At 37.5% G+C, this 72,089-nt stretch overlaps 1 protein-coding gene and 1 non-coding gene across 5 annotated transcripts; one reads left to right on the top strand and one right to left on the bottom strand.

The window, feature by feature from the left end:
* The first annotated feature begins 1,752 nt into the window (after positions 1–1,752).
* Positions 1,753–1,860, top strand: LOC116864017. The gene has a single exon (XR_004381907.1). It is a non-coding gene; the product is annotated as a U6 spliceosomal RNA (small nuclear RNA).
* A 13,664-nt stretch (positions 1,861–15,524) lies between these two features.
* Positions 15,525–69,025, bottom strand: IL6ST (interleukin 6 signal transducer). Of its 4 annotated transcripts, none has more exons than XM_032850400.1 (17): positions 68,887–69,025; positions 50,133–50,215; positions 44,389–44,465; positions 39,262–39,567; positions 38,275–38,395; positions 31,901–32,067; positions 31,215–31,369; positions 29,322–29,481; positions 27,393–27,475; positions 26,545–26,755; positions 25,879–26,061; positions 24,143–24,244; positions 23,817–23,963; positions 23,378–23,518; positions 19,923–20,019; positions 17,543–17,624; positions 15,532–16,753 (listed from the first exon to the last, which is right to left on the bottom strand). In XM_032850400.1, the coding sequence occupies exons 3-17, from the start codon at positions 44,450–44,452 to the stop codon at positions 16,016–16,018; spliced, it is 2,757 nt and encodes a 918-aa protein (XP_032706291.1). In that variant the 5' UTR covers positions 44,453–44,465; positions 50,133–50,215; positions 68,887–69,025; the 3' UTR covers positions 15,532–16,015. The 4 variants fall into 4 exon arrangements, with proteins under 4 accessions (XP_032706312.1, XP_032706291.1, XP_032706297.1 ...); XM_032850406.1 differs by lacking the exon at positions 68,887–69,025 and adding an exon at positions 67,030–67,089; XM_032850413.1 differs by lacking the exon at positions 50,133–50,215.
* Between the last annotated feature and the right edge of the window lie 3,064 nt (positions 69,026–72,089).

Here is a 72,089-nt window from a genome sequence, read left to right as displayed (position 1 = left end):
CAAGGGAAGCAAGGGCAAAAATGAACTATTGGGATTTTACCAAGATCAAAAGCTTTTGCACAGCAAAGGAAACAGTTAACAAAACCAAAAGACAACTGACAGAATGGGAGAAGATATTTGCAAATGACATATCAGATAAAGGGCTAATGTCCAAAATCTATAAAGAACTTATCAAACTCAACACCCAAAGAACAAATAATCCAATCAAGAAATGGGCAGAAGACATGAACAGACATTTCTGCAAAGAAGACATCCAGATGGCCAACAGACACATGAAAAAGTGCTCCATATCACTCGGCATCAGGGAAATACAAATCAAAACCACAATGAGATATCACCTCACAGCAGTCAGAATGGCTAAAATTAACAAGTCAGGAAATGACAGATGCTGGCGAGGATGCAGAGAAAGGGGAACCCTCCTACACTGTTGGTGGGAATGCAAGCTGGTGCAACCACTCTGGAAAACAGCATGGAGGTTCCTCAAAATGTTGAAAATAGAACTACCCTATGACCCAGCAACTGCACTGCTGGGTATTTACCCTAAAGATACAAACGTAGTGATCCAAAGGGGCACGTGCACCCGAATGTTTATAGCAGCAATGTGTACAATCGCCAAACTATGGAAAGAACCTAGATTTCCATCAACAGATGAATGAATCAAGAAGAGGTGGTATATATACACAACGGAATACTATGCAGCCATCAAAAGAAATGAAATCTTGCCATTTGCGACAACGTGGATGGAACTAGAGGGTATCATGCTTAGCGAAATAAGTCAATCGGAGAAAGACAACTATCATATGATCTCCCTGATATGAGGGAGAGGAGATGCAATATGGGGGGTTAAGGGGGTAGGAGAAGAGTAAATGAAACAAGAGGGGATTGGGAGGGAGACAAACCATAAGTGACTCTTAATCTCACAAAACAAACTGAAGATTGATGGGGAAGGGGGTTGGGAGAAGGGGGGTGGGGTTATGGACATTGGGGAGGGTATGTGCTATGGTGAGTGCTGTGAAGTGTGTAAACCTGGCAATTCACAGACCTGTACCCCTGGGGATAAAAATATATGTTTATAAAAAATAAAATTAAAAAAACTTGCAATAGTCAGTTCCTCTCTTTTTCCCAGGCAGTAGTTTTGGGGTAGAGTTTCCCTAGTACAATCTCCTGTACACACTTTTTCTATCTCTGATCAAGGTTCCCTCCCCTCCGCAGCACCCACAGCTCTTTTCTGCCCTAGGTCAACTCTCCACAGTTTCTGCCTTTGATGATATGGCTATTTTTTCTAACTCTAGTTGTGCAGTTTGTTCTCTTAGTCTTCAAAAGAATTTTTTGGGTGTTCAGAATGATTTGGTATTTATCTACTGTGCTCAAGGGACAAGATGCCTGATGCTTAGGGGCTACCTGATGTTCTGCCATCTTAACTCCTCCTCTACAGTCTGTATAAAAGAGAGTTTTGGAGATGCCTAGGTGGCTCATTTGGTTAAGCATCTGTTTTTGGCTCAGGTCATGATCCCAGGGTCCTGGGTTCAAGTCCTGCATTGGGCTCCTCACTCAGTGGGGAACCTGCTTCTTTTTCTGCCTGCCACTTCCCTTGCCTGTGTTCTTTCTCTCCCTCTGACAAATAAGGAAATAGAATCTTAAAAAAAAAAAAATCAATTTTATCTAATAAAACTCTTGGTACCCCAGCTTATTTTTTTTTTTTCCATTTCACTTTGAGTAAAATATCTTTATCCTTTCCTTTATTCTAGTCTGGTGCTTGCTTCGGCAGCACATATACTAAAATTGGAATGATACAGAGAAGATCAGCATGGCCCCTGCGCAAGGATGACACGCAAATCCTTTATTCTAGTCTGTATTTGTCTTTAGGTATAAAGTGAGTTTCTTGTAGGCAGCATATAGATGGGTCTTGTTTTTTTTTTAATCCATTACATCTACCTGTGTCTTTTGACTGGAGTATTTACAACATTTACATCTGAAGTATGTTTAATTAATTATTATTTACTTACTGCCATTTTCTTAATTGTTTTCTGGTTGTTTTTATAGTTTTTCCCTCTTAATCTCTTTCTTTGTGATTAATAACTTTCTCTAGTGTTATGCTTGGCTTTATTTTTATTTTATGTGTCTGTAATAGGTTTGTTGTGTGGTTACAATGTTCAAATATTATGTCCTAAATACATAGATATCTATATTAAATTAATAGTCATTTAAATTTGAACACATTATGAAAGTAATACATTTGTAATCCTTCCCCTCCACATAATTTGCATAGAATATAAGGCTTGTTTAATGGTGATGAACTCCTTTAACTTTTGTTTGTCTGGGAAACTAACTCTACTTCAGTTTTGAATGACTGTTTTGCCAGTGGATTTTCCTCTTCACATTTGAATGTATCTTGCTACTTCTTCTGGCCTGCAAAATTTCTGATGAAAAATCAGCTGATAGCCTTATGAGGCTTCCGTGTACATAACCAGTTGCTTTTCTCTTGCTGATTTTAAGATTCTCTTTTTTAAATTTGTGCCATTTTAATTACTATGTGTCTTGGTGTGGCTCTGCTTGGGTTCATATTTTTGGGGGGCTCTCCGTGTTACTTGGATCTGGATATCTGTTTCCTTCCCTAGGTTAGAGAAATTTTCAACTATTAATTGTCCAAATAATTTTTTTTGTACCTTAATCTTTCTCTTCTCCTTCTGGGACCCCTATATTGTGAACATTCACATGCTTGTTATCGTCCCCGAGTTTGCTTACCCTGTCATTTTTTTTAGAAATTCTTTTTCTCTTTACCATTCAGCTTGGGTGCTTTCCACTACTCCCTGTTACGTAGCTGATCTCCTCTGCATCTTCTAATCTGCTTTTGATTCCCTTTGGTGTATTTTTTTGTTTCAGTTATTGTATTCTTTAACACTAACTGGTTGTCTTTTATATTTTCTGTCTCTTTTTTGAAGTTCTCACTGAGTTCAGTTACTCTTCTCTCATGTTGAGTGAGCATCACTATGACCATACTTGAACTCTTTTCAGGTAGATTGTTTATCTCCATTTTGTTTAGTTCTTCTTATGGAAGTTTTGTGGGGTTTTGGTGTGTGTGTGTGTGTGTGTGTGTGTGTGTGTGTGTGTGTGTGTGTCTTGTTCCTCTGCCCTTTTATTCTATTTTACTTTATTTGTTCCTGTGGAATAGGTGAAACCTGTACCTCTTGAAGGAGTGGGCTTGTGTAGGAATTCCCTTGTGTAGACTGCATATGCCTGACAGCTTTGGCTGGTTGGTTGGATCTGGGCAGGGGCAGGCCAGGGTCCTGGGCCTTTCCATGCTGGGGCCATCCTGCTGGGATGACTAGAGCTTCAGCAAGCATGTCCTAGGTCATTCCTCACAAGAGGGGTCATTTTGAGATGGCTGGAACTGAGGTGGATGTGGCCTTGTAGATCCTGGGGTGCTCCATGCCTAGGCCACTGTGGCAGGAAGGCTGGAACCAGGGAAGACACTGGCCAATATCATTTTCACAGAGGACACCTGGCAGAATGGATGGAGTCATAGTGGGCAGAAGCTAAAGATTTCCCAGTGTATGCTGCACCATGGCAGCCTTGATGGGATGGCTGTAGCTCAGGTGGCATGAGTGGGAGTGTTGCCTTGAGGTGATCACTGGGGCTGGTGTGGGCTAGGTGACTGAGGCTCACTGAGGCAGCAAACCAGCAAAGGGTGGAGGAGGAATGCAAACAGTAGCACTCACCAGCACCGCCAACCTGAGGAAAGTTGCAGCAGACTCTCACCATTTAGGGTGTGCTCTAGGGTTAGTGCAGGTTTCCTTCACTTACAGTCTGGTAGCATTAAACAGGTGTTTTGTTTTGTTTTGTGTATTGTTTTTTCTTGTTGCTTTGACCCTGGTCTGGTAAATCTGTATGTGGGTCCCTCAGTGATATCACTCCCTATTAGAATCTGTAGCACTGGGGTTGAGGTTCCTATTATTAGTTCTCCATGTCTCCTGCTGTTCTCTTTATGGTCCCTCTATCCTTTGTTGTGCAGAAGCTTTTCAGCCAGCCACGAGTTCTTCAGGAACAGTTGTTTTAAATGTAGGTAGATTTGGGGTCCATTGGAGAAGGTCAGGGTGTTGTTACATTGACATGTTGGACCCCTCTTAGTATGGACTTGTAAGCAATATTCTTCCAATCCATGAGCACAGAATATCTTTCCATTTATTTGTGTCTTCATTATCTTTCATCAGTGTCCTAGAGTTTTCAGAACACAGGTCTTTCACATCTTGGGTTAAATTTATTTTTGACAATTGTAAATGGGATTGTTTTCTTAGTTTCTCTTCTAGTTTGTTATTAGTGTGTAGGAATTTTTTTGTACTGATTTTTGTATCCTTCAGCTTTACTAAATTTGTTCTGTTTTTTGATAGAATCTTTTGTGTTTTCTATATAGAGGACTATGTCATCTGCAAATAGTGACAGTTGTTATTCCTGTGTGATTTAGATGCCATTTATTTCTTTTTCTTGCTTACTTGCTCTGGCTGGGACTACCAATGCTTATTGAATAAAAATGTCAAGAGTAGACATCCTTGTCTTATTCCTAAAGAAAAAAGTCTTCAGGTTTTTACTGTTGAGTATATTAGCTGGGGGCTTGTCATATATGGTCTTAATTATATTGAGAAGTGTATCTTCTGTTCCCACTTGGTTGAGAGTTTCTTACCAGAAGTAGATGTTGACTTTTGTCAAAATGTTGATCCTTTCTGACATCTCTGTAATAAATCCCACTCAATCATGGTGTATGATCTTGTAATGTATTGTTGAATTAGGTTTGGTAATATTTTATTAAGAACTTAAAAAAATTTTTTTACGTAAATTCTAATTTCTTAATATACAGTGTAATGTTAGTTTTAAGTGTACAATATAGTGATTCAGCACTTCTATCCAAGTACTAACTGGTCCTGACCCTGCTCAGTTTCCAAGATCAGACAATATTGGACATGTTCAGGGTGGTACAGCTATAGACTTATTAAGGATTTTTGCATCTATGTTTATCAGGGATATTGACCTCTAATTTTCTTGTAGTGTCATCGTCTGGTTTTGGTTTCAGGGTAATACTGGCCTTAGTGAAGTAAGTTTGGAAGTGCTCCTTTCTCTTCAATTTTTTTTTGAAAGAGTTTCAGAAGGACTGGTATGTCTTCTTTGTATGACTGGCGGAACTTACTAGGGAAGTCATTTGGTCCTGAACTTCTCTGTTTTAGGAGGTTTTGGGTCATTGATACAATCTTCTTATTAATAATCAGTGCGTAAGATTTTTCTATGCATGATTCAGTCTTGGTAGTTTTGTGTTCCTAGGAATTTATCCGTGTCTTAGAGGTTACCGAGTTGGTTGCTGTATGCTTCTTGTTATTATAGATAAGGTAAATGATGGTCAGCGAAGTGGTCCCAAGTTATTGTGCCTCCAAAGTCCGTGCTGATCCTAATGGGTAAATTTGCATTGTTGGTTCATTTCTGTGGGGGGGTGTGTGTAGTTGGGGATGGCTAAATTTGGGTGGGGTGTGAACCTGGCTGTCACTGAAAACCTGGGGAGAAGCTGGGACAGGAGTTCCAGTTTCCTATCCCTTTTTTTGATGCTTTCCACAAATAGACCCTCAGGTGAGGCCTATAGTGTCAGCACAGTATTCTCAAAGGCTAGACGGTTGATGCTGGAACATAGGAAGGATGGGTAAAGGCAGATACTGACTGGGCAGGGATATAGACTACAATTGTATTAAAAAAGGAACTTTCTCAGCTCTTTGCCATTAGTCTTTACGCGGAGACACCCTTGTGAGATTCCTTATCTAGTCATACCCAGGATACCCTTCCTTCCTGTTGGCTTCACCCTCACCAGCTGGTGGGCATAGCCAGAGACCCGGCATAAACATGAGCCCCAGAAATCAATAAAATTGATTCCCCAAGACAGAAACCTGCCAGTACTGAAGAGGGGAGATAGGGCCTGGTGTCATAAACCTGGATCCTTAAGCTTCATTCATTATCTGCAGGGTGTCTCTCCTTGGACACATTATCCACAGCATCAAAAAGCCTTTAACCTGTCCCTCACCTCATTGGCTCATGTACCCACATATACTTCCTTTATCTCTTTCCTGATGGGTAGTGTGCTTCTGGGATGTCTGGTGAGCTGTCTTTGCCTTCTTGTTTTCCTCCAGGACTAAGCCTACGTTAGTCTTCATCACCATCAACGAAACTTTTTGTAACCGTTTGTTATCTCCACTGCCCACCTCCCCTCCCACCACTTTACCCTCTCTTGTCCATTCCTCAGTCAGGAGCTAGAATAACCTTGTCATGGTTACCCCACTTGCCCATTTGAAGGGTCTGGAATACTCCCTGTCTCGTGTGATGACAGGAAGCTCAGAGCTCTACCATCTCCAAGCAGGACAGGAACAAGGGCATCCCCAGCTTACCCCCAGAGCCATGCACATACCCCCACTACCTCCCTTACTCATGTATCCTGAGTGTCAGGATGGCCACAGGCCACAGCCTGTCCCCAAGCTCCTGTCTGTCCTGTTCACTTTATTTCTGACTACCCCATTTGTGCTATGGGAGGCCCTGGGGAAGTTGTCCTACATCATTAAATCCTGACCCTTGGATTATCATGGGATCAGGGGAGACTCTACCCTGCAGAAGTATTTGCAGAGCCTTGTTGCTTTGAAATTTGGCTGGTTTGCTTTCCATGTTTCTTTTGGAGAAGAGAGAATCCCTTTCAAATGTTGACTTGAATTCAGTAAAAAGGTTGCAATTGGATATTCTCTTAAGCCTTCCTCAGTTGAGGTCAGAGATCTATGATTAGAAGACCTTCCCATTTCTGTCCTGGGACTAGAAAAAGTGCAGGATAATCTCCCCCCGGCATATGACTGTGAATTGCAGATCAGTCTGATGGTGGCTGGCCTGAGAGTAATGGTGTCAGGACCCTGAAGGTCCTTGCTTGCTTGAGAAAATCACACTCTTGGCTGTGAGCTGGAGGTAGGGCAGGTAATATCTGGGTGTTTCTAGACAGGTCAACAAAATTCCTTTGAAATCTTGATCTCATATTATGGTTTTGAAATTTAAATCTCATATTACAAAAAGAATTATAGTTGAATCTGACCCAGAGCAGTGAGGCAGCATTAACTTGAGAACAGTGTGCACATACTGGTCTCTCTCCTCTGACCCGTCCATGTCTATCACTTCAAAGTTTTATAGAAAGGTTTTTTTCTTTTTTTTCCAGGAAAGTTTTCCTGATGGACAGAATTTTTGCCTCAATATCAAATGAGTATTTTCCCTACAATCGTTTCCCAGAAAAGGAGGAGTCCCTTAATAATAAATTCCTTGCAAAGTTTCTCTCATTACACACTCTTTCTCAACTACTTTAAATATGGGAATATTTGGGAAAGACCCATTCATAAAAATGACCTCAATTAGGCTTAGTTTGGGAGCTGTAATGGAGATGTCCAGAAGAATTGCCATAAAAGGAGCCAAAGGCAAAACCCAAAGATTTAGTCATGATGCCCATGGCTTGCGCCCACTGTGAAACAGACATGATTTCATTTTAAACAAGTTTTTTTATGGCCCTTTTAAAAAGCAAAATGGATAAGCAGTTATACAGGCACTTCTGGGGTAGTTGGAGAAACTTCATATTGACTCAAGTGGGTACTCAGGACTTGGGAGACTGCAGTAGCAGCTGTGTCACTGACGACTGCATGGCAGTGACAGGGATGAGCCCTGGAAAACGGTGCTGATGATTCAAAAGAGGAACTAGTGATGATAAGGAAAAATGCTGTCAGCCACGAGCATGCGAAGATTTGGATAGAATTATTTCATACATATGAGTGAAAAATCAATATTTTATATTCGTGTTTTGGATATTGTCTGATTAAAAATATCAGCGATGGGTGCTGTTTAATGATGCAGCTGTTTAATCAACATTTAAAATGTATACATTCATGTTCAAAAATCTTTAGATCTTCTCACCGGAAAATTGGGAGAGGACTCTGTATGTGGGGCTGCATTATATTCAAGCCCCGAGATAACCAAGAACCTGGTTTCCCTACTCTGCACTTAACATGCTTTTTCTGATGCATTCTTTTTTAAGGCTGAGGCTAATCGTATTGACTTCATCTCTCTCTAGAATAACTTTAGAGGACAGGACTGTTGTCTTTTTGCTATAACCCTTCCCAAGTGGAGTTTTTCCCCTCCTGTGGTGTGGGAACGGTCACTGGTCTGTCTTCTCATGGTCCTTGTGAAACAAGGTGATCTGTAAGGATCCATCCTGGCTACAATTTTTTTTTTTTAAGTTTTTGTTTTTTGTTTTACCAAGTGTGTTGCTTTAAAAAAGCTTTTAAGCCCTTGGTGTGTAGGGCTAAAAGCAGGAGGCTTCCTTTAGGATGTGTGGCTCCTAGGTCAGAGGGAGTCAAACACCGGCCAGCAGTGTGGTCTTGAGACACAGACCACCCTTAAGTCTGGGGAGAAAGAGAAGAAGAATAAAAGATCTCTCCCGAGACACAGACCACCCTTAAGTCTGGGGAGAAAGAGAAGAAGAATAAAAGATCTCTCCCAGGATGATCATTGGAGTTTCTCTTTCATTAATAAGTCAGGATTTTCTAGCTAAACAAGGGACTGGGACAAGGACTGGGAGAATATCTTAGAAGAAAAAGTCATGTGCATAGGCTGGGAGGTAAGAGAAGATAGTATGTTCCAACAACCAGTGAGTGTATCTCTGGTAGGAGAGGTGCTGCAGGACCGGGAAGATGATGCATCCAGAAATGCAAATGTTGGCGGTGGGGTCAGAGAAGGTGGACAGCCGCAGGCGTTTCATGCTGCCAGTGCTGCCCCCTAGTGGATCATCAGGAGATGGGTGGGAGCAGCTGGAAGCCACCATGGAGGGAGGCCCCAGAGGTTGACAAGCAGGGACGGATCGGTGCACTTGGCAGCAGATGTGGGCATTCTGTGGCAGAACAGCCTGGAATGGGATATGTGTGATCTGAGCACTCAGGAGAGGTGTCCTGCCCCCAGACCCTTTGGTCAAGAGCTGCAGTGGACCCGATTCCACCATAAGAGGACTTTTCTTGGGCCAGATGAGACTGTAGTTGTGGTGTTAAAAGGCATTCTGCTGAGGAAGGAGGGATATATTTACCCTCTTTCCTCCCTCCTCCCTTTCTTCCTGTTTCTTTTTCTTTTTTATTTAAATTCCAGTATATCTACCTCCCTTTTAGGTGTTGCTGTATGTGCTTAGAGCAAATGCATGAGCTGAGGTGTGAGGCAGGCTTCTGAGTTGACTCAGATGAGGGCCTAAGGGGATCCTGATGAAGAAACACTGCTCTGAGTTCACTGCTGGGGACAGAGAAGTTTGGGGGCAGTAGCTGGTGATGCGGAGGCAGTGGTGAGGAGGGGGAGAGAAACTCCAAAGAGTTGGCAAGGTCTGTGAGTCAGGAACAAGTTACTGTGCACGCTAGCCGCGGATGTGCTGATGAGCAAGGTTTTCACTAAACGCCGCTGAGGACAGATGGCATACACAGCAAAGGATATGGGCTTTGGGGTCAGTTAGAGTTGGAACCCCCACTGAGCTATTTGTCTACCATATGACCCCGAACTAGTTAAACCTGAGTCTGTCAGTAGTTCTGATGCTTATGTCGCAGGAGTTTTTAAGGATTTATGGACCCAAATGAGTATTTCTTAGGTGGTACATATGTGGTCACCTTTATACACCTGCACCTGCCTGTGACCCCCACTAAATAATGAGAACTATCTTGGGAGTGTGGCGAACACGCAGCCCAGCAAACATGAGCAGCCAGTACTTCCCAGTCAAAATTCTCAACGTGGAGCTTTTACTTTCTCAGGGATCCTTAGCTAGGCTCTGATGCTGGCTGGAGTCCAGGTGTTCATAAGTCTCGATTAAACAAGGGGCCTAATCCACACTGACTTTGAGAGTGAAGAATGGCTGCCTTTCTGGTCTTTTGAGTCCTCATGCAGTTAGGTTTTCTGTTGTCAGAATCTCAGTGCCTTTGAGCACCTTTTTACTTAAGTATTCTTTTAGGCCATTCATTTAAAGGCATGATCCCCTTCTTGGAAGCTTACAGAACCAACTCCAGAGAAACTTATAGTGATTCATGTAAATGCTGTCACTAGACCACAGGCTTCTCACAGATATAGCCAAAACTGCACAGAAAAGTTTCCTACAGGGATGAGACGGAGATGCGCACTTAATGGTTGTAGCATATGGACATGTTCATTAAGAAGCTTCGTCAAAGGGGTCTGGACTGAGTCTAAAGGTGGGTCTTACTTAGTATCTGAACGAATGCTGTGGTAAGGTTAAGCTAGTGATCACTGGGCTCGTCTGGCTACTCTGTCTCTGAAGGATTGTTTTGACATGCCGCTGGATAAGGAGGCCCTTGGAATGATACACTTCATCTGAGGTGGGTTGTCTACTCCCACTCTTACTTTCGTGCTTGAGGATTCCCCTTTATATCTCACCATGTTATCCTAGTAAGGATGCAGTTTCATACAAATGCATAAAGGAATCAATAAACACTATTCAAGTAGGAGGTAAGTCTTGCTTGGAAAAGTTCAAGAATGACACAGGTCTAGTTAGATTTTTGTTATGTTAAGGGATATAACCATAATGACAAAGAATCTAAGTAAAGGATTGAAGCTTTGGATGACCAAAGATTTCTGGAACTCAGCTATGCTGTCTCATCTGGTTTTAATCTGTAGCCAGTGGGAGAAAATAACCATAAAAATAAATGAACTTTGCATTTAAAGGTAGATTTTCTCAGTGGAGATAGAACTATTTTAAGCTGTTGAGAAACCAGGCACCAATAGGGCCATGAACTGCTGACCTGGATTTGGTGGGCCGTGCTCCCCTCTTCTTCCCTGCACTCTTGTCTGCTTGGGTTCTGCTCTCCTCCTGCTCTTCTGCTTACTCCAGGGAATGTGCCGAAGCATGAACTTAAATGTGTACTTAAATAAGCTTGTGTGTGCGCACGCACGCACACAGTTTGTTGTACTGTTTTTGTATTTTGAAACTGCCAATATTTTATGTAACTTTACAGAGAAAAAAAGCTTAAACCAAAAGTTAAAACTGTTTCTCTGCCCCTGGGCTAGGGAAACAATGCTCTGAGAGAACTCCGTATGAGCTTTCTGGAAGCAGGAGACTATCAATCAGGGTTAAGACCAGAGGTACCACAAAGAAGTCAAGTCGAGTTTGTCAGAGCCAAATGAAGAATTTTAAACATAGACCAGTGAGCCCAAAGCCAGATTATTTGTGTAACCTGTGGTACATTATGTGAAGAGATAAAGCTAACTTGGTTTGTGGATTTGACTCAGTACGTTATTTTAGGTAAATTCCCAATGTGAGTATGTGCAAATCTAATAGTTCAGAATTTTCTTCCAAGTAGAATCGTGTACTTAGTTTCATAGACTACTAAGTTATCTCAGAGTAGCAGCCAATGGATGCTCAGTTGGCTCCATGTCTGTTTTAAGGGTACTCGAGCACTGTGGCTACAGACCAGCCACTAGATGGCGCAGTACCTCTGTACTTGGCTGGTGCCTTGGCAGCCCTAAGGGCGGGGTTGGATAATCCACTGGTGGGTGGTATGGTGCTGGGATTCCAGAACTCCTCTTGGGAAATTCATTAACCAGTTTTCTGATTTATAATCTCAGTCCATTCTATGTTATTAAGACCAAGATAATATATTGCTTTTCTTCTGAAACCGATTCTATTATGCTAAATGGACATTTAAAAAGCCACTGAACTCTGAAAGCATCTAGTTTACACTAAGACCCAACAGCAGTAGTGACAAATACTGCTACCTCAAACATTAATGATATCACACTAGTGATCACACACGGAAAAAAATTTAAGAATTTATTTCTTAAATTTACTTGAAAGATTAGAGCTGATACATAAGAACGTTTACAGTAACATTTAGAGTTATGTCAACATAAAGACCAATAGCCATGGTAACAACTAGCACATGCAATTCACTACAGAGGTAAAAATACAATACCCTCTCTACACAAGCCTTCTAAGTGAAGTAGAAGAGGTGGGGGTAAAACAAGTGAACTTTGAAGGATTGCACTTAAAAAGATACACACCTAATGCTAAATCACTGTATTGTAGTACTAGCAAATTGCACACTTTCAGAATATATTCAATAAACATATATTAAGACTACAGAATATTCAGATATCTGCCTTTAAAATGTCCATTTGACATCACGTTTTGGCATTCCTGTTACAGTATTTGAAGCATGTAGTTACCATTCAGACAAAGCTTGTCTTTAAGGGATCTTCAATGCATTTTCATCATGATCAATGGTAAAGCATGGGTAATGAAGTTAAACTAATCCACTTGAAGGAGCTGCTGATTGCAAAAAGCTCCTAAAAATTCAGGAAAAGAAAAACAAACAGCAGAGCTCACACCAAGTTCCCTTTTTCTTTTTAATGCAATGTATACTAGAATATCACACTAATGCATGCTAGTAGCACACACAAAAAGATTAATCGAGTGACCGTACATTTGGCTCTGGAAAGCTTGTTATTGACTTATATCTGAATTCTGTTTGTAAGTATTCTGAAAAGGAGTATTTTTTCTGCTGGCAGAAGACCATTAGAAAGAAATTAGGCTGTAAATTGCTAGTTTACATCATCTTTGAAATCCGTGAGTGACCTATTTTATTGAAAATTTTTTTTTAGTACGATCTCCATGCAACATGGGGCTTGAGCCCGTGACTCTGAGATCGAGATCACATGCTCTTCCAACTGAGCCAGCAAGGCACCCCAACAATGACCACCTTCACATTAAACATCTTGCCATTTGATGGCATCATATTCTCTATAGCAAATCACAGTGAATTTTTAAAAGCAATCTTAAGGCAACAGAACTGAGCATGACCTGCAACAGAAATCTATCCCAGCAATTTTAACAATTTAAAAAATTTTATATAGCTTATTACATTGACGTATTACCCATTTCAATAGAGTAACATATAGTTTGGAAATTTCTTCTTAAAACCAAACATAGGACAATGACATAGAATATAAGAGAATGGAGGAAGAGCTCTCCTACTTTATACTTGGTTGATACATGTCAGTTAACAAATTTTAGAGAACTGTATGATATAATTATCCTACTTCTACATTATTTCTCCTGATTTTAACTACTTAGCCCTGTGGATATAATACATTTTAAAAAATTTTGATTTCTACTTATGAAACTATTTAAATGTTCTTAAAAGATGAGCTTTCATAAACAAATGTCTTACATTTCTACTTCATGAACCTTGAACTTCACAGTGAGCTGGAAAGATTAGGCAACTTGATGTGTAAGGTTGAAATTAATTCAACAGCTAGGTAGAGAACTGATGTGAACACAGAATGTGTGAATGGTTTTTTTTTTTCCCTGCTTCTACTTACATATTGGGTATGTTCCTGAGTGCTGACTGATCCAAGTTTATTTGTTAGGATTTTAATGCATTTTAAGTTTGGGAGTTTTCCCACAGTTGCTCACCATTATGCCTTTGTAAGGGATGAGGGTATGGGACCAAACACACCAGTTAACAGTCAAACTGCAATGGCAACACCTGTGGCACACTTGCTTTTTACTCCTTTGTGAGGCCATGAGCATCAGAAGCAGTGCATTAGTTCTGTCCATAGAGAGGCTTGCCAGCATTACTTTAATGGAAATTTCTGGATACTCAAGATTTAGTAGGAATCACATCCACTAACTTATATATAGACTAGTTTTCATATAAACTAGATTTGTTTCTCTCTGCCTAAGTAAAATACAACTTACATGTCTCCAAACAAAACAAAGTTATCTAAAGGAAAAAACCCCACGATTATCCTAAGACCTGGCTTAGGAAAGTAATTTTGTACTTTAAACAAGTTTCATGAATGCATTTCTCTTGTTAGGCAAAGATGTACATCACATATTCGTAATCAAATCTAGGGCTATTTCCTCAAGATTTATTTGTTCAACTAAATGTCTAAAATGCTCTTGCACCGGGTGGGGGGCACTCAGGGCACCATGTTCTATGCAGGTTTCAACAGATTTGCTTATACAGTCAGTGTTCTTTCTGCAAGGACTTCATTCTTACTCCCTTAGATTATAAGCTTAAGTTTTGTAATTGCCCCTGTGCCCCCAAATACAAACATGACACCAGAATTCTTTTTAAAACTGGTAGAGGTGACCATTTTACAAATAACAGGACTATTTACTTGGCGGAAATAAAAAAGAAAACTGATACAAATTTGACAGATTCTTAGCAAGATAAATGTAGTCCTAGATGGGATCAGGCTTTGACCAGATCTAAACAGTGGTGGTGCCGTTATCCTGTAGTGAGACTTTGGGGTCCCTCTGTCCCTATTCGGCCTCTCTGTGCCTGGTCTTCTCATGTACTTCTCATCCTGTCATTCTGCCAATCTCAGGTCTTTTCTCCCCCGTCTCAAAAAGACCATGTGTGCAAGTAAGTGCTCTGAAACACAGCTGGCAAGAATACAAAGATAACATCTAATGAACAGTAGGTCTACTATAAACAATATTCTGAGAGCATAATGAGTAGAATTAGATTTCAGTTGTCAACTTTCCTTCTTTTGAAGTTTGCCTGGTTTTGGTGACATAAATACAGAAAACCAAAACCTACCTTCTGAAAATGTACTTCACACCACTAGTCGACCACTAATGATTTAATGAAAATTTCTTCATTTAACTTCTTGTTCCTGTCTTTAGCCCTGCCTCCTTGTCAAATGTGGTGGGCAGGGTATGGCAAAAATGTCAAAGTGGGGTTAAGTGCTAAAATCTGGAGCCCTAGCTTACCTTTCTCTGGGAAGAACAGAACTTGCAGGAGAGTAGGTTTAAAATCTAAATCACAATGTAGAAGGAAGTCAGTCCCATCTACCTCAGAACTGGCAGATACTAAAATACTAACCCTTCATTAAGTGCCTTTACAACAGGGTATGCTCTGTGACATTTACTAACGTCAACATGTACGGTTTTGGATGATGCTTTATTTGGTAAGTAGTGCCCATCTCCTCATAGTTTGCTTCGAACACTGAAGAAAAAAAAACCTTCAAATCTTGGCCTACTTAAAAATAAAAACAAAGCATGTGTCTTCACCCTAAAATATGTTTTAATTTAACATTGTATAAAGCGCTTCATCAACCAAGTTCTCTAGTATTAACAAAAAGGATAATGTTTGTGTATATATATATATATATATGAATGTTAAATAATGAAGGTCTTTAAAAAAACAATTAAGGTCTTATAAATGGCAAAGAATTTTTTAAATGGCTAACATAGTTTGGCATTCATTCATAGCTCTTACCTGGGCACTTTGCTGAATTTATGAATGATGATAAAAAGCAGATCTTGAAAATCTGTTAGACTGCTTAATGAGGATACTAATATTCAAAAATATTCAGACTTGCACTCCATTTGTCTCATAATAGGCAGCATCACTACCAATGGAGGAGAATGTCTACTACTTCCTGTTGGCAATATTCTAATTAGGTCCACTATTTTGGCTTGTTTTGGTCAGACAAAAAAAGCTTGGTTCATGTAATTATGCCACCTGCAGCTCTATGCTGTCATTTGAATAGTCTAGATCTCACTCTTCTGATTTTTTTATCTTAACTCTATCTCAGCCACTTTATTTGGTGCCTATTCTCACTAAAATCAGTATAGCCGTACTAAGTGTATCACTGCTTATTATTTAAATACCCTCTGTTTCCTAGCTACCAAAACAAAGTTTTAATTTGCAAAGCTGAGACAAGCTTTGTTTTTCTTCAGTGCAAACATCCTGAAACAGCACAGTATCATTCAGCTATTCAGAGGATGAAGTCAGTTTATGTAGTGCTTGAAGAATCCCAGATATTCTGGAAGGGAAACTGCCCGGGGGGGAGGACAGTTTGTTGTTGTCCTCAAGGGAAAATGATCATCTTCAGTGAGTGAAGATTATTTTTACCTGAAGTAACAGATAAAATCAGCTTTAGTTTACAGGTACTGAAGTCGTAACAGGACTAGTCTTTACTGAGGCATGTAGCCACCTCGTCGGACAGTCTGTGGTAGGTAACTTTTAGGCATTCCTTCATCAATTGCAGCCTCCATCCCCACGGTTTCAAATCGCTCTACCAGTCCATCAGTATGTGGGCCAAAAGCATCTGCTACAGAAATTTCTTGAAACATTTTCATTTGCCCAGCTTCAAAGGGCTGTGAAATATCTGACATCTGCTGTTTGAGTCTCACAAAATCTTCTTCATTGACTGATGAAACTTGCTTTGATCTTTCAAAATGTGAAATATCTGGGCTAGTGTCACGCTGACTGCAGTTTTGTTTGAAATACTGTTGCCTGGGAAAACTGCCAGCACTGCCCTCTGTGTTATCTACCAGCTGTAGATCTTCAGGCCGCTCCTCAGAATCTAACAAGGGCTGGGTGGACTCCGATCTTGAGAAGACTTGGACCGATGGAACCTGGTGTCTGTAGCCACTGTGCACCACTGTGGAATACTGGACGGTGCCTGAAGTGTTTTGTGCAGACTCATTTTCATCGCTGCTAGCAATGCTTGGCCTAGAGGAGGACATGCATGAAGACCCTCCAATACCACTGCTGTGTCCTTCAGTACTAATTTTTTCCTTCTTGAACAGGTCCAGTGATTTCAGATCTTCTGGAAAAGGCTTTTTGTCATTTGCTGCTTCTATTTCCACAACACTTACATCAGTGAAATTGCCATCTGAATACATATGATCTTTGGAATTAAAATTATGCTAAGAAAGAAAGAACCTGTATTAGTAACTCTGATACACATTTACTCAAACTCTGAAACTTACAGTAAATTCTAGTTAAAACCACAGAGAAACGCATCTCAAACTTCTCAGTTAATTCCCATGGTACAGACATAATGTGGGTCACTAGGTCCTGTCAACTAGCTGAACTGCAGGTACTGTGGGAATAATTCTGAGAAGCATCAATCAATGTATTTCACCAGCATTCCTAATCAATACTGTTGTTCAATTCTGATAAGCTACGGGTTGGTATACAAAGTCTACTTCATTACTAGACTATGGAGCCAAGGATTACCAGGATAGAAATACTCAAATGACTTAAATCCTGTAAAATGTTTTCTAATTTTAGTATATGTGCTGCCGAAGCGAGCACTGTAAAATGTATTCTAGATCTTAACATAAAATTCAACAATTTCTATTAAAAGGTAGGAAAGTTAAGTCATTTCAACTTTAAGGTAGTTAGAAGAATTTAGGTTTCTAGAAATCTTTTCAGCAGTATTAAACTGGTGTACTGTTAAATTTGATTTTAGTAGCCTATATAAAATGCTTGCCTTACAACAGTTACTACAGAGCAGTATTTACACATCAACTTTTCTATTTTCAGAGTTCCATCAAGTACTTTTCAGGTTCACAGAAGTAGGGAGTATCAGAATATGTTGTGTAATACTTTATTACCATTTATTTCTCAATTTGGGCTCATCAGTTGGTTTAACTCTAGAAACGTACCCTAACATGCCCAAGTATAAACAAGTCAGAGACACTGTATCTTACCCTAGGAGGTGTATGAGGTGACCACTGGGCAATATGACTCTTTGAAGGATCTGGAACATTAGGCCAGATATGCTTTTTAATTCTGGAGAGAAAAGAAATATGCTGTTTGTAAAACTGTATGTTTTAAGCATATGCTAAACATGAGCTTAATCTAGCTGTAATAAAAAACTGTTAAGTATTCAATTTAAAAAAACAAAAGTTGAAGCAAGTCACAACAAAACCCTTTCCCAACAACAAAAGCAAATGTTCAATTTCCAACTAAAACCACATAATAAATTTTTACATAGCTACCAGAAAAAACTTGATTTTTCACCAGAGTATTTATTTACCTTAATACAGTTCCTAACCCTAAGTGAGAGATCCCTAAGTGTATTTAAGTATACAGGAAGTGAGTCACCTTGAAAATAAGTTCAAATATAAAAATAAAGATGAGTATTAAGGTCCTGACTGACAGACTCTCCTGTGGAAACAACTATAAAATGTGGGTATAATATAAAAAGCAATAAAGAACCTAAACAAAAATTGTATGATCATCAGATGACAAAAAAGCATCTGACAAAACCAACATCACATGTGATCCTAAAAGACTGAACGTTTTCTCCCTTAAAACCAGTGATAATGCAAAGTTTTACTTAACCAGTATAACAAGAAAAAATAACTGAAAACAAAACATCAGAGTAACTATCTTCACTGGTGAGCAGCAAAAATGCTAAGAAATCCAAAAAGGTACTAGAATAGATGAATGTATCCAGGTCTTAGTATACAAGGACAGTAAGTTCTTTAAAAAAAAAATTACATTTCTATTTCTAGCAATGAACAATTAGAGATAAAAATTTCTGAAAATGCCATTTACAACTGTATAAAAGATATTTAGTAATGTATTTAATGTAGGATGTGTAAGGCCTATCCCACTGGAAATAACACACAGCAAAAGAAAATTAAAACCTAAAGAGAGATTAATATATTCCTGAAAGACATGTGATTTATGCAGATGTAAACTCCTGTTCAGATTGTAGTTTTTCCCTAAATTGACTTACAGATTCAGTAAAATCTCAGTCAACATGTACTGGGATTCCCACCCCCACCCAAGGAAATTTCCTTTTCATATCAGTATTAGTATCAGTTTATCAAATACTCTAGCCAAAATAATTCTGAAAAATGAAGTATTAGAAGAATTCCACTAACTGCTCTCAAAATTACCACAGAGCAGTAACAAGATAGTATGGTACTAGGATAATTGACATATAGATCAGTGGAATAGAACGGAGTCCATAAATAAATCTAGACGTACATGGATAACTGATTTTGGCAAAGATATCCAGGCAATACAATGGGGCAAAAAGTAAGTAAGTAAATTTCAATAAGTAAGGCTGGAATCTATGGGGGGAAAAAAATGAACCCTGACCCTGACCTTGTACCATGCACAAAAATAGATCATAGACCTTTGGCTACACTGATTAAAGTTCTAGAAGAAAACAAAGGAGAACATATTCATGACACTTGACTTAGGCAAAGATTTCCTATGTAGGACATAAACTTCATCAAAATTAGAAACTTTAGTTCTAAAGTCACAGTGAAGAAAATGAGAAGGCAAAGCCACAAGACCAAACTTTCCAAAACACATTTGAGAATAATTCTGTAATCAGAGTATGTAAAGAACTCTTAACAGTTCAGCGTTCAGGCAAACAACCCAATTGTAAAAACTGGCAGAAGATTTCAGAAGGTTTACCGCACCAAAGAATATATAGCAATGGCACATGAAAAGACCCATTACTACTTACTAGGGAAATGGAAATTAAGATCACAATGAAGTAGCTAAAATTAAAAACTGTGACAGCACCAAGTATTGATAATAGGGAACAACTGGAAGGCTCACAGAGCTGGTGAGAATACAAGATGGTATATCCACTTTGAAAAATAGTTTGACAGTTTCTCATGAACTTAATTAAATATGCACTCACCACCTGACCCAGCAATCCCACTACTAGGTATTTACACAAGATAAATGGTTAACATGCCCACGCAAAGATCTGCAGGTGAATATTCATGGCAGCATTATTTGCAATAGCCCCAATTCAAAGAAACAGCCTGCATTTCTGTAACAGATGTTTGAACAAATTGATAAATGTATACTATAGAATACTATTCAATAAATAGGAAAAAGGAGTATTTCCAACACTAAGTCTGAAGAACCGGTGAAATGCAAGACGTAATATAAAAAGACTACATATTATTTGATTCTATTTATATGGAATCCTAGAAAAGGCAGAACTACAGTCACAGAAAGCAAATCAGTAATTACTTGGGGCCAGAGGTTGAGGGAGAGAACAGAGCATAAATCCAGTGGAAAAACTGTAAAAATAAAAACAGGGGTACTTACAGGTCTCGCTTATTAAAGCAGAACAGTACTCCCAAAAGGGTTGTCAATAGGAACGCTAAGCAAACGGGCACAACTATGGCTTCAATTTCTCCTTGAGCTAAAAACAAAGGGGTAAGGTAGAAAATAATGGTCAATGCCTATGTTGACACAAATAACACAACTTCCCAGCCAGAGGATTGTTGAACAGATGAAATACCATCCGGTTTTTACAGCGTTTTTAACTTAAAAACTGGTTTCTCCCCCGCTTTTCTAGCCCTTTATACCTTACACAGTAACCTGGCCACAGGGTAAGCATAAACTGTATGTTGGTTAGGGAATAAAATGACCAAGTTTATTTTACTGGACAGATAATCTACCCAGTAATTTGAGCTCCCAAACCTAACCATTTATTACATTTATGATCTGCCCTCAGCAGAATCTTAACAAAAGCTTATCTTTGAGATCTGTGAGTACTGGGGAGAAGTAGAGAAGCTGTAAAACAATCTTAATAACTGAACTACAGATGTGTTCCTCTATAAGGAATAAAAATAAAAGGTTCAGGCAAAATTTTTAGTAGCTATTTACTATTTTCAAAAAGATGGCATCAGGGCACCTGGATGGTTTGGTTGGTTAAGTGTCCAACTCTAGATTTTGGCTCAGGTCATGATCTCAGGGCACTGGGATTGAGCCCTAAGTCAGGATGTGCACTCAGCAAGGAGTCTGCTGGAGATGTTCTCTCCCTCTCTCTGCGCCCCTGCCCTCCTCCCTGGTTGTGTGCTCTCTCAAATAATTAAAAAACAAAACAAAACAAAAAAAAAAACAAGGCCTATCTGATAAATGGCTAAGGAATTGTAAGTTAGTTTGTTTTTTAAAGATCTTGTTTATTTCAGACAGAGAGCACGAGCAGTGGGGAAAGGCAGAGGGAGAGAGAAGCAGATTCCCTCCTGAGCTAGAGCAGGCCGACTTGACAGGGCTCTGGGATCATGATCAGAGCCAAGGGCAGACACTTAACCAAGTCACCCCGGTGCCCAGAATTTTTAAGAATCTTAAGTACTCCTTAATCTTAAGGAGTGGCAGTAGTAGGAATAGTTATCACCTAAAAATCAGTAAGCCTAAAATTTCTAAATAGCAGATGATCCCTAATCTGCATTTAAAAGAGGGCTTACTTAATCAAATGAATCACTAATTGGATAGTTTCTATTAGAGTTACTTTTTAATGATTTACCTTACGGTTGTTTCTGGTTAACTCCTCCAGTCTCCACCTAATTAGTCTTTCATGGGAAGACTTTATAAAAATAGTACTGCAGTCACATACTATTGACTTAGTCTAATCTTTGCACCACACATATCCCTTTGTAAGTAACTTTATCTTCTACAAAGCCTAACATAAACCAGTAAGTCAGATCAATGCTCAAGAAAAAACTGTAGACTGGCAAATACTAGTTACTTGTATGCTCAGGTTTCATATATTCTTATCTATACCAAATCAAATTCAGGCAGAACCTCTTCTGTACTGCTGCTAAACTTATGTTTTTATGTCTTGGGCCTTTGCTCATTCCGTCCTAAGATGCACTCTTCTTCCTATTTGTTCACATCCTAACCTTGAGGCTCAAGTACTGTCTCCTTTATAAAATCTTTTATTTATGTGACAGATCACAAGTAGGCAAAGAGGCAGGCAGAGAGAGAGAGGAGGAAGCAGGCTCCCTGCTGAGCAGAGAGCTTGATGCCGGACTTGATCCCAGGACCCTGGGATCATGACCTGAGCCAAAGGCAGAGGCTTTAACCCACTGAGCCACCCAGGTGCACCTATAAACTCTTTGATGATAAAAGTCGCCCCAACTAATTACCTTTAACTTCCTCTTCTATTTACTGCCTACATGGCCTAAATGCCTTTCCATTCAATTACTTTGCTTATGCTACATTTCTTCAAATACACTGTAAGGTCCTTTGGGAGCAAGGCATGTTACAGTAAGAACCCACAATAGTTCCACAGAACAATAAATAGATCAGTGAAAAAAGCAGATGATAAAGTAAATCCTATGCTCTAAATTTTGGGAAAAAATGTATGCACAAATAATACTAGAAGGATACACAAATATGTTAAAAGATTATTCTGGATGAGAGATTAGGAGTGATTTTTCTTCTGCTCTACAGAATGTTACTTTCACAACCAGGATAGTATTTTAAAAGTTTTTTTTTTTTTTTTAAATCAATTTCAATTATTACCTGTTATATATTATTTTATTAGCATGTCGCCACAAATCTTATTCCAGAAACTATGTTCATTACTGGATATCGCAGCAAAACTCAGATCTTTTATTATTTATTTTATGTAGTTACTCATTTTCTCATTCAGCAATCAATCAGGAATATGAAGTTTCTATTTATCAATCACTGTAGTGGTACTTGGGGGTGGACATTACAAATACAATTATAATAAAATAAGTTATTTCTATACTGATTCAAAATGTAGTAGGAAAAAGAATGAATGCAGCTTCAGTCTGCATTAGGGAGGCTAAGTAGGAAGCTCACACAGGAAAAGCTCACATTAGGAAAAGACAGAAAAAGATGGAGAAAATCCTGAGAAGCTCAGAGTCAAGGAAAGAGATTATCAAAGGGCATGCAAAAGCAGTAAATTAGAAGGCATGATCAACAGGACTTTATATTTGGCTTACGTAAGCAAAAAAGATAGGAAAAAATTTACTACATCCGTATCTAAATTTCTGGCTTTGGCAAAGACCTGGATGGTTTTGTCAGGGAAAAGAGAAATGTTATTTGTGAAGGAGAGAGAGGATGGCTGAAGTCACAGGGAGTGTGAATAGGCAGATAATAGAATAGGGCTGAGAATAGAGCTCTGGAAAATACGAATCGTTTTTAAAAAGAAGAGTGAAAAGGGGGCCAAGAAGGAAGTACCAGAGTGGGAAAAGACTCAGGAGGGCGCTATTCCATAGAAGGACCAAAAGGCAGTTTCAAGGATGGAGAAGCCAACAGACACTCAAATGCTGAGAAGTACAGAAAAAAGACTAAAAAGCATGCCAGGGAGATCATAACTAAGAAGACTTCCTTGAGGGAGATTTCAGTGGAGTGGGGGCTGGAGGCCTTGTTTCAAGAAGTCAAAGACTGAGCTGGAGGAATGGAAGTAGAGTCTGGAAGGGTGGACTCATCTTTCCAGCAATCTGCCTATAAAAAGATTAAGAGAAGGAAGAAAGACCACACTCGATTTTTGCCAGTGAAAGTATGAACCCACTTAGAAAGATACAAAAATTCTTTCAGCATTTAGACAGTATATAGATGAAATCAGTGAGAAGCCGTTAATGAAATAACAGAGGTGAGTTTTGATAGTTTAAAGAAACTACCAAAATCAGATAAAGACAAAAACTGTAATTTATGAAAAATGCTTTTCTATGAATCTAAGTCTGCTTTTAGTCTGATCAAACTTTAAAAAGAAAAAGAAGAAAAGAGCCAACATTACTTACCAAACTTTGGTGTAGTAAAAGTGAATTCTGGGCCATCCTTTCCACCTTCATCTGTGTATGCTGCCATTCGTACCATGTACAAAGTGTCACTGGTCAAAGAGGACAATGTATATTCTGTGTGAGAAGAATCCACATTCACAGCTAGAAGAAATCAGTAAGTGTGGTTTATTCAACTGCTCAATGTTTCTGATTTAGCTTTTGAAAAAGTATTAAGAACGCAAAAAATATTTTTCAGAAAATAACTTTCATGTCTCTGGAACACTCTTCTCCAGTAAGCACAACACAGTATTTCTTTAATAGGACCACAAAAGCAACCATCAGACAAATTCTCAGGTGCCTCTTTTCTGATGATAATATACTCTAAGATGTATAATTAAGAGAGACTTAATATTTAAAAGCTTAAGGAAAAAAAACAGTTAAATACTGATAGTTTTATTACCGGTTTCATTTCCAATGATGGTTCTATAAAATATAGTATAATTTCGGATAAATCCATTCTGAACATCAACAGGAAGTTGGTCCCACTCTAAGACAGCTTCATTTTTCCCCACTTTTTTTGTCCGAACAGTAGGTCCTTTGGAAGGTGCTAGAATAGAAGAAAAGTATTTGATAACTGAAAATCATTACAATTCAATATATTACTAGAATTCACTAGAATTTAGTTATTTTATTTGAACACTGTAACACATACCCTTATTTTAAAAAGACAGAATGTCTTTGTTAAGAGCAAACAACACATTTCAAAGAAAATGAGTTTGGACTTACGAGCTTGTTTAAGGTATGCTTTTATAGACTCGGGGCTTCCTGGTCCATCAGCAAATACTGGAGTAACTGTTATCAAGTAACATTTGCTCTCTGCTAGGTTCCCTAAAGAAAGAAGAGGAGAGGAAGCATTTTTTCCCCATAATAAAAGTGTAACTCCATTATTTATTTTTATATTATAATTTCATGGTTATTGAACTTTTAGAACTGCAGCTTTTAAAGTAAGCATTGCTTTTTGTGTACTGGATTCAAGCTTAACAGAGTAAAAGTTAAATAAAAGCTTACTTTTATTGCCAATATCATGGAAATAAAAAAATATACTGTCAGTTAAAGTAATTATTGTATTATTATCCAGAACTTACAATAAAACATTGATTTCAAATTATCCTTGGTCTTATAGTTTGACAGTGTTTGTATATTTTAACTAATTCTTGGAGAACTACCTGAAGACCCACTGTTAATAAGAGCTAGGGAAATGGCCCTGGTTGGTCAGGTCACTGGGAAAGAAAGAATTAGTACTATTTCCCCCAAAAAGTTAAAAAAAATTAAAGTTATTATTTATAAATTCTTTATGATCTCTTCAAATTAACAAAGTAATCTATTCCCGATACACAATAGTAAAAATTTTTTAAGTTCTTTTTTTTCTTACAAAATTTTACCTGTCCACATCAGAAAATATTTTACTGAAGTTTACACATTAAGAACTTTTATTTCCTTAAATATTACTTATGAAGTTATAAAGTTATTATATGCTCCATTGCTTTCTTAAACAGGTAACTACTTTTTCTGGATGACTCAGTATTATCAAGACGATGAGTGAGTGTTATATTCTGCTGTAATACAGTGATGTTATCAGAGCTATGAACTATTAGGGCTCCCTATGCAACCTGCAGTCTCTGGAGATTATGCTATGCGATCTTAAAAACATTTCTATTGTCCAGTTATTACCAATGTAGGTCTTCCCTCTAGCTCTACCTTGCTTTTAATAAGGCTGAGAAGAAACCAAATTTATTAGAATTGTTTACTGAATAAGAGGGTAAGGAGGGCCAAATAGCCTGTTTTACCTTATGGCAGATATGTCCTTGTTTACAGCTTTTCTCTAATTAATCATATTATTCATAGCTGAATTCTAATGGTTATCCTTCCGTATTTGGGGGGGGCACATACAAGCTGAATGTTTTCTCTTTAAAGCTGTTTTTATCACTTCAAAGCCACACAGTAAGTTGTACCTTAAAATGCAGGGTAATCCACCATTCTGGAGCTCTACAACATCATTACTTTCCGTCCATTACAACTTCCAGTTAAAAGACATAAGGTAATCTGAGTTCTAATTCCACTTTCCCCTCTTCAACAGCTTTAAGAGTGTAAGTCATTCAGATGCTACGGAAAAATATTTTCTCATTGCAGGATGAGGGAGTTAAATCAGGTACAGAAAGAATGCAACTAATTACAAGCAGAGGTCATATAATATTTCTCTTTACAGTTTAAGTGTTCCTTTGATGATCGCAACACTTAACTATAAAGAGAAATACTATTAACCCCACTTTGTCCATAAAAAGACCCTGCAACTGAACGAGGTTAGATGTGACTTGGTGAGAGTCACACATATGGCAAACTAGATGTAACTTTTCAGGGGACCATAGCATCTGTAATGCACAAAGAATATGTAGAAGAAAAATCTGTCTAAAGAGTAGTAAGACATAAGGATATCAACTTAAATTTTTTCTAACCAGGTATACCTCTTAAATAGGTGCGGTGTACTAATCCATCCTCCTGTTGCCAGTCTGGGATACAGGGCGATTTATCTGATAATACACACCACTCAAGGATGTATTTGTTTACAGATTCATTCGGAGCAGTCCATTCCACCCAAAGCATATTATCTTTGGGAAATGCTTTAAGATCCCTTACAGGGCGAGTAGCTTTAAAACAAAGGTTGAATACCAATATGATAAGTGAGCATTAAAAATCTGTAATTTTGATATTTTACATAGCCTTTCTATCAGTTTTTGTAGCATATGTATTTCCATGAATAAAGGCACATTATAATTTACATATAGACAATTTATTTTGAAACTAAAATGCTTCTTTTCTCAAAATTCTTCAAGTGTTTTCTATATGTGAATGGCTTTTTCCTTCTTTGAAAGCTATGAACAATGTATTTAAGTCATATTCATATATGGTTCCCAGAGTCTTAAAATAGTATGTAAAAAACAAGTAATCAGAAAAGACTGAAATGAATTAAGTAGTTCACGTCAAAGTTTAAGTGAGCCACCTAAGAATAAGACAAATTACTTGGCTGTTCACTTAGAGTAAGTTAACTATGTACTATGCCACAGAGTATCTTCTACATTAAGAACCACCTTTTCCCATCCATAAGTCGATGCCATCTCACAGACACAAACCTTTAAAGTCATAAGCAGGGATAGTTAAAACAGCTGCATCTGATTTGCCAACCAGATTCCTCGCTGTGAGAGTTGCTATGTAACGATCATTTGTGATGTTTACTGTCCATTTGGTTTCATTAACTGTGTAATTCTGTAAACGTGATTTCCATCTTGTGAGAGTCACTTCATAATCCAGAATTTTTCCATTGGCTTCAAAAGGAGGCAATGTCTATAATAAAATATTTTAAAAATTTAATAAAAGTTATTCATTTTTCCCTGTGTTCACAAATTCTGCTGTTATGTAAAACCTCTAAATAGTTTAACTGAAAAAAAGGTACCTGCAACCTCATTTACAATTTACTACCTTAAGTAAACTACTACATAGTAAGTGAGTAAACCTGTAACTTTGACTAGGAAGAAAAGTAGCACCATTTCATTAGCTTTTAGTTCTGTATAGTACCTGCACTGTGGCTATCTGGCTCTAAATTATATTTTATTCCTGAGGTGTTTTTTTTTTTTTTTTTTTTTTAGTATGGATTCGCTTGCAGCCTTACAGAGTTGACAACAATTATTATTGGCAATACTTTTGATTACTCAAAACCTTTAAAAATTGTTTTCTATGAGGCACTCAGGAAAGTTGGACAGACAAAATCCTTCTCATAGAACTTTTCACAAATGCTTATGTTTTTAACAGATATAACCTGCAGTTTATGTAATATATACAAAGCTTTGTTTTTCTATTTGTCAAATGTTTTCCTGATACTGAGATGAATAAAAATTTAAGTAAAAAACTACACTCATAATACCATATAAAATGTATTCATGTAAGTGACAAAAGATAAACATGCAATTTTTTTTTTTTTTACCTTCCATATGAGTTGTACAGATCTATAGCCATGAGTATGGGATGGCTCTATCTTATACCAGAAACTTGGTGCCTTGGATGGTCCTAAAAAAATGACATGAACTTTTTAAAATAGAAGTTTTTAACAATAAAGTATCATCTTGGAAATTATTCTCTTACTTTGTTTTTAATATTCTTGCCCTTTAGTCACTATTTAAACTATCATTTTCCCCATTCTAGTATGCTATGCCTGGGTCTTCCTTTAGTCAGGTAATAGACCACTTGGTAATTTAGATTATACTGGATTATTTTTCTAATCTTGAAATTGTGAAACTACAAACATATCCTAAGGTATAACCAAAGATGGATCACCACTTCTTACTGCTGGAACTCAAACTGAAAAATTATGTTTAAATATATACTTAAAACTCCTGTGTGTGTGTGTGTGTGTGTGTGTGTGTGTGTGTGTATAGAATATAAAACAACATAAATGGAATAAATGTGGGCTAAGTTTATTACCTTATGTTAGGACTGTTGACAAGATACAATAAAAATGAATTCGCAGTGTTGCCATCATAATCAACAACATGAGAAATGACAATCCACTTTATAAAACCAAGTATCAAATGCTAATAAATTAGGTTTTAAAAATTCCTATGGAATCAACCGATTTTTCAGAATTTTTTAAGTGCAATTATAAGCTATGGTTCAATAGAATAAGAAAGGATCTGAATAAATCTAAGCAATGATGTGATTTACTAAAAAGAGGTAATTATGGAGGACAAAACAGAGAAAAAGGACACAAGGCTGGGGACAAGGTTGCCAGTACGAATATATGCACAAGTATACAAAATAAAGACCAAGAAACTATAATGAAAGTGTTATAGTCCAAAAAGACTTCCTGAAAAAGAACCTAGAGGAATCACTCATTAAATTGAAGAATTGCTTCATCTAATGGTTCATGATTTTCCACCATCTCCCCTCCCAAAAAACACACATAGGCACTAGCCGTAATATTTTGCCCACACTTGAGTTCAGGAACCACCCTCCCCTCGCCTCCCCTCTGCAACTGACCCACCAGCTTTCAAGGCCCCATGGATCCCAGTTTAAGAATTCCTAGACAAGACAAAGAAATCCAGTTGAAGATCCTCAAATCAGCAATAGCAGAACTACTTTCTTTCATGTCACTTATGAGAATAAGAGAACATCTTAGTGGAAAGCCTTTGATACTCTCACTTCACTATCTAACCTCTAATGAAGCTGGAAGTGAAGGGACAGTGGTGGTACAGGAGGTTTTAAAGCCAGAGCTGTTGCCATTGACACCTGAAGGGTGAAACTATGGAATAAAACTGTTCAAAAAGAAAAATCTGTATGCCACAGGACTATTTCTTGACTGCTCCGAAAGAAATTACTGATTTGGGCAGGAAATCTTACCTTGGATCCTATATACCCTTTTATGACTTTTGGATTCTATATTCTATGCCCCTTATGATCGTGGTGGGTGGGGAAAGGGAAATGAAAATAAACCAAAACTCCAGGATTCTTTTCCAGGGGTTTATTAAGTGCTGGTAGAAACGAACAAGTGATAGTACACATGTATTTCTGACAGTGAGGGACTATGGTATATTTTCTTAGTATGACTTTAATGAGTCAGGATATGATTCTCTTTTTGGGGTATCTTTGAACTACCGTCCTTTATAAAATGTTCTGGACTTAACTGTTAGTTCAGTGGTTTTCTCATGTTCATTCCCTGATATCCTCTTTATGAGGAATCAAACAGATTAATACAAATCATGCACATTTCACATCTTGATGTTAGAACAGAAGTGTAAAATACAAGTTTGAATAAAATGGTCATAAAATAAGGAGGTGGTCTACATTACTAAAACCAGATACAATTCATAGCCCTAATTCAAAAACCTTTATTTCCTCAGGTATCTTAATTACTCACTATCTTCATATGTGATACCACTTGCTTCTTCACTCCAGTCACTCCAGAAGCCTTTACCATCTTCCTTCATACAACGAATCCTGAATACATATTCTGTAAAAGGTTTAAGGTCCTGGACAGTGAAGGAAGATCGAGTGGATGCTGTATCTTCAGGGGGAATCTGAAATCAAAGCAGATCAACTAATAAAAAAAAAAAACTCCATGTATTATTGTAACTGTCCTAAATTCCCTAACATTTTGGAAACTCATTTAATGAAACTAGACTAATAAATTAAACTCAAGCTCAGGAGAGATATAAATGCAAATCAAAAAGCTGTCTAAGTTAGTGAAGTTAGTAGATTTGGAAAGTATGGAAACATCTATTATTAATCCTTCATTTATTTATTTTTCTTCCATGAGGCCTGTAACACTTAGGGTCTCAGCAGGAGAAAGATAGTATACTCCAATTAGAATTCAATTCAGGAAGGGTTTTAAAAGGAAGTATGGGCAGAGTATAGGGAAACCTTAGATAGTGGTCATTACTCAGGGGCTTGGAGCTGTTATTACCCCCAGGCCAAAAGGGCTGGCAACAGCAACTCGGAGAAGAGGGTCAGACGGGATTAACTTTAGTAGAGCAGTGACCTTAGGCTGAGAGAATGGGCAGCTCCAGGAGGAAGCAGGGAAAATAAATATGCTGATCTCACTCTTCTCTCTTGCCAGATCCCCTGCTTCCTTTAACCATATTCACCAAGAAACCAGAGAGAATGGGAACCCTCAGATGAAATCCATACAGGTCAGCATTCCAAGACAAGAGTAATAAGCACAGTATGGAAGAGCTGAGTGCCACTCTGGATAGGAAAAAGGCAGATATCCAGCCCAATCAAGAAAAACAAAACTTGTTTTCAGAAAAGAGAGAATACAGATAAATAATTCTATTACTATGGTATTTCATTACTATGATATTTCAATAGTGAATACAAAGCAGGTATCTTTTTTTGTTATTATTAATGAATTAAGATTCTGTGATACCAAAAAATATTCTGAAGTTCAGGTATGTATCCTCTCTGTATAATATGAAGCATTAATCCATTTTCATTTGTTGCTTTTTCTAATTTTACTTTGACCAGTCCTTCTGTAAGTGGAATGGAGAGCAGAAGTATTAAGATCATGAGCTCAAATCCTTATGAGCTCATTATTGCAACAAAAGAAAGAAAAAGCACAGTGTTAGTGACAAATGAAGATGTAACAAAGAATATTACGGGGAGCACAAGCTATGGTGATTGTCTTTTTTAAAAGTTCCAAGTACTTCTTTTGTTGACAGCATCATCTTTGGGTATACTCTTCTGTTCCTTTTCAGTCTTTTAAGTTCCCCAATAACTACTTCCTCTACAAAAGTTGACATGCTTTCTAAAAAGCACTAGATAGTGAATATTTTAGGCTGTGGGCCAGTCTCTGTTCCAACTGCTCAACTTGTCCGCTGCAGCACAAAATAGCCAAAGATGATATTAAAAAAAAAAAAAAGTGTGGATGTGTTCCAGCAAAACTTTATTTATAAAGACAGATGGCTGGCTGAAATTGGCTTGCAGATTTAGTTTGCCAACCCGTGCTCTACCTTAGCCAAATAATCTCTTTATATATTCCCCCACTTAATTTGCTCATTTTTTGTGTTCCTTTCACCTCCCATCAAAAATACTATTCCTTACCACCTGGTATCACTCCCATACTTCAAAGCTACTGTACTAAGCAAAAAACTGTATTTTCAATCTGAATGTCTTCCTGTTTGCCCCTGCATGAAACACAGATCAAGAAGAGGGATCAAGCAAAATATTTCATGTAACCACAACCTTAGGATATTCAGACTTTTAGGTTAGAGGGTTGCAAGACTATTTGCATAAACAGTAACTTGCAATTTACCTGGCTCCAAACTGAGGCATCTCTGGTCCTATATTGAATGTTATATTTCAGTCTTATAAAATCCTGGATACTTGAGTTGATCCACGTCAATTTTAAGATACTGGACAGTTCCTCTGAGTTGCTTACGGATAAATTATGTGGCGGATTGGGCTTCACTGAAGAATAAAATAAATCCTAATATTTATCATGGTTCATTTTTATAACTTCTTATACAAACTCAAACATACTACTTATTTTATTTTTTATTTATTCTTACCAAATGAACTATTATTTTGGAAAACAATGCAATGTCATACTATTATAATGAAGAGAAAAGGTTTCTAAAGAAATTGTAGTTTTGTCAAGTTATTATATGCCTATTAATCTTTTCAGGTTCAGTTATCAAAAGACAAATATTTATAATGTATGTAAAAACAGACAATAAAAACATGTATACTATAATGGCTATGTTGTAAAAACGTTTGATAATTGCATAAATACTAGCAGGTAACATTCAAAGTCAAAACCACTGTAGTATAGCTGTATTATTAATATTTTTCCAGATTTTTAATGTTGTTATTAATGCAAATTTATAAAAATCATTAAAAGAGTAAGTGCTTTTTCTATATTGATTAAAATCTAAAAAACTAAATTAATAAGCCACTGTATATACCCCAATAAATTCTCAAATTCAGGCTTATAACTACCTTTATCTACAGGATCAAAATTTATATGATCTGATGTAACTCTCCCAAGGGCATTCTCTGCTTCTACCCAGACTTCAGTGTTGACAAAATACACAGGAGAATAATCAACAGTGCATGAGGTAGGGGTGTCACGTTTTGTTTTACAATCAGCAAACTTCTCTGTTGCCCTAAATACAAAAAATGGAAGAATTGATCATTAAAAACAGATTTTAAAAAATTACTGTGAAAAAGGTTACCTGATGAGGCCCAGACTTACAGCTTAAAATAAAATTTCTTAAGCACTATCAGGCTTTCCTTTAAAATGGAGTTTGAACTGTATCTTAAAACATTTTTTCAAAATTTTACGCCAAGAACATTACATTTAGAATACTATGCTCTATCCCCAATGACCCATCTCTAAAAATCGTCTATTTCCTGTGACCTTACTACTATTTCTTTCCATTCCTGAAACAATCCTTACTGTACCCTCAATGTCCTTCTTCAAGCAGCTATGATTATTCTAAGCACAATATACTAGGTGATAGGAGGACAGGGGAAGAATTTCTGTCAATCCCAGAAAATCCCCTTAGCCTCTTTCCAGTCAAACCCTTTCTGATTTCTATCATGAAAAAAGTTTCAAGTGGTACTATTTACTCACTTAATTTTAAATTATGCATCAATTAAAAAACATATACACACTTTTTTTTAAAGTAGGAGGTTAAGTCAAAACCACAATCAAACAGGTAACTTTTATGAATTACCATGATGTATACCTGAAATAAACAGGATATTGTAGATCAATTATGTCTCAATTTAAAAATTCCTAAAAATCAAAAGCAAAATGAAACATATGAACTCTTGTATTGAGTTGGTGTTTTAACACAGAGAAACTCTTTTAAGTGTCTTAATTTTTGTAAATTTTTTTTTAAGATTTTATTTATTTACTTGAGAGCGAGTGAGTGCGCGAGCAGAATCAAGGGGAGTGGGAGAGGGAAAAGCCGGCTCCTTGCTGAGCAGTGAGCCTGATTCAGAGTGTGATCCCAGGCCCCTGGGATCATGCATGACCTGAGCCGAAGGCAGATGCTTAGCCGACTGAGCCACCCAGGCATCCCCTTCAAGTAGCTTTAAAACGTCATTTAAGGGGCACCTGGGTGGCTCAGTGGGTTAAAGCCTCTGCCTTCGGCTCAGGTCATGATCCCAGGGTCCTGGGATTCAGACCCGCATCGGGCTCTCTGCTCAGCGGGGAGCCTGCTTCCTTCTCTCTCTCTGCCTGCCTCTCTGCCTACTTGTGATCTCTGTCAAATAGATAAATAAAAAATCTTAAAAAAAAAAAAGTCAAATAGATAAAAAAAATCTTAAAAAAAAAAAAACAGAAAAAAAACCCACATCATTTAACTATATCCTTAGGGGAAGAAAAACAATCTTAAAATTCGTTTTAGTATTCATATTGTTATGCTGATATTGGCATTGCTATTCTGCACCTGCTGCTTACTATGAGATAAAGCAAAGAACTATTATTATATTGGTGGTGCTGGAGATAAAGGTTTTCAGCACAGAAAATGTAGATATTAGATGGATGAAATTAAGTAAAAACAGGTAGTCCAAACTGGAAATATCAGTATTAGTGCATGATTTATTTTACCTTAAAAACATTTCCTAGCTGTATCTGCTGTAAAACCCTAGAACAAGCCCATAGTAGTAAGCTCCCCTAGCTTGACTGTAGTCTAAACAGTATTTTCTATTAAATGGAACCATGGCTACTTGGGAAATGGTTGATTCTAGGCCTGGGGAAGGATATATATACTAAGATGAATCTGGAAAGTCATGTCCTATCAAAAAGGAAGGAAGCTGTCGAAGACAGCTATCAAAGACTAGTGAGTGAAGTCAAAAGGAAAAGCCAACCTGAGTAGGTTCCTAACCAAAGATGGGACAATATAAGTATCAAGAAAAGTAATAGTAATGGACTGAAACATGTAAAATGTGTTTCAGTATGAATTCGTAATGAAGGGGGAAAAAAAAACCCTCATCTTTGGAGGATGCTATGGAACTAACACTTTATAAAACTGGTTAGAAAGGGGAAACATTAATACCATTTTGCTTCTATGAACTGTATCTCAGGGTAACCAATAGTTGATGAAAGAAGTTTTAAGTGTATCAGGTTTTTATAAAAAGAATACACTATTTTTTACCTCATGTACAAATTAACGATCACTGATGGCTCCAACCTTAAAATGAAAAACTAATGGGAAGCAACATGGTTAAATCCCCAAAACTATTCTGCTGAGTCATAACCTTTCACAGAAGAGTACATGCTGTATGATTACATCTACATGACAGTCAGAACAAACAAAAATTTACAGTGAAGAAAATCACTGCAGTAGTTGCTTTGTGGGACAGGGTGGGATAGGGTGGTGGATAGGACTGACTGGGAAGGAGCATAGTGAACTTTCTGGGGTATAAGTAATGTTTTTTATCTTGGTAAGATCTAAGTTATGTAACTATACTAGTCAAAGGTCACTGATTGATACGCTTCAGGTATCTAAGATATATTTAAAGATGCACAAATTTTACCAAAAACCAAAAATGTACCTGTAAATGTACAATTATATCTACTTAATAATGTAAATGCTGGAGTGTTTAAGGGTGAAATATACTAATGCCTGCAAGTCACTTTGAAATACATTTAAAAAAAAAGAAGTGGATAGGTGGAGAGAAGTATGCATAAACACCACATATGTGATAAAGCAAACACAGTAAAATGTTAATTATAGGATCTAAAGATGGATCTGTATAAGCATTCACTGCAAAGTTCTTCCAGCTTTTGATAAAAAATGCAGTCAAGAACTGTTTAAGATCAATTTGTACTATGTATGCAGTGTGTGTCAGTCATATCAAAGCCAAGTCCAATAAACAAAACCTGTCTTTACCAAAAAAAAAAAAAAAAAAAAAAAGGAAACTTTGTAAGAATGGATCAAGCTGACAACAGTACCTGAAACCACCTCTCCATCTTAGTGTCAGAAAAACAAAAGCTCTCAACCAAAAAATGTTAGATCTAATGAGTGCATTTAGTAAAGTTGCACAATACAAAATTAAAATACAAAAATCAGTAGTGCTTCTATATACTTACAATGAATTTTCTAAAAAAGAAATCAAGAAATCTATCAAGCATCAGAAAAAATAAAATAGAATACATTTAACTAGGGAGGTAAAAGACCTCTATTCTGAAAACTATAAGACATTGATGAAAGAAATCAAAGACACAATAAATGGAAAGGTACCCCGTGCCCACAAATTCCAAGAATTAATTATTGTTAAAACATTAATACCACCAAAAGCCATCTACAGATTCAATGCAATAAGATTATGATGACAATTTTTTACAAAAGTACAGAAAAACACTCTAAAATTTATGTGGAAACACAAATGACTTAACAGTCAAAAAAAAAAAAAAATCCTGAGGGAAAAAAGAATAAAGCTGGAAAACATCACACTTCCTGGTTTCAGTCTATACGATGAAGTTAGTCATCAAAACATAGTACTAGCATTAAAAATAGACCAACCAGTGGAAAGAACTAACTAAAAGCCTGGAAATAAACCCAAGCACAATTCAATTAATTATGCCAAATATTTGACAAGGGACCCAGGGGAATTCCTAACAGTGCTGGGATAACTGGATATTCACCTACAAAAGAATGATATTATCCCCTATCTTGTATGATTCACAAAAATGAACTCAACATGGAATAAAGACTTAAATCTATGACTTCAAATCCTGAAACTCCTAGAAGAAAATGTAAGAATAAAGCTCTGTGACATGGGTCATTGTACTGATTTTTTGGGTATGACACTCAAAGCACAAGCAAAAACAGGACACACACAAGCACAACTACGTGAAACTAAAAATGCGGGGTGCCTGGGTAGCTTAGTCAGTTAAACATCAACCTTTGGCTCAGGTCATGATCCCAGGGACCTGGATCGAGCCTATTGGGCTCCCCAGTAGGTGAAGAGCCTGCTTTCTCCTTCTCCCTTTGTTACTCCCCCAGCTCCCACATGTGCTCTCTTGCTCTGTCAAATAATTTTTTTAAAAAAATTAGATAAAAATAAGAATCTGGGGATGCCTGGGTGGCTCAGTCGGTTAAGCCGCTGCCTTTGGCTCAGGTCATGGTCCCAGGATCCTGGGATCAAGTCCTCAATCATGCTCCTTGCTTAGCAGGGAGCCTGCTTCTCTGCCTCTGCCTCTGCCTGCCACCCTGCCTGCTTGTGCATGTGCTCTCTCTGACAAATAAAAAAGTAGAATCTTTAAAAAATAATAATAAAAAATAGAAATCTGCATAGAATCCATTAACCAAGTGAAAAGACAACCTACAGAATAGGAAAAAATATTTGGAAGCCATAGATCTGATAAGGGGTTAACAGTTATATAAAGAACTCTAAAACTCAACAGCAAAAGAATAATCTAAATGAAAAATCGGTAGAATATCTGAACAGGCATTTCTCTAAAGAAGATAATATGAAGAGGCAACAGGTACATGAAAAGACACGCAGCATCACCCGTCATGTGAAGAATGTTATTTAAAACTGTAATATCACCTCATGCCTGTTGAGAATGGCCATCATTTAAAAGATAACAAATGTTGGTCTGCATGTAGAGAAAAGGGAACCCTTATGCACTGTTGGTGAAACTGTGAAGTGCTTAAGCCAATTATGAAAAAGATGGAAGAGCCTAAAAAAACTAAAAATAAAACTACCACAATGATCCAGGCATTTTTGATCCAGGAATCAGAAACACTACCTCAAAAAATATCCACCCACTTGTTCATAGCAACATTATTTACAACAGCCAAGACATGGGAACATCCTAAGTGTCCATCAATGGATGAATGGATAAAGAAGCTGTGGGATACACGTACATGATGGACTATTAGACAGCCATAAAAATGGAGAAATCCTACATTTTCAACAAGAGATTATGCTAAGTGAAATAAGAAAGACAAGTACTTATGATTTCACTTATCTGTGGACTGTAAAACAAGCCAACAAAATGACCAAACACACACAAAAAAAGAACTTACGGTTACCAGAGGCAGAGGGTAGAGAGAGGGGGAACTGGACAAAGCTGGTCAAAAGGTACAAACTTCTAGCTGTAAGATACTAAGTACTAGGGATATGACATACAACAGGACTATAACCAACACTATGTCTGATACATAGGAAAGATGTGAAGAGAGTAAATCCTTTGAGTTATCCCAAGGAGAAAATTTTTTTCCTTTTTTTTTCTTTGTATCTATACAAAAAGACAGTTGTTAATTATTTCACAATTTAGGTAAATCAAACCACTATGCTATAAGGCTTAAACTTATTCAGTAATGTGTATCAATGATTTCACAATAAAACTGAGAAAGATAAAAATGACTGACAAAAACAGCAGATATAAATCATCTAAGTGCTTATTATTCCACTTTCAATTAAGGTAAAATATGGTGTGATGTGCACCTAAAAAAAAAAAAAAAAGAAAGAAAAGAGAAAGGGGAGAGAAAGAATTAAGAAGTATATACCACCCCTACGAATTACTTTTGGAAAAACAAGAACAAAAACAAAAATCCTGAATCTGATCAAGTGTCTAGACTGAATAGAAATTTCTAGGGCAAAAAAAAAAAGGACAGAGGACTATGTTAAACAATGTCTAACAGTTACTTTAATGACTGAATTGCAAAGTTAAAGAAAACCAGGCAGAATCTATGGTTAAAAAAAAAACAAAAACAAATTTGTAATGCATGGAGATTGTGATTTGATGACTTGTAAAAATATATACAAATATTTGTATCACAGCATAGGGAATACAATGCCATTTTAAAAGTGTTATATGATGACAGAAGCTATGCTTGTCGTGAGCACTGCCTAAGAGTTCAATCACCACACTGTACGGCTGAAAACTGTTTTAACATTATGTGTCAGCTATACTCAAATAAAAAAAATTATAAAAGTATGTATATACATATCTTCATGAAACATCTGAGGAAACATGAAACTAACTGAAAATGGGACAATCTATCGAAGTTTCTTTAGTTATATCTGGGTATAATAATGGTATACAGTTACGTGTCAAAGTATCCGTATCTTTCAGAGGTATGAACTACAGTATTTATGGATGAGATGATAGGATGTCTCAGATTTCCTTTAAGATAATTTGGGGTGGGGTATACAGATGACTGGTCATGAGCTGGATGATGAACACATGGGAATTTATTATACTATTCTTTCCACTTTTTTGTTTCAGATGCTCTAAAAGCTTAGACAAAAATTTGCATTTACTATTTCCACCTTAAGAAATAAAAACTCTAGCACAAACGACAAATTATTGAGTTCAACATACAAAAACCTTAAAAACAACTTGCCATTCGGATTTTAAAGTGAAGTTCGTTTCCAGGTATGTTTCCCTTCCAGGATCCCACTGACACATCATTTTCTTTCCTTCATTCACAATGCAACTCAAATTTTTAGGTTTTTCTGGAGGCACTAAAAGGGAAAAATGTGCAATTTTCAAAAGCTTTCTACCCACAAATAACATGCAATTTATATACTACCCAAGACATTTGCAAACGAAATTAGATGAAAAACGAACAAAAAAAAAAACCCCAGACATAATGAAAGACTAGTGACTAAAAATTTCATCTTTTCTATTTAAACTCCTACTTTTTAAATTAATACACATTTTCTGTAACCGTCACTAACTAGCATGTTTCAAATTAATTTTCTACACAAAATCAACTTTCATTTGTAACTATTTAAGAATATTAACTGATTTCCCCATGAAGTGTATTTTATTAAGTATTACTGCATGTTAGTTAAGAGGCAATTAAATGGAAACAAATGATTTACTTATATTTCTCCTCCTATTGTTTTCTTAAACTCTCTTGGAGGAAAAGCAAATACCAAATTATGGTCTTGGGGATCCACAAATTTGACAAGCTACTCTTGGATCAGACTAAGTTTACTCTGACACAAAAGGACGTTCTCCAGTATTTACTTACCTTCAGATAGTTGCTTTGTATGTGATCTCCTCACCAATTAAAGGGTACTGAAAATTACTATGGATACACTGACAAATTTCAATTCAAGAACTGTTTTTTGTGGGTCTCATGTAAAAACATTTTTCTAGGAAACTGAGATAATCGACTTTCAGGATATGTTACTATTCAAGCTTTTTGTACAGCAGTAATGCAAATGGACTTCCACTTCGAAACTTATTTTTTTAAAAAAGCATGTCCAAAAGTCAATAAAGCCAACAAATAACTGCATTTCATAAAGACCAAGAGACATTACAAATGTAATTAAACAGTCATAACAAAGTTTGAAATAGACAAAAACAAAACAAAACTTACAGCCTGAAATTATTCTGATTCCATAAACATTCTGATCAATTTGTCCAAATGTACGAATGTTGCAAGTCAGCTGAGTATTTAATGAAGATGTATCTGTAAATGTGACACTAGATGCTGTTTTGTTTATGGTGGCATATTGTTCTTTAGGAACAGTTAGATGGTTTGTTTTCCAGAAAATGTAACTAGCATTTACATGGAAATAATCCATACATTTTTCTTTTAGCACACAGACCGCAGTGAAATTAGAACCAAGCTGTACAACTGGAGATTCCGGTTTGATATAACCACATGGCTCTAGAAGTTCACCTGAAAAGGAACAAGGGAAAATAGAAAAATGGACTGAATTATTCTGGTATAAAATGGTATTTATCAATGCAGTCCTCAATCTTCACTACAGTATCTCTTAAAGACAGCGAAAAAGAATTACACAGTGAAAAAATAATACGGCCAGAATTCAGTGCCTCAATTTATAAAGAAATATACAAATTACAAGGCTGATGAAAAAAAGACATCTGTAAGCCTCAGCCGTTTTTTTTTTTTTTAATAACATTCTGATTTTGCTTTAGGAAACACAGACTGCCTGCAGCGTGATTCACACTTACTCTACCACCAATCCCATTCTTTGATTCAGACTCAGGGTCTAAATTACACCTTCCAGCAAAGCAGCAGTGGTAGGCTCTGTTCCTCTCCAGTCCCGAATGGTGTTGGGGGTATGGATGGGGCCAGGGAAGGTAGTAGACAATGTTCATTTATCAAAATTCCGAACAACAAAGGATATAGCAACAGAACAACAAAGAACATAAAGAACATAGAACAAGATGGCCAAATAAATTAGTTTTAACAATAAATGGGATAAAATCCCATATTAAAAACAAAACAAAATCATCCTGCATAAAAAGAACTATACCAGAAGTGTATGCTTTAACTATCACCTAACTCCATGCTGATGGCAACTAAATCCCTATCTCCAGCTCTAACTTCCTACTCTTTTCAGTAACTTGCAAGACATAGCCACCTGAAATCCTTCCTAAGTACTTTAAGATAAATACATATAAAGGGCACCTGAGCAGCCCAACTCTAAGAGCGTCTGACTCTTGGTTTTGACTCAGGTTGTCATCTCATGGGTCACAGGATCGAGCCCCACGTCAGGCTCTATACTCAGTGGGGAGTCTGCTTGAGATTGTCTCCCTCTGCCCTTCCCCCTACTCACCCTCTCTCTCAAATAAATCTTAAAAAAACAGAAAAAAGATGAACACATCTAAAACTTCTATGTATCACAGTCCTTTCAAACTTACTCTTACTTCTCTACCTCTGCTAACAGCACTATTTATATCCAGTCATCCAGGCCAGATACCTTATAGTCGCCTTCAATACCTCTTCCAACTTCATAGTATTGCACTCAGTCTGGTTGGTTCTATTTCTTAATATGTCTGTCAACCTCTTTCTCACCAGTCCCTTTTTCCTGCTGAAGCTCAGGCCATTATACCATGGTCTGACCTCCTTCCAGTTTATCTTACATGCTGCTATCAGAGTTACTATTCAAAATGATCATACTATTTCCGTATTTTAAATTATTTAATGGCTGCCTACACCATCAAGATAAAATCCTAACTACTTGGCTTGACTATAGCCTCACTGCCCAGAAACACAAGGCAACTTTCCCTAGTGAATCCTTTTGCTAATGGGTTTCTGGGTGGTAACCTATCCTGAGGTTCAGTGTTTTCACTTGGAAAATGAAGTTACTATCTTTTTTAAAAAAGAGAGAGAGAGAGAACAATCAGGGGGAATGGCAGGCAAAAGGAGCAGACTCCCTGCTGAGCAGGGATCCTGATGTGCAATGGGATCCCAGGATCCTGAGACTATGACCTGAGCTAAAGGCAGACACTTAACAGACTGAGCCACCCAGGCACCCATAATAAAAGCTATCTTGAAGAGTTGAGATTAAAATTACTTACATAAAGCACCTATTATAATGCCTGGTATTTAACAGTCTACCAGTAGTAAATGATAAGCCTATTGTAATTATTACTACTCTCCAAAGACAATCAAGTCACACTGACAGGGTATGGAAGATTCTTTCAAAGTCAGCAGGAAGAATTAAAAACTATACTTAAAATTTTTTTTTTTCTTTGCAGTCAAAACTTTACTCTCAAATGGAATCCTGGAACATCTCATCAAATCTATAATGCCCAGACTAGGAATGTGGATTTCCTTGTTTCGAAACTTTTAAGGTGGGCTGTTTATATGACCATGCTATTATTATACATGTCTAATATGTGCCCAGGGCACATACTACTTTACACTTCCAAATATATGGAACTTCATCTTGTGGGATACTATTAAGTTACCCTGTGATACTGGGCCAGTCCTTCCAACTCCCTAGACTTCACTTTATTCCTTGGTAAAATCACTCCTGTTTTACTTACTTTCTCTAAAGTAATAAAGAATAGTAAATATGAAATGTATTTTAGAATACTAAATAACCTAAGATGTAACTACAGATTCAGTATTAATTTTTAATCACACAGAATGAGAGAGATACTAGAAATGAGCAGATGTTCCAAAGTAAAACGCAGACTCATTAAAATCCTATGCAAAATTAATCCCATTTTTACAGGGGTACCAGGCTATTTGAGATTAAATTATAGAAAGAGAAATGTTTTAATTTTAAAAAGGCATTTGATAAACTTAGTTGGAATCATGTAGACAAGATGAAGAAATGGTGGATTAGAAAATACCATAACAGGTAACAGCTGAACATCACAGAATTGCTCGTATCTGACTTTTATTGATCTACAAACACAGAAATTTCATAGGTTCAAAAAAGACATCCTTAATTGATTACTCATATATATTAACTTCTATAAAAAAGAAGAAGTCAGTGAGACAGAGGTCTTCAATGAAGTATGCCGAAGTACCTGTTTTCAGTCCTTATAGCAGACTGTATTTTCCAAATATGGTCACACCTATGTATTTATCCCATCCCACATGTTTTTCTTACAATGTGACTGATACTCCTTCCACAAAGAAATGGGTTCAATATTCCCTTCCTGCCCTCAAATCTGTGTGGGAGCTTATGTCTGCCCCAGCCAATGGAATGTGCTATGTGACTAGCTAGATCGTTAGAAGAATACAACTTTCAACCAGCATTCTTTTTCTCTTGGGACATCTGTCCTTGGAACTCAGTCACATGTTGCAGGGAAGCCAAGACCACATGTGGTGTTCTGGCCAATAAGCCTAGCAAAGGCCTTAGCCTACAGACAAAATCAATACCAGACATATAAATCAGAGTGCTTTCAGATGATTCTAGTCCCCAGTCTTTGAATACTCCAAGTGACTCCCCACCCCATATATCATAGAGCAAAGATGAAATAATCCAGCTGTGCCCAACTTTGTTCCCGACACACACAAGCTGTGAGAAGTAATAATTATTGTCATTTAAAGCCATGAAGTTTTAGAGTAATTTGTGAGGCAGCAATAACATTACTTCTGTTATTTTGAACATTTTTTTCAATAATCTGGCAGAACACACACACACACACACACCAAATTAGCAAAGGACAAGGCTATGAAAGATCACTAACACTGGATGCTAATATTAGAATTAAAATTATTTTAGAAGATTAGACCAAAAGATCAAAACTAATATAATGAAATTTGCTAGAGAGCAAAATCTCTCTTATTCAGGGTGAGATTAAATATAGGGTAAGGGAGAAATGGCTTGAAATTAATTCATGTGAAAACTTAAGAATTTTCACTGACCAATAAGTAACTTAACTGGAACTACAGTTTATCTTAGCTGGCCAAAAACTATGCTGAGTAAGAATGATGCTCAGATCAAAGTAAAAATAAAATCACTCTACTCAGACCCTGTCCAGTTCTGGTACATTAAACTTATTTTTTCTTAAGTGCATTTTCATTAAAACCTCAGTAACAATTACGTAATTACTATCCTTTTTATAATGTTTACTCTGCGCCAGGCACTGTCCAGATGGCTTGTGTACAGTAACTCATTTAATTCTCACAATACCCCTAAGAGTCAGGAACAATTATTATGGTGATTTTTTAAATCAGGAAACTGACACAGATCAAGTAACTGGTCTAAGTTCTATAGCTGGTAAGTATGAGAGGTGTGATGGTCTTGTATTTGGAATGTGCTATGGGCAACCAAGAGAAGAATCAGGAGGGTAATCAACATGTACAGGGTTAGAAGCCACGTCCTATGAAGAATTATTAGGACAACTGGGTAAGTTTAGTTTGGGCAAGAGAGGCCTTAGAGACACATGAAAGCAGTCCTTCAGTATTTTCTAAAAGCTGAACAGTGGGAAGAGAAAGTGGAACTACTCCAGAACTAGGGATAATGGGAAAAAGTTACAACGAAAATTTGGCCTCAAGAATAAGGAAAAGATTTTCTAAATAACAACAATTTTCAAAGTAGTCTTATGTCACTTAAAGTGTTCAAAAGTTGCATTCCTAGATTTTGATAGGGGTTGATTTACAGCAGTGCTTCTCAAACTACCTGTGGTTAAAGATCAGTTTGGTTTTTTACCCCCAATCTTTCACAGACTTATACTTTTGCTCTATACCATATGTTTAAGTCCAGTGATGGCATGCTTGGATGTCACAGCTACATCAAACTGTTTAAAGATTCTAAACATTTACTCTTAATTTCTGTACTTAACTCTTAGCTACTAGTAACAACCAGTTCAAGGATGAGGCTGTGGATTCCAGACCTATCACTAACACAGCACTGTTCAGTGACACCTTTGGCCATTAAAAAGTGAAGTGCTAAAGGTTAATAGATTTTCTCCTATGTATTAAAAAAATGCCCAAAACATCAGCAATGTATTCCCCCCCGACCTTAAAGTTATCGTTAATATACTTAAACAGCATTTAGGATTACGGGGAGACTCTTTCAACTCAAGCTATAATTTATGAGGAATATTTTTACATTTCAAAATCATTTTTAGGTTACGGCAGCATTATTCTCCCAATAATGACCCTAGAAAGAATAGAAACATTAATATAATTACATAATTATGAAGCATAAGCTTAATTATATAATTATACAAAAATACATAAACCTAATTTATGAGGTTGGGAGGTAGTGTATTTCATGAACCTTACCTACAGATTCAGTGGTGAAGAAAATAAATAATGCGTGCACTATCCAAGTTTGCAATGTCAACATCTTGCATTAATTTCTGTAAAAAACACACATAGTATTATTTTTATTATTTTTTCTCTTATTACACATAGTAAGTAAAGACACAATTCCTAAAGCTCTTGTTTTCACTGGATAGGTGTCTTTTTCTAAAAGGTAGTAAAATTTTATGAGCATGCAGAAAACAAATCTAAGTCATCAGAATGTTTTTCTTTATTCCCACCGGAGTTATGGCTACATAAAAAAGTGATGGAACACAATTTATACTTTAAGGTTAATTAAAAGGGCAATCTTGTTTCTTTAGTATGTGAAGACTTACATTATTAGTAAATTATTAGTAAATACTGTGTGAGACAGTACTTCAGAGGGACACACGGCAAAACCCACCAAAAGCAATCTCAAAAGGTATTTGCCAAAATGGAAAAGAAAGTTTGTAATTCATAATACCATGACCAAAAAAAATATCCCCTGCTATATGAAGAATGCCTACACATCACTAAAACATTCCAACACCTAGTAGAAAAACCAGCAAGGTAAGCTGAATAGGCAATTTATAGAAAAGAAAATACAAATTATTTAAAACATAAAAAATGGTACTTTCAATCCCACTCATAATGAGAGATACAAATTAAAACTACCCCAGAAAGGAATGCAAGATGATACATACACTTTGGAAAATGATTTGGCAGTTCTTTACCAAGTTAAATGTACATAATAGTAGTAATACATATTTCACTAAGAATGTATCCAAGAGAACTAAAAATACTAATACATGTCCTCATGAAGACTTATACTCAAATGTTCATATAGCAGCTTTATTCGTAACAGTCCCAAACTAAAAACCACCCAACTGTCTATCAACTTAAGAATGGATAAACCAATACCCAAACAAATGGTATATCCATGCAATAGAATACCACTCAGCAGTAAAAGGGAATGTATTAGTGATACATGCAGTAGCATGAATGAATCTCAAAAGCATTATGCTAAATAAAGGAAGCCACAGATAACAGTCTATGCTATGCTGAATTCCATTTACAGGGTATCTGACAAATGGCACAACCAGGGTGACAGCAGATTAGGGAGCTGGCTGGGGCTGAAGTGGAAAAGGGGAATCAATGTAGAGAGACACTAAAGAACTTTCTGGCGTGACAGGAATGTTCTATGACCTGATTGTGGTAGTGATAAAACTCTATTAGTCAAAATTCACTCAATTGTGTCAAGAAGTGTGAAAAGCACTGAGATTTAACCTTACTTGCAAGCTAACAAGTTAGCCTGTTAGTTCCATGAATACTGGCAGGAGACAAGAGACTCCTGCATCAGAGACAAAGGACCTTATTACTCATACCAGGAGCAGCATTTTCTTGTGACAACTGCCTGGGCCCCGATTCCAACAGAGCACTGTCAAGAGCGACTGGTAACACCCATACACACAGTGGGTCATGTTATAGGAGAGGAAGACTGAGCTTAGGAAACCCACATCTTTTAAAATGGCAGTAAACATGCCTGCCTCTTACTCTGGAGAGAGACATTATCTCAATTTTCCAAGGCTGTAAGCAAACCTTTTAAGAGATCTATGGGGAACGGTTTCCCAACAAAACTGTATACTAAAAATTGGTGAATTTTATTCTTTATAAATTAGACCTCAATTAAAAACAAACCAATAAAATCTACCCAGGCAAGGTACATAGTAAAAAAAAGTTCAGCGCTTCACTCCTCTAAAAGACATGTACAAGAATGTTCATACAAGTTTAAGTACTGAAAAGTAGAAGCAACCAAACGCGAACACAGGAGAACAGAAAAATTCAAGTAACTCAATCACAATTAATTACAGGTACTCACAACAACATGACTGAATTTCCTATTAAGAGAGAAGAGAATGAGACACAAAGTATGCTTGATTCCCTTTATATAAAAGTTCGAAATCAGGCAAATGTCATCTGTGGTGATCGAGAACAGTTGTTATCTTTTTTGGGGAGTGGGGAAAGAGGGTAGAAGGGAACTTCTGGGATGCTGGACATGTTCTATAAACTAGATGGTCATTAAAAATTTACTGAGCTATAAACTTGTGATCTGTGGACTTTATTGCATGTAAGTTATACTTAGTAAAAACAGTGAACAAAACAAAAACGAGCCCAATTATCATTTCTAGTTTTGGCAAAAATATAATGAAAAATAAAAAATTATCGACACAATATTTTGAGACCATGACATAAAGGCATTCTTATTTCCTGCACTTACAGTGTAAATGGCATAACCTTCCCAATAAACTAGGAATTAAAAATGAATTCTTTATAAATCAGAGCTCAATTATAAACAAAAAAAGAACCCAGACAAGATATATGCCCAGTTTTGCATTATCGATCAAAACTTAAATATTGTGGGCGCCTGGGTGGCTCAGTGGGTTAGGCTGCTGCCTTCGGCTTGGGTCATAATCTCAGGGTCCTGGGATCGAGGTCCGCCCGCATCAGGCTCTCTGCTCAGCAGGGAGCCTGCTTCCCTCTCTCCCTCTCTGCCTGCCTCTCCATCAGCTTGTGATCTCTGTCAAGTAAATAAATAAAATCTTTAAAAAAACAAAACAAAACAAAACTTACTCTCTGTCAAATAAATAAAATCTTAAAAAAAAAACTTAAATACTGTATTTTTGAATCTAATAATTCTTCCAGTATTTTATCCTACAGAAATGAGCAAAGCAACACACACATAAGGTTATTCACTATAGCTTTGTTTTTAATAAAACAGGTTAATGCACAAGTAACTTAAATTATGGTATATCCAAATACAGCCTACATGTAGCTCCAAAAAAAAATGATAAGTTCTCGATCACTACCTAGAGATGTGTAACAGCATCTAAAAATAAATAAATAAAATAAAATACTGTTAAGGTAGAGAACAGTGTATTTATTTGTGGGGAGGAACAACAACAAAAAAATACACTCGTTTCCTTATATATGCATAAGATACCTCAAGAAGGATACTAATTCAAAGACTGGTTGCTATTGGATGAGATTCCACAGTAGGAAGGAGACACTCTACCATATACTCTCTGTACCTTTCCAATGTTGTACATGTGACTTCAGTACTTAGTCAAAAACTAAATTTGCATTTAAAAGTACTTGATGTGTAAACTCTCTCCCCCAAATAAAACCATGAACTTCTTAACAGGGCTTCACAGTACTGCATTTGGGATACAGTGTTCTTTTATTAAATCTCAGTACTAACTTGACTTTATGTACTCCCTAACCACATAAGTCACTCTATAATAATCTGCTCATGAACTATTTAAACTGTTACAGGGTAAATGATAAAAGAATGAAATTGCAGGAACCATTTTCCTCCACTGGTTTTATTTCTTACTTCCTAACTTTCAATAGTCCCATATTAGAAAAATCCACATCATTCAACTGCTCATCAAAACAAAATGAAGAAAATATCTATCATGTTGGGAGAGCAGTATGCAATTACACACCAATCACCCATTCCAACCAAGTACCTTGTTAACACTGTAGAGAGGGTTCTCTATAGTTCCTGGAAACTGGCAATCTTTCTATGAATGCACTATATTCTTATGACAAAACTCTGACACAAGAGGTCCCATAAAGGTATTTATAGTTACCGCAAAGCAATTAGATTTATCTAAGCAGGGCCATGAAACACGGTAGGTAACAGGCAAAGGTAGGTTTCACATTTTAATAGTTGGAAAGTAACGTTTCCTGGGACACCTCTCAGTGGCTCCGTCAGTTAAGCATCTGCCTTAGACTTGGCTCAGGTCACGATGCAGAGTCCTGGGATTGAGCTCCAAGTCAGGCTCCCTGCTCAGTGGGGAGTCTACTTCTCTGTCTCCCTCTGCCCTTACCCCTGCTTGTGTGCTCTCTCAAATAATAAAATCTTTTTTTTTTTTTTTTAAGTAATGTCTTAATTTTTAAAGGATTGTCATTGAGATTTGATGAAGAAACATCTATTCAGGAACTTAATTTCATAGTCCCAACCCAAGAGATGGAAACACAGTAGCACTATCTAAAATATTAAACGCAATATAGTCAACTTCATTTTGGGGCTTATCTTGTTTTAAAATGGACAGAATTGATAGTATACTGCATACTGTTCCTCTCATTTTGTTGACAGTACATACTAAATTTAAAATTCCATTATTAGCATTATCCTCCTGCATCTCTGGCAGAACTTTCCATGCATATATTATAACCACATATGGCATAAAATTTTCCTTGAAATTTGCATCTTTATCTTAGAAGATTCTATGAAACCATGCTCAGCAGAGAGTCTGCTCCCACACACCCGCCCCTCGCCTCTCTGCCTACTTCTGATCTGTCAAAGAAAGATTCTATGAAACTGCTAACCACACATATGGTTAAGGCTTATTCCAAGCACACTGAGTGGTTCTTCTAGAATGGCAATTCCTCAACTATGGTGGTTCAACACAGTAATGTGCTGAAAGGTGCACATCAGAACTCACTCACTATTATTGTTAAATGAATAAAATTTACAAATGATTTTAAAAAATTAGAACAGATCAAGATTATCCCTATATTTTATCATTCTTGTTCATTTTCATTCCCATGGATTTCTTAAGTGGGAGAAAATGTACTGAGTTCTAACTGATAAATATTTGATACTTTTGGCCTTTATAAATTCTTTCTGTTACTTATGGACTGTGATCTTTGAGTGTCTTTTTCTTTTTACTTTGACCCAAGAACAAAATGAAAAAGCATGAGTAGGGACGCATGGGTGGCTCAGCGGCTTAAGCCTCTGCCTTCTGCTCAGGTCATCATCTCAGGGTGGGTCCTGGGATGGAGCCTCACATGGGGCTCTCTGCTCATCAGGGAGCATGCTTGTCTCTCTGTCTGCCTCTCTGCCTACCTGTCATCTGTCAAATAAATAAAATAAAAACAAACAAACAAACAAAAAAAAAACAAAAGAAAAGGCATGAGTAATACATTTAGGTACAGATTTCATTGGAGGGAAGAATGTCAATATAAACTTAGTTACCATAGTAACATTGCTCTTGTAATTATAGAATAGTAGATGAACTACGATTGCCAAAAAGAAGGCAAAGTAATGTTTGTTGAATAAATAAGCTGGGCAGGGATCAGGATGAAGAAAATTCCAATATGGTAGGATGTATACACATTATAGTGTTACTGTGAATAAATTTTCAGAGAGCCAGTTATACCTACATTATTATTTTAAAAATGATCCAACTCTGCTCTATTCCATTATTACTAATTATTAATTCATAGTAACACTTGTACACTATATACTATTTTACACTACACAACTGCTTTTATATAAATTACTTCACCTGATTATCCTAATATCCTAGAAAAGGAGGTTGGTAGGGCAGGAATCATTATTTTAATAAAGAGCTTCAGGCTTAAAACAAAATTGAGAGGAAGGTATGGAGAATTCCCACACACCCTCTGCCCCCACACAGAGGCTAAATAACCTCTCCTATTTAGCAGTATCACTCACCAGAATAGTACATTTTACCAAGGATGAACCTACATGGACACACTTTAACCCCCACTAAGTCTGTAGTTTACCTTAGGGTCCACTCATTGTGTTGTACATATACACTAGGTTTCAAATGGCAAGGATTCATTACTGAAACTTCACAAAAGAAGAATTCTGACAGGTTAAAAAAAAAAAAAAGGGAAAGAAAAAAAAATTGACAGGTTAAGTTACTTACCAAATCACAAAATTAGGAAGTGAAGAAACAGGGACTTGAAACTAAGTCTTCTGCCTCCAAAAGTCATGCTCTTTTCATTCTCACTATAAAGAGAGGAGAGGCTTGTTCAGAAAGCTGACTTTGGTAATATTTATTACATGCATTCTTCTTAAATCCTTGCCTGCTATAAGCCTTCCTGAAAGTATCTCATTTAGGTACCTTCTGACTTTCGGTACAAAATGACCCCATAAACACTTGTATAACAATATTTAAACATCCTACTGATGTTTTGAAAAATACTTAGAAACATTATCAGCCCCTCCATGCCTACTCCAAACTTCCCTTATGTTCATGTAATGTCACAGAAACATGAATGGGACATTTTTGAATTTGACAAAAGGAATCAAAGCAAATCTTTAGAAGAATCATACCTTTTGCCTTTCACTAGCAGTTAAGGCTACTGCTTTTCAACTGCCATACTATTTTATGCACACAGGCATAAAAATTCAACTTAAATTTCAGTACTAAGTTAAATTCTAGTATAATTAATGATGGTTCCTCTTTGAAATGTAGTAACTTCAACACAGTACCAGAAGTCCTAGCCCCAGCGATCAGAGAACAAAAAGAAAAGGCATCCCAATCGGCAAAGAAGTCCAACTCTCTTTCTTCACAGAGGACATGAAAACCCAAAAGAATCTACCCCTAAATTACTCAAAGTCATACACAGCAATTCAGTAATGTGGCAGGATACAAAATCAGTGCATAGAAACCAGTTGCTCTCCTATACACTAACAATGTACCTGCACAAAGAGAAATGAGGGAAGCAATTCCATTTACAATAGCACCAAAAACTGTAAGATACTTTGGAATGAACCTAACCAAAGAGGTGAAGGAAGAAAGTACAGAACACTTATGTTCTGAAATTGAAGACGACACAGAAAGATGGAAGAACATTCCATGCTTATAGATCAGAAGAATAAACATTGTTAAAATGTCTATGCCGCCCAGAGCCATGTATACTTTCAACACCATCCCACTCAAAATACCAATGGCATTCTTCAAAGTTCTGGAACAAACAATCCTAAAATTTGGATGGAACCAGAAAGATGCCGAATTGCCAAGGAAATGTTGAAAAAGAAAACCAAAGCTGGAGGCATCATGATGCCTGACTTCAGGATCAAGACAGCATGGCACAGGCATAAAAAACAGACACACCCCTGTCTCCAAAAGCAAGGGAAACAAAAGCAGAAATGAACTTTTGGGACTTCATCAAGAGCAAAAGCTTCTGCAGAACAAAGGAAACAGTCAACAAAACAAAGAGGCAACCTATGGAATGGGAGAAGATATTCGCAAATGACACTCTAGACAAGGGCTGATATCCAAGATCTATAAAAAACTCCTCAAACTCAACATACACAAAGCAGATAATCAAGTCAAAAAATGGACAGAAGACACAGGCACTTCTCCAAATAAGACCTACAAAGGGCTAACAGATACATGAAGAAGTATTCATCATCATTAGGCATCAAGGAAATTCAAATCAAAACCACACTGAAAAAAAGAAAAAAACACACACACATAAAAAAACACTACACTGAGATACCACCTTACACCACTCAGAATGGCCAAAATGAAGGCAGCAAGAAACAACAAACGCTGGAGAGATTGTGGAGAAAGGGGAACCTCTTACACTGTTGGTGGAAATGCAAATTGGTACAGCCACTTTGGAAAACAGTGTGGAGGTTCCTTTAAAAGTTAAAAATAGAGCAACCATATGACCCAGCAATTGCACTACTACAAAGATACAGATGCAGTGAAAAGAAGGGCCACATGCACCCCAATGTTCACAGCAGCAATGTCAACAACAGCCAAACCGTGGGAAGAGCTGAAATGCCCTTCAACAGACAAATGGATAAAGATATCGTCCAGATATATAATGGAGTATTACTCAGCCTTCAGAAAGGATGAATACCCAAATTTTGCATCAGCATGATGGTACTGGAGGAGATTATGCTAAATGAAGTAAGTCAAGCAGAGAAGTCAATTATCATAGGGTTTCACTTATTTCTGAAACATAAGGAATAGCATGGGGGACATTAGGAAAAGGAAGAGAAAAATGAAGGGGGGAATCAGAGGGGGAGACCTTAAGAGACAATGAACTCCAGGAAACAAGCTGAGGGTTTTAGAGGGGAAGGGGGTAGGGGGATGGGTTAGCCCAGTGATGGGTATTAAAGGGGGGCACGTATTGCATGGAACACTGGGTATCATACACAAACAATGAATCAATGAACTAATCAAAAACTAATAATGTATTGTATGGTGACTACCATATTTAAAAAAAAAAGACAAAAAAACAAAACAAAAAAACTAAGGCAAGGAGGTTCAACTCCTTTTGAATCCTCCATTACTGTTTCACACATATTAAGCCTTTGATGTAATTTAATATATACGAAATTAAGTTTATAATGATATTAAAATGCAAAGGAAGTAATTTTTAAATTTTCAAATTAATGGAAGTTGAAAATACATCATGTAGAAGTCCCCTATAATCCCACCAAGGTAACTAATGTGAACAATTTGGTTTGTAATTTTCAAAGTTTTCTATTCATGTATTACATTATACTGCATAAATATATACTTTCTTATTTTACAAAAATGGGATCACAAAAATGTGCTGTAACTTGCTTTTTTCACTTACTACAACTGGACGTCTTTCTAAGTTAATACATAAAGATGAATTCCTTATAGCATTTGCTCAAATTCAACCTTCTCATACAGGTCTTCCCTGACCCCCCAGTACTGCTTATCTCCCCTTCCTATTTTTTCCCAATGGCACTTTACAATTTCTAAAATGACTTGGCAAACATTTCTTGTAAAGGGCCAGATAATAAATATTTTAGGTTTTGTGGTAATTAAGGTCTCTGCTGTAACTAGTCGACTTTGTTAGAGACAGCATGTGAACAGATGGCATGGCTGAATGCTAATAAAACTATTTAATAAAATAGGATGCATCCTAGATTTGGTCTGCAGACCATAGTAATATAGTTTACTTATCTTATTGGCTGTTATGGGTTGAATTGTGTTTTGTTCCCAAAAGATATACTGATGTCCTAATCCACAGTATCTCATAATGTGACAGTTTGGAAATAGGGCTGTGGCTAATGTAGTTAAGAGGTCATAAACGAGTAGGGTGGGCCCTTAATACAGTATGACTGATTGTCGCTATGAAAAAAACACATAGGCACAATGCCATGTGACAACACAGGCATGCACTGGAGTAATGTAGGGGTAAGGTAAGAAATGTCAAGACTAAGGGCTACCACTAGGAGCTATGAAGAGGCAAGGAACAGATTCTATCCAGAATTTCAGAAGGACTTCTGGCCTCCAGAACCTTAAAATAAACTCCTGTTATTTTAAGTCACCCAGTTTGTGGCACTTTGTTACAGCAGCCCTGAGAAACCAATACACTGTCAATACATTATCTGTGTACCTAAAATAGAATGTTAGCAAATTAGGCAAGAAATTTTGTCTGCTTTGTTCCCTTCTATATTCCTAGCATCAAGAATCACACCCAGCATAGTGAGCACCTCAGCATCTTTGCTGTATAAACTTTCTTGCTTTAAGTAGGTGCATAATGTATTCGTGGAATAAATATACTGTAATCTAACTAGTCCCAAGTCTGCATGGATATAAGCTTTCACTTCTCTTGGGACAATACCTAGTAGACAAGCCAGGTCATATCTATGGTAGGTGTATATTCATGTTCTTCTTTGGTGATGTTGGTCTGTTCAAATATTTTGCTCATTTTTAAACTGGGCGTGTTGTTTTCTCATTATTATGTTTAGAAGTTTTAAAAAATAGAATTCTAGATGCAAGGTCTTTATTAGAAAATCCTTTTTAAGTATTTTCTCCCAATCTGTGGCTTATCTTCCCATTCTTTAACTGTGCTTTTTTAAAGAGAAATTTTCATTTTAATCGAGTCCAATTTATTTACTACTACTTTTGATACTGTATCAAAGAAATCCTTGCTGAATGCCAAGTCTCAAGGGTCTATGTTTTCTAGCCAGAAGTTTTATAGTTTTAGGTTTGATATTTAGGTCTATCAACTATTTTGGTAATTCTTATATATGGTGTAAGGTAGGTATTCAAGTTCATTTTGTTACATAGGAATAGCGAATTGTTTCTGAACTCTTTGTAGAAAAACTATCCTTTCTCAAGTGAACTGCCTTTACACTTTCATCAAAAATCAGTTGTCCATGTATATGTGGGTCTATTTATGTACTCTCTATTCCATGCTTGGGCAAACTTTTTATGTAAAGGGCCAGAGAATAAATATTTTAGGCTTTGCATCAAACTATCACTCTTTGCAGATGATATTATACTTTACGTGGAAAACCCAAAAGACTTCACTCCAAATCTGCGAGAACTTGTACAGGAATTCAGTAAAGTGTCAGGATATAAAATCAATGCACAGAAATCAGTTGCATTTCTTTACACCAACAAGACAGAAGAAAGAGAAATTAAGGACGCAATCCCATTTACAATTGCACCCAAAACCGTAAGCTATCTAGGAATCAACCTAACCAAAGAGGCAAAAATCTATACTTGGAAAACTATAAAGTACTCATGAAAGAAACTGAGGAAGACACAAAGAAATGGAAAAATTTTCCATGCTCATGGACTGGAAGAACAAATATTGTGAAAGTGTCTATGCTACCTAAAGCAATCTACACATTTAATGTGATCCCTATCAAAATCCCATCCATTTTTTTCAAAGAAATGGAACAAATAATCTTAAAATTTATATGGAACCAGAAAAGACCTCCAATAGTCAGAGGAATGTTGAAAAAGAAAGCAAAAGTTGGTGGCATCACAATTCCAGACTTCAAGCTCTATTACAAAGCTGTGATCATCAAGACAGTATGGTACTGGCACAAAAATAGACACATAGATCAATGGAACAGAACAGAGAGCCCAGAAATAGACCCTCAACTCTATGGCCAACTAATCTTCAACAAAGCAGGAAAGAATGTCCAATGGAAGAAAGACAGTCTCTTCAACAAATGGTGTTGGGAAAATTGGACAGCCACATGCAGAAGAATGAAACTGGACCATTTCCTTACACCACACATGAAAATAGATTCAAAATGGATGAAGGACCTCAATGTGAGAAAGGAATCCATCAAAATCCTTGAGGAGAAGACCGGCAACAACCTCTTCCACCTCAGCAGCAGCAACTTCTTCCTAGGAACACTGCCAAAGGCAAGGGAAGCAAGGGCAAAAAATGAACTACTAGGACTTCATCAAGATCAAAAGCTTTTGCACAGCAAAGGAAACAGTTAACAAAACCAAAAGACAACTGACAGAATGGGAGAAGATACTTGCAAACGGACATATCATATAAAGGGCTAGTGTCCAAAAATCTATAAAAAGAGCTTAGCAAACTCAACACCCAAAGAACAAATAATCCAATCAAGAAATGGGCAGAGGACATGAACAGACATTTCTACAAAGACTACTTCCAGATGGCCAACAGACACATGAAAAAGTGCTCCATATCACTCGGCATCAGGGAAATACAAATCAAAACCACAATGAGATATCACCTCACACCAGTCAGAATGGCTAAAATTAACAAGTCAGGAAACGACTGATGCTGTTGAGGATGCAGAGAAAGGGGAACCCTCCTACACCGTTGGTGGGAATGCAAGCTGGTGCAACCACTCTGGAAAATGGCATGGAGGTTCCTCAACAAGTTGAAAATAGAGCTACCTTACCACCCAGCAATTGCACTACTGGGTATTTACCCTAAAGATACAAACATAGTGATCCGAAGGGGCACGTGCACCCAAATGTTTATAGCAGCAATGTCCACAACAGCCAAACTATGAAAAGAACCTAGATGTCCATCAACAGATGAATGGATCAAGAAGATGTGGTATATATATATACAATGGAATACTATGCAGTCATCAAAGAAATGAAACCTTGGGGTGCCTGGGTGGCTCAGTGGGTTAAGGCCTCTGCCTTCGGCTCAGGTCATCATCTCAGGGTCCTGGGATCGAGCCCCACATCGGGCTCTCTACTCAGCAGGAAGCCTGCTTCCCTTCCTTTCTCTCTGCCTGCCTCTCTGCCTGCCTGTGATCTGTCTGTCAAATAAATAAAATCTTTGGGGAAAAAAAAAAATGAAATCAAATCTTGCCATTTGGGACAACATGGATGAACTAGAGGGTATTATGCTTAGCAAAAGTCAATCGGAGAAAGACAACTATCATATGATCTCCCTGATATGAGGAAGTGGAGATGCAACGTGGGGGGTTTGGGGGGCAGGGAAAGAATAAATGAAACGATGGGATCGGGAAGGAGACATAAGAGAATCAATGTCACAAACTGAGGGGGGGGACAGGGGGAGGGGGCTAGGGAGAGGGTGGTGGGGTTAGGGATATTGGGGAGGGTATGTGCTATGGTTGAGTGCTGTGAAGTGTGTAAACCTGGCGATTCACAGACCTCTACCCCTGGGGCTAATAATACATATGTTTATTAAAAAAATTTAAAAATTTTAAAAAAACACCACAGTTGCTCCTGGATGGAGTGTTGTAAGTGTCAATCAAGTCTGGTTGATAGTGTTATTCAATCTTCTGTTATCATTAGTCATTTTCTGTCTACTTCCTCTATCAATTATTGAAAAGGGGGTACTGATAATCCATTTCTTTCTTCTTGCAGTTCTTTCAGATTTTGCCCTATTTTGAACTTTATTAGGAACGTAAACGTAAGGTCTTGATGAAGTGACTCTTGTATCACTGTGCAATGATGTTCTTTACCAATGGTAATATTCTTCGCTCTGAGATCTACTTTGACATCATTACAGACATCTCATCTTCTCTTCCATTAGTGTTATTATGGTATACTCTTTCCCTATTCTTTTGTATTTTCCTGTTTCTTTCTTCATATTTAAAGCTTTGTGGGTTTTTTGTTGTTGTTGTGTTTTGTTTTGGTAGGTAGTATATAGTTTATCTGACAATTTCTGCTTTCATTGGTAATCCAGGCCACCCACATTTATTATTCTTGATAGGTAGGTAAAGCTAACAGCTTTGTATTTCTTTTCTACCTATTTATCTCTTTTCTCCCTTTTCTTCTATTTTTGTCATCTGTGTTAAGTGACATTTCTTAGGATTTCCATTTTGTCTTCTTTTTGGCTTATAAGCTATTAATTGTTTTGTTATCTTAGTGATTAAGATTTATAGTGTACTTCTTAAACTTACCCGTCTTTATAACCAAGTGATGTTATAGCACCTCATGCACATTGAAGTATACAAGAGTATACATTTCTTTCTCCCCTCTTGATCTTTATGCTATTTTTGGCATACAACTTACTTTTACATATTTTATAAACTTTAGATATACTTTATACATGTTGTAAACCCTGTTGTTTTTGCTTAAATCATCACTTTAAAGATTTTTTTTTTTTAATTTATTTGACAGAGTTCACAAGTAGGCACAAAGGCAGGCAGAGAGAGATGGAGAAGCAGGCTCCCTGCTGAGCAGAGAGCCCCATGAGGGACTCCATCCCAGCACCCTGGGATCATGACCTGAGCTGAAGGCAGAGGCTCTACCCACGGGGTCACCCAGGCACCCCTTAAAAAATCACTTTAAAAGAGAGTTTATAATATAAATATCTTGTGTATATACCTATGTCTACCATCATTTCCAGAGCTTCTCATCTTTTGTCTAAGGTCTACATTTCTATTTGATATTTTCCTTCTGTCTGAAGGATTATTTGTAGTGCAGGTCTGCTGGTGATGGATTCTGGTGAAGTTTCTACATACCTAAAAATAAGTGCATTATTATTTTTCATAGGTATTTTCACTAGGTATAGATTCTCAATCGAGAGATTTTTCTTTCAGTGTTTTAAAAATGTAGCTATTAAGTTCTTGCATACACTGTTTCTCATGAAAAATCCACTATCATCCTTATCTTTCTTCTTTTGTATGAAAGGCCTCTTTTCTCCTGTGGATGCATGTAAGTTTTCTGTAACTATCACCAATTTTGAGCAATCTTGACTATAATGCACTGTGGTCAAGTTTTTATCATGTTTCTGGTGCTTAAGAGTTTGTTGAACTTCTTGGATCTACTGGTTTAAACAGTTTTCATCAAATCTATGAAGACTGAGGCCACTGTTTCTTTAAATTTATCTCTGACCCTCTTGCTCCTACCCTTGAGAATTCTACTAACATTAATTAGGATGCCTGAAGTAGTTCCCCTTGCTCACTGATGTCCAGTCTATTTTTTCTGTTTTATGATAATTTCTACTGCTGTATCTTTAGGCTTACTGACCTTTTCATCTGCAATGTCTAATCTGACATTAATCCTAACTTGTTTTTTTTCATCTCACACATATTTATTATCTCTAGAAGTTCAATTGGGTCTTTTGCATGTATTCTGTAACTAACTTCTTGAACGTATAGAACACAGTTATAAAAAGTAACTTTTAATTTCTTTGGTAATTCTAACATCTATGTCAGCTCTGTGTTACTTTTAATTAATTTTTTTCCTTATTATACATTGTACTTTCATGCTTCTTACACATGCCTGGTAATTTCTAATTGGATGCTGGACACTGATTTTCACCTTCTTTGCTATTGGATCTGTACTGGATTTTTTTTTTTTTTTGTATTTCTAAATCTTTTTTTTTTTTGAAGGTTTATTTTCATTGGAGAGAGCCAAGAGAGAGCATGCAAGAAATGAGGGCAGTGGGGAGAGGAACAGACACCTCATGAGCCTGACATGGGGCTTGATCTCAGGATTCTGAGATCCAGACCTGAGCCAAAATCCAGTCACTCAAGCAAAGGTGTCCCTGTTATTTCTGTACCTTTGAACTTTATTCTAGGACACAGTTAAGTACTTGGAAACAATATGGTTCTTTTAGGTCTTCCTTTTAAGATATACTGGTAAGTAGGTATTTGTCCAACAATACAAAATTATTAATATAAAGGGATACATGCACCCTGATGTTTATAGTAGCAGTACCTACAATAGCCAAATCATGGAAACAGCTCACATGTCCCTCAACTGATGAATCAATAAAGATGATGTGGGGGGGGGGGTGTATGGGTATACACACACACACACACACACACACACACACACACAGTGGACTATTACTCAGCCATCAAAAAGAATGAAATCTTGTCATTTTCTTTTTTTTTTTCTTTTTTTTTTTTTTTTTAAAGATTTTATTTATTTATTTGACAGAGAGATCACAAGTAGATGGAGAGGCAGGCAGAGAGAGAGAGAGAGAGAGGGAAGCAGGCTCCCTGCTGAGCAGAGAGCCCGATGCGGGACTCGATCCCAGGACCCTGAGATCATGACCTGAGCCGAAGGCAGCGGCTTAACCCACTGAGCCACCCAGGCGCCCCAAATCTTGTCATTTTCAATGATGTGGATGGAACTGGAGAATATGATGATGATGCTAAGTAAAGTAAGTCACAGAAAGACAATGTATTCACTCATATATGGAATTTAAGAAACAAAACAAGGTTAAAAAAAGGATGTAAACAAAGAAACAGACTCTTAAAAAAAAAAAAAAAGATTTGAGAGAAAGCGTGAGCAGAGGGAGAGGCAGCAGAGGGAGAGGGAGCAGACCCTCTGCTGAGCAGGGATCCTAATGCAGGGCTTGATTCCAGGATCCTGAGATCATGACCTGAGCCAAAGGCAGACGCTTAACTGACTGAGCCACCCCAATACCCCCCAAGACTGTTAACTATAAAAAACCAAACTGATGGTTACCAGAGGGGAGATGCATTTTGGGGGGGGGGGTGAAACAGGTGATGGGGATTAAGGAGTGCCACTTGGGACGAGCACCGGGTGTAGTATAAAAGTACTGAATCACTATTTTGTACACCTGAAATTAAATTTCACATTGGATGTTAAAAGGAATTTAAACAAAAAACTTGGGGGGGAAAAAAAAAAAGATACCCTGGGTGGAATTGGAGTAGCACTTATTCCAGGCCAATTTATTTACTACTGAGCCAGGATCCTTCTGTGTCTCTAACCAACGTCCCATGAGTCAAATGGTTCCAAACCTGGCTGGTGAGGACAGGAACCTTTCCTGATCCAATGGAAGCACCAAGCACTGCTATCTTTATCCTCTCCAGGAGGTTCTTTCCCTGGTCTGTAGTGATTTCTTTACATGCATGCACTAGTCAGTACTCAGGTGAATAGTTTAGCAGGACCTCTGAAGCTTTCTAGAGCCCTCTAGTACTCTGTTTTGTGAACTCTAGCCTCTCTGGTAATCCCAGCCATCTCCACAGGTCAAAGAGAATCCATGGATCTTATCCTGGATTCCCCCTACCTGTGCCAGGGACTGGAAACTTTCTCAAGGTAGTAGGCTAGGGCAATCACAGGGTTCATCTAACTTTTTTCCCATCTATCAAGACCACTGCCTTTCATTATCCAGTGTCAAGTGTCTTGATTATCACTGTTTCATGTGGGGTTTTTTTTTTGTTTTATGGTTATATCAGGCAAGAGGGTAAATCTTACCTCCTTTTATCCCGTTTTTGGTCCTAAGTACAAGTTGCATAGTCATTTGGACACCAAATCAAACAGGAATTACGTAATAAAACTATTATTAAACTATTATGCATATTGGTGTGAAAAATCCTAATCAAAGCATTTGCAAATTAATTTTCATAACATACATGAAAACAACGAAAAACTCCATAAATACCAATAGTACTAAGCCTAAAATTAGGGGCACGTGGGTGGCTCAGTATGTTATGCTTCTGCCTTGAGCTCAGTCATAATCCCAGGATTCTGGGATGGAGCCCCCAGTCAGGCTCTCTGCTCAACAGAGAGTCTGCTTCTCCCTCTTTTTCTCCCTCTCCCCCCATCCTGCTCATGTTCTCTATCTTGAATAAATTAATTTTTTAAAAATCTTAAAAAAAATAAAAACCTAAAAATGTAAGCATGGTCCATTAAGCAAAAGATTAACAATATTATGCACTGTATTAAGATTAAGAGAAGAAAACTATACAATCATTCCAATAGATGCTTGAAAATTATCTGGTAATGTTCAACAACTGTTCACTTAAAAAATAACAAAGTGTCAAAAAATGAAGACTGAAAGAGACCATCCTTACCTTCATGAAGTGTAACAAGGATGATGGATTCAAGCCTATGTTCAAATCCCAAATATGTTCAAATCCCAACTCCTTTTTTTGTAAAACATCTTAGCCAAGTTATTTTAATATCCCTCCCTTTCATTCTCCTTATCTGTAAAATGAGGATACCACCACCACCTACCCCACATACTACCCAGGGCTTTTGTGAAGATTAAGTAAGTCAATAAACATAAAGCACTTATAATCTACCTGACTCACAGTATGTACTCAATAAATGGTAACCTGTTACCAGTGCAGCTCTTGTTGCTGTTGCCACTATCTTATCAGAAACCCACAGAAAACAACATACTCAAAAATAAAAATTAGGATCAGTCCTATTGAAGTCAGAATTCAAACAAGATACTTGGAGTCATCACTTAACACTGTTCTACATGGCTTAACCAAAAACGGAACAAATGATGATATAAAAATGGAGAAAAACTTGCAGATGATAGTATCTATTAAGGAAAAGAATGAGAATCAAATGACAAACTACCACAACTACTTAGAGTTTAATAGTTAAACAAAAGATCATCAAAAAACATAGTTCTCCTACATACCAGTAATAACCAGTTAGAAATTTTAAAGAAAAAATCCTAGTCACAACAGCAGCAAAAACTGTAATGAAGAAAAAAAACTAATCAGAGCTATGTAATAACCTGATACAGAAAACCATAAACCCTTACTAAAAGATCATTAGTCAAATATCATGAAACGGAAAACAAAATATACATGGCAGACACTGGTTCTTCACAAATTACTGTATTAATGCAACACAATTTTTACCTGAACTACAAAAAAGTCGCTCATTATAGAACTTTACAAACCAATTTAAAATGTCACACAAAATATTAGATAATGACCAAAAGCCAATTTTCAAGAGAAGAATGAAGAGAAAACTTGCTCTATCATCTATTAAGGCATAATGCAACATTATAGTAATTAAACGGGGCATCTGAATATTTTGATCAATGGTATAAAGCAAAAAAAAAAATCCAGAAAGAGACCCATATATATTTAAGAATTTAGTCATCTGATTAAAAAAAAAAAAAAAAGCACCTATCACTGGGGGAATAAAGGACCATTTAAAATAGCACTGGGAAAACTGGCTCCACAAGCATAAAGATAAAGAGTTCTACTTCATTACACATACATACACTCCAGATTAAGGATCTTTAGATTCTGACTTTTGGAAGAAATAGAGACCTCAGAGTTAGGCAAGTCCCCCTACAAATTATCACTGACTTGTTTCAGACATATGAAAAGGTTAAAAAATACTTCGATGACTATTTACATTCTCACTGCAGCTTAAGAAATATAACTCATACAGTTGAAGCCAAATAAACAGGTCTTGCTCTTAAGTTTCAAGTTTTGAGAGGTGGAATATGCACAGAATGCTACAGAAGCACAGAGAACAGCCCAATTCACAAAGGACCCAGAAGGCCCAGAAATGAAATGCGAGTAAAGGTCTTTCTAAACAGAGAACATACCATACACATGAGCTATAGGTCACCTTTGACTCTAAATGTCAAATGAAGATTATCAATGGCAAAATTCCAGCACAGGCCAGTGTACAAACCAGAGCTGCCATATCTGAAACACAGCTCTGAGGAGTTTACTTTCTGTTAGGGAATGGAGGTGAGGGAATACAAACAATAGAACATCCAAACAAAAACAGACTGTGGAGACAACCAATATGAAATGCACTCTTCAGAAGTAATGATGAAACAAATCCACTTTGAAGCAAAGAAAAAGAATGAAACTGAGTAAACGAAAAATAAAAACTTGGAGGCAGAACATCCTCATTTTTAATAGAGCCAACAGATTTATTGTGCTGAAAGAAATAAAGCTCCTGCTCTGGGATATGAATACATGCAGCTTTAAAGTAATAACCTAGGGGCACCTGGGTGGCTCAGTTGGTTAGGCAACTGCCTTTGGCTCAGGTCATGATCCGGGAGTCCCAGGATCAAGTCCCACATCAGGCTCCTAGCGCCATGGGGAGTCTGCTTCTCCCTCTGACCTTCCCCCCCCCTCATGCTCTCTCTCACTGTCCCTCTTTCAAATAAAAATAAATCTTTAAAATAATAACCTATACTACAGCCACATTTCAACACACACACAGCTCTCTTAGTCATCATCAATTAGCTAACTAATTTCTCATTAAATCTCATTAAGATAGACTAGACAGACACGGAATGAGAGAGAGACTCTAGACATTGTAACATATTGTGTTTCTGAACATGGTTGACCAGGTGTGTTTCTTGAATTTCTCTTTTCTCCTGGTTTCTATATAATGGTATCATGTGGCTGAATTCGTTCATCTATCTTACTTTATGTCTCCTTCACTGAATTCTCTGCTAGGGTTTACCTCCTGGCTATGGAAGTACCCAAGTATTTGGAATCTACTGCTTTTTAAAAATACCAACATATGAAGATACAGAACTTCAACTATTACTATTTCAAACAAAATAATTTCAAGAATTCTGGCTGGGGGACGCCTGGATGGCTGAGTGGGTTAAATCCTCTGCCTTCAGCTCAGGTCATGATCCCAGGGTCCTGGGATTGAGCCTTGCATCCGGCTCTCCACACAGCAGGGAGCCTGCTTTCTCTGCTTGCTCTCTCTCTGCCTGCCTCTCTGCCTACCTGTGATCTGTCAAACAAAAAATAAAATCTTTAAAAAATAAAAAATTCTGGCTGGAATCATTGATTCCAGTTATGTATCATTGTCTTGGATATTCTGCCTCTAACTCAAATAGAAAGGTCTAAAAACAATACACAAATAACATGCATGCTATACACATATAGACACAAATGCACTCACTTGGAAGAAAAAAATTATTTTTCCCCACCTAAGATCACCCTTTTTGAACTACCTAAATCAATGGGGTCCATCACTGCCTCTTACCTATCATTTTTTTATTCTAGCTTATCTAATCATCTTTCATGATGTCTTTTCTATTTGTCTCTTTTCTACCTTCTACCATGACAATCATCATTTCGGCACATGGGATCACCTTACTATTTAATGGCCTTCCTGCTTCCAGTCTCTTTCCATCCTCCAAAATCAGTCGGACGTTACAGGTGGATCAACCTACCTAACTTGTCACTCTTATCTTCAAAAGCTTTTAAAGGGTCAATAATAATGCCAAATATTTAGCTATTTTAGAACTTAAAGAATTGGCTTCATGTGCCTGTCTAACCTATCTTCTCCAGTACTTAAAATCTATTCTATGTCCAATGGAAAAGCGCCTCTGCAACAAATGGTTTTGGGAAAATTGGATATCAACATTCCAAAGAATGAAACTATACCATTTCCTTACACCACACACAAAAACAGACTCAAAATGGATGGAAGACATCAATATGAGACAGGAATCTATCAAAATCCTTGAGAGCACCGGCAGCAACTTCTTCCTAGAAACATTGCCAAAGGCAGGGAAGCATGGGCAACATTGGGACTTCATCAAGATAAAAAGCTTTTTGCAAAGCAAACAGTCAACAAAACCAAAAGACAACTGAAGAATGGGAAAAGGTATTTGCAAATGTATCAGACAAAGGGCTAGTATCCAAAATCTATAAAGAACTTATCAAACCTAACACCCAAAGAACAAATAATCCAATCAAGAAATGGGCAGAAGACAAGAACAGACATTTCTGCGAAGACAACCAAATGGCCAAGGGACACATGAAAAAGTGCTAAACATCATGGCATCAAGGCAATACAAATCAAAACCACATGGAGATACCACGTCACACCAGTCAGAATGTCTAAAAGTTAATCAGTCAGGAAACGACTGGTGTTGGCGAGGACACAGAGAAACGAGAACCCTCCTACATTGTTGGTGGGAATGCAAGCTGGTGCAGACGCTCTGGAACACAGTATAGAGGTTCCTCAGAAAGTTGAAAATAGAGCTACCCTACAACCCAGCAATCGCACTACTTGGTATTTACCCTAAAGATACAAATGTAGTGATCCGAAGGGGCACGTGCACCCAAATGTTTGAGAGCAATGTCCACAACAGCCAAACTATGGAAAGCAGCTAGATGTCCATCAACAAATGAATGGTTATTTATATATATATATATACACACACATATGTGTGTGTGCGTAAAAGTATATATAATGGAATTCTATGCAACCATAAAAAAGAAACGTAATCTTGCCATTTACAACTACGCAGATGGAACTAGAGTATTATGCTAAACAAAATAAGTCAATCACAGAAAAACAATTATGGTCTGATCTCTATGATATGAGGAATTGGGGGGGGGGCGGAGGGAGAGAAAAATGAGACAAGATGGGACCTGGGAGGGAGACAAACCGTAAGAGACTCAATCTCAGGAAACAAATTGAGGGCTGCTGGGTTGGGGGAGGGATAGGGTGACTGGGTGATAAAACATTGAGGAGGGTTATGTGTTATAGTGACTGCTGTGAATTGTCTAAGACTGATGATTCACAGACCTGTACCCCTGAAACAAGTAATACATTATATGTTAATAAAATAAAAATTTGAAAAAAAAAAAAAAAATCTATTCTAGAAAGGCCTAGCTGGCTCATCTGATATAGCAAGTGACCTTGATCTTGGGGTTTTGAGTTCAAGCCTCATGTTGGGTGTAGAGAGCACTTCAAACAAACCAACAAACAATAAAGTCTATTCTAAAAAAACCCTCAAATATTGTTTCCTCAAGCTACCCCACCACTGTACATCTAAAGAGAATAGCAAACAATCCAGCGAAATTATTTATGCAGCTTCCCAAATGCAAATATTTAAGCTTTTATTTGCCTTGAACTCATCATGCCATTTCACATTTTGGTCTACTTTTTATCATTCCTACACCTGTAGACTAAACTCACTCCTACAGACTAAGCTCAAGCCACAATAAACTACTAGACTTTCTCTAACATATTTTGTTATTTCAGAGTCTGTGCTTCTACATACACTATCCCAACTCTACAGTATCTTTTCCCATTCTCTGCTTTGTGTAACTCCAATGAAACATCATCTCTCCTGTGGAATTTCCCAGTTCCCACAAACACCTTTGCTCCTAATGCACTTGTATACAGTTCCATAATAGGACTGATTAACACTGTAGTGGAATTATTTGTTTCTATGTCTTGATATTTTCAGAATCTACAGATACTTTGAAGCACACAGAGCACAATTAAGAGTGTTTTAGAAGACCTTCCGGAATTGCCATATTATTCTAGTTACCACCATTCAAGTATACTATATGAAAAAAAAACCACATGCATCACAGTTAAGAGCTCAGATTCTGAAGCCAGGCTATTTATGCATGAATTCTAGATCTACCCCTTATTAACTGTGTGGCACTGGACAAATTAACCTCTCTTTGTTTTGGCTTCCTTCTTTGTAAAAGGAAGATAATAGCATTTGCCTTCTGAGAGAATTAATATGGGCAAAGTGCTCAGAACCATGACTGGCACAAATTAAGTATTACATACCATTGGCTATTTTAATTAACATACCTTCTACATAGACCTCTATTTGGCTTGAGTTTCCTTCATTTATCTCTATCCAAACCTCACGAAGGTTTCAAGTTTGACTTCTGCTCAATCCTTTGATTATTCCAACCTTTAAATAATCACTCCCTAATTTAATTATCTGTAGCAGTTTCTGTATCATTCTACATTTCTACATTCTACATTTCTGTATCATTCTAATTAAAACTGCCTTGCATAATTTTTCATAAATCTGCCAGCCCAATTTCTGTAAACTCTATAAACGTCCTAGGAATACCTTATATGTCTTTGTGAATTCCTGTAGCCAGCAGTAAGTCCTTAGTATTTGTTGTGTGAAAAGAGTAGAAACTTCAACTCTGATCATACAACCTTTGCAATCAAAGAAATGGAGAAGACTGTGAGAACATTCCACACTTATCCAGGAGCCAGACTGCAAATGTATTAGAACTAGGGAGTCCTGATATGTTAAAATGAAAAACTCTAGCTTCTACAGGGGAAAAAAAAAAAAACCCTCTCTGAGGATCAGTTTCAAGTCCGCAAGTTCCCAAACTGTATTGGTGGATCCTTTACAAGAATTTCGTCAGCATGACAAAATGACCAACTGAGATTACAGCATGACAAAATGACCAACTGAGATTACACCGATCTAGGTATCACAGGGACGCGGTCTCTCAGTTTCCTTCTCTATAAAGAATATTGCAACTTTTTACTTCATAGGTGTATGTAATAATCAACACTTACCTAACATTAACTGAAGCGCAAATTCCCTTGGAAAAAATAATTAAATAAACTGAAAACACTGCAACTCATAAATGAAAACGTGAAAGAACACTGCATGTTTTTCATTACATAAGAAAATATATTAACTTAGCTGGCAGTATTTCTAATATTCAAAATTACCTAGGAGAAACTTAAACATGTATAGCATTGCCAATTAGAGACTTAAGAGGGAAAAATTCCACTATAAAACTTATTCTTTTTCTCACTTTCTCCATCCTATAATTTTCTTCTTCCACTTGTGATTAAAAACAAGTGTTCAAAATAACCCCTCAAAAGAAACAGTTGGAAAACATGATTCAACTTAGTATCAAGTTGGTTCCATAAACGCATAATTCCATTTACAGCTAAAAAAAATACTTCCAAGTGAAAATTATCAGTAATCTAAGAAAAAGATAATGGCGAACACAGCTCAGATAATGATCTGAGCCAGGAATTACAAATTAAGAGTTGTTCCAACTTGAAGCTGGCAGTCATACAGTCTAAAGGGTTTGTTTACAGCAGTGACTTAACCAAAGACTCCAATATTTTAGAAGTCACCCTGGCATTCGAATCACTAATTATTTCCTAGCAGCGTTAACTGATGAAAATGCCAATACTACACAAATTAAACCAAAATGGGTGTTCTTCTGAAGGGAAAAATTCCCAAAAAACCAAAATGGCAAGTCTTAATTCTAACCTGTGATATTTTTTTCAGCTGGGAGTTATGAATAAAATGCTGTTCATCTACTGAAAAACAGAAGAACCTTACCACTTAGAATAACCTTTAAGCTTGGGGGAGGGGTGAGCTTTTAAAGATGGATTTGGTGCTTCTCAAATACAGCGTTACGTGGGATACATGTTAAGAGATAAAAACAGAAAAAAAACTCATGTAGTTTAAAATATTTTAATTAAAATGAACTTTCAACGATCTTGAAACACTAACTTCACGATGAAAAGATGGCTTTGGTGAAGAGATACTGATTTCCAGGTAGAAAAAAATGAAGAATCAAGTGCGGGGCTAGTGCAAATTAAGGGGAGATAGAAAAGGGCAAAAAGTGGGGATTTGGGGGCGTGGGCCAAAGAAGGGTGTGTGGGTGTGTGCGCGCGATGAAGTAAGGTCTGCGCTTATGGTTGAGAAATATAGGTGACAAACTTGTAGAAATCAAATTCAGAGGTGTGTGAACACGGAAAGGAAGGAGGAATGTGGGGGATTTCCAGGCTGGACTAACAAGTTTGGGACGCGCACATTATTGGGGTGCCCCTCTACCGGGGAAGGGTGGCCCCTCGAGTGCCTGGTCTCCAGGCCCCAACACCCCCGACCCGGCCCTCACCCTCCCGCTACGCGGCCCTTCACTCGACCACGGGATCTCCTCACCTCAGGCCGCAGCGCCTCGCTCATCCGCGTCTGTAGAGCGACGACTCCCTCCGCCCCAGGCCGGGCCGGGCCAGTCGGCCGCCCAGTCGCGGCCCCCGGCTCAGCTGCGCCCGGGCGTTCCCCGCGCGAATCCGCGGGCCACTCCAGTCCTCGCTTCAGCTCCGGCTCACTCCCGGTTCCTTCCCGCAGACGCGGCACGCGGCCCTCCTCCCCCGGCGGGGCGTTGCGCCCCCGACCCCGCCCCGCAGCGCCCTCGCCGCGCCCCGCCCCCGGGTTTAGGGACTGTATGCTGATTGGCTCCAGCGAGACCCGGCGCGCTAGGATATTGGCCAGGCGGTAACCCGACGGCGAAGGGGCGGGACTCCAGTCTGCTGCAATTCCCGTAACGCTGCTCCTGGCGTCCGGGATTCCGGCGGTTGCGCCCGCGTCGCCTTTCCTAGACCGGATCGAAGGGTTCCCCCCACCTCCTCTGCGGGCGGAAGGAGCGGAATGTTCCATTTTTCTGTGGAATAACGGGGTCGTGAACTGGAGCCCGGGTACTTTGTACGCTTGCCGCTCTCCCTTCTCGGTGCGGTCCCGCGGCCTTGGTTCGCGGCCTTCCCCGAGGGACTCAGAGCCGCGAGGGACCGCCGGGCTCCCTCGGGGACAGGGGAGGCGTGGGAGTTTCTCGGGAGAAGTGAAAGACTCGATGGTCGTGACTTCACACGAGATGCCTGCAGATCGTGGTGGCGGCGGCCTCGGTCCAAGGCATGCATAAATGAACCTTGCCAGGATATGTATTTTTTAAGTTACTAAATGAGTTTGTTTGCGATTGATCAGTGAACCCTAGAGGTGGTGTGACATGCCAAGAAACTAGTTCTTTGCGGTTTGTACCTCCCAATCTGTGATAAAAATACCTAGCAAAAACTAATTTCATTACAATTACAATTACAATTCTCCTGCCTGAGAATGGACTTTGAGGCTCGCTGTGGTTTTTTTTTTTTTTCCCCCAAAGCAAGATGAGAAACTTGGAAGATAACTCTGTGTGTGTGTGTGAGAGTGTATGTGTGTTAAGAAACACCCGAGGCCAGGGCCTTCTGTGGAAGAATGGCAGGCTGTAGGAGGGCAATAATGGCTTAATGGACTGGAACAAATTATACCCATAAATTAAACAATTACAAAGTTTTTCATTATATTGAAGATTCAGAAAGAGGAAAACAACAAATTATGATCTCTTAGTTGTTGATGAAGTACTTTGGAAAAGAAACGGAAAAGTGGGTCTAGTGATAAAGGAGTCCTAAGCAAACCTGGGGATGTGCTGTAAGACAGACAAAGCTACACTGTATTCAGCTCTTGGTGCTCCCTGTCATGTTACAGCTAACCTACAGTGGGACTGGCTTGTATTCTAGGTTGGCCATTTACAGGGATGTTTAAAACAAACGTATAAAATTTAAATTGTTTATTTAGATCTAGCAAACATTTTATTTAGAGGAATGTATGGTGGTTAAGTGTACTTAACTTTCTGGTTGCAAATTCCCTGAGTTTGCATCCTAGTGCTGCCACTTCCTATGTCTGTAATGGTAGGCAGGTCATCGTTTCTTTATCTGCAAAATGAGAATAATGGTTCACCCTAATGGGATTGCTGCAAAGGTTAAATGAGTTAAAATACATGAGACTCTCAGTATATAGTAGGTGCTCAATAAATATCAGCTGTTCGTGGATGACTGTTATGTCAGTGCTTCCCAAACCTTTTGCATCAAAGTATATAATGAAAATGATGATATTTCACCAGTACAGGGAATAAACATGGAGGGAATCAATATCTCATGGCACGCTAGTCTGCCTTGTGCGCTGGTCTAGAGAGCAAACGACTGAGTCCGTCCTTCTGTGGGTATCTATGTATTGGCCTAACCCAGCCCTAACTTCTAAGAAACTCACATTTTGTGGGGATGGCTAAAGTCCTGGGCTAAAAGGATGAATCAATATTGGAGAAAGATTTTTCAAAACAGAAAGAGCCCTTCCCCCCCCCCTTAGCTGGAATTATATGAGTTTGCAGGCACCTCTTTAGGGTATTGGCCCTCAAATAACCACTTTTCAGTTAAGGATTTGTCATGAGAAAACTGTCAAGATGCAACAGTAAGTGGGAAAAAGTGACATATCAATCAAGAACTTTCCATGTATGCCTTAGGATCATTTTGGATTTCACATATATCAAAAGCAGAGAGTGGGGACGTGTATAGTGAGAGAGCAATATGAGGACAGTGAGGTTACTCAGAGCAGGTGAACAGAGCCAGGAAAAAAATGCTACATAACAAAGGTAATCTGTGCTGAAGACCAATTTTGCCTGCTCACTATTTGCATACAGTTGGCAGTGACCAAGACAGCCATTTACTTCCTTGCCTGTGCCCTACTGTGTTTCTGAAACTCTGTGTCAGCCTTGGAAGGATCTGCATGTCCTGTCCCAGCCTAATGATTTCAGCATCCATGATAATGACTCAGAACCCTGACCTCACGATTTCTCATCTTTCTCTTTTCCAATCATCTTCATCTCTGTCAGAAGCCCACAGATGTAGTCACTTCTTGAATCCAGTCCTCAAATGAAATTATTCCACCTGCAACATTTTCAATTGTTAAGATTCTCTACCCACAACTACCTACTCTTGTATCTCTTTTACTCGCTCTCTCCCACTGAGTCTATGGTTTGTCCTCAGTGTGACCTCCAGTCTTTGTTCTGAAAGTTTATCCGTTATTTCCTACCTTTGCTTATCTCCCTAAATTGTGGGAACCCTTTTATCGACTTTTTAAACTGCACTGTCACTAGTATTTTCAATTCCTTGACTTTCAGTCATGTTTACCTTATCAGTGCTATTTCCTATTTTCCTTGTCCTTGAACTATAGGCCCCACCCCAAAATCTATTCTAGATGTTCTGTTTCATTATTCCGTGGAAAAACCCAGTACCATCATTTGTGAGCAATCTTCACTTTTCTCCAACTTAGGAGGCAAGTGTATACCTTTTTCTTCTTTTCCCACTGCCTTATTCTTTTAAAAGTTTTCCGCCTCTGCATTCTTGGTCCCACTCTACCAATTTCAGTCTCCTAGTTTTATATTTATCATTATTAGCATAAAATACCTTGGAAAATTTTTAAAATTAAATATTTAATCAATGTTGAGTTGGGGACAGTGTTTTGTATGTGTTAAAATCTTTATAACCTAATAGCATCTA

Source organism: Lontra canadensis, unplaced genomic scaffold (assembly GCF_010015895.1).
Source record: "Lontra canadensis isolate GAN:19392208 unplaced genomic scaffold, GSC_riverotter_1.0 scaffold4, whole genome shotgun sequence".
In the NCBI taxonomy this organism is placed as follows: domain Eukaryota; kingdom Metazoa; phylum Chordata; class Mammalia; order Carnivora; family Mustelidae; genus Lontra; species Lontra canadensis.
This window is presented reverse-complemented; position numbering and strand designations above follow the sequence as displayed.

Bases quoted from the DNA above. Each gene is read 5' to 3' on its own strand.
- IL6ST (XM_032850400.1), bottom strand. From the start codon at position 44,452: ATGTTGACATTGCAAACTTGGATAGTGCACGCATTATTTATTTTCTTC. The intron at 32,068-38,274 runs GCAAGTTGTTTT...TTTTGTATTTAG, and splicing joins TTCACTTTAAAATCCGAATG to GGCAACAGAGAAGTTTGCTG. The intron at 24,245-25,878 runs GTATACCTGGTT...TTCTTTCTTTAG, and splicing joins ACACCGCACCTATTTAAGAG to GGAACCTAGCAGAGAGCAAA.